General features: G+C 35.5%; 9 non-coding genes across 9 annotated transcripts; all 9 read left to right on the forward strand.

The window, feature by feature from the left end:
* The first annotated feature begins 24,576 nt into the window (after positions 1 to 24,576).
* Trnag-ucc (transfer RNA glycine (anticodon UCC)) lies at positions 24,577 to 24,648 on the forward strand. Its single transcript has one exon. It is a non-coding gene; the product is annotated as a tRNA-Gly (tRNA).
* Positions 24,649 to 26,752: 2,104 nt separating this feature from the next.
* Trnag-ucc (transfer RNA glycine (anticodon UCC)) lies at positions 26,753 to 26,824 on the forward strand. The gene has a single exon. It is a non-coding gene; the product is annotated as a tRNA-Gly (tRNA).
* A 1,032-nt stretch (positions 26,825 to 27,856) lies between these two features.
* On the forward strand, positions 27,857 to 27,928 carry Trnag-ucc (transfer RNA glycine (anticodon UCC)). The gene has a single exon. It is a non-coding gene; the product is annotated as a tRNA-Gly (tRNA).
* Positions 27,929 to 30,023: 2,095 nt separating this feature from the next.
* Trnag-ucc (transfer RNA glycine (anticodon UCC)) lies at positions 30,024 to 30,095 on the forward strand. The gene has a single exon. It is a non-coding gene; the product is annotated as a tRNA-Gly (tRNA).
* A 2,311-nt stretch (positions 30,096 to 32,406) lies between these two features.
* Positions 32,407 to 32,478, forward strand: Trnag-ucc (transfer RNA glycine (anticodon UCC)). Its single transcript has one exon. It is a non-coding gene; the product is annotated as a tRNA-Gly (tRNA).
* A 1,139-nt stretch (positions 32,479 to 33,617) lies between these two features.
* Trnag-ucc (transfer RNA glycine (anticodon UCC)) lies at positions 33,618 to 33,689 on the forward strand. Its single transcript has one exon. It is a non-coding gene; the product is annotated as a tRNA-Gly (tRNA).
* Positions 33,690 to 35,128: 1,439 nt separating this feature from the next.
* On the forward strand, positions 35,129 to 35,200 carry Trnag-ucc (transfer RNA glycine (anticodon UCC)). Its single transcript has one exon. It is a non-coding gene; the product is annotated as a tRNA-Gly (tRNA).
* A 1,133-nt stretch (positions 35,201 to 36,333) lies between these two features.
* Positions 36,334 to 36,405, forward strand: Trnag-ucc (transfer RNA glycine (anticodon UCC)). The gene has a single exon. It is a non-coding gene; the product is annotated as a tRNA-Gly (tRNA).
* A 1,027-nt stretch (positions 36,406 to 37,432) lies between these two features.
* Trnag-ucc (transfer RNA glycine (anticodon UCC)) lies at positions 37,433 to 37,504 on the forward strand. The gene has a single exon. It is a non-coding gene; the product is annotated as a tRNA-Gly (tRNA).
* Positions 37,505 to 72,089: the final 34,585 nt, after the last annotated feature.

Consider the following 72,089-nt stretch of genomic DNA (forward strand, 5'->3'; position numbering starts at 1 on the left):
GACAACTTGCAATAATATTGCGCCCATAAATTTAATGTGTAAAAAATTGAACTCTGAAGTTGGTGTATTTAGCTTAGAGCAGGCCGTAAATCACTGCTATTCAATGATTGCAGATAAACTGCCAGTTTTATTCTTTTTATGCTCGTACAAAATGTGTTTTTGCCGGTGTAATTTAAGGTGTGACTTATGCAGTAAGAAAACCCACAGCATAAGAAGCACTAAACAATGAGAATTGTATATCATACTGTTAATTAAATCAGTAGTTTTCGTAAATCTTTGAATTATGCGAGACCACTTTAATTTTAATAGTGGAGTTAATTTATTAAGCCATCGATAGAAGGCATAGTTCGAGTATATAGCCATATTTCATCCGATTTTTCATTAAGTGCAAAGAATTCTCCTAAATATTCGTCCAATTATATTCTCATATGATCCGTATAGTATCTTGGGAATATTTACAAAGCACTTATTAAAATGTTGGAATTATAATAGCCCAGCGTTAAAATTAAGCCTTTTCGCTGAATGAATGTATACTTATACCATTTTATAGCATTATTGTTGATTAATAAAACTGTATACAGAACGAATGTTATTCTAATTGATATTGTCAAATTAGCATTTAAAGTGACACTCTTATTAAAAAACAATACATACACATGTATAACAAACATCAATGTTCACTGATACCCCTTTAACTACTTACAAAATAATGCATATATGGAAAATATTTATTACTGATAAACAAGATTGCAACCGTGTATTTAACTGAAGAAAGCGCAGAAATATTAAATGATTGATGAATGCTAAAAGATTTACTGTGGTCCACTATTGTCTCATAAGGTAGATATACATTGTTTATGCTCATATCTTTCAAATTAATCTCGGTATCCTTCATAAGAACCATTGTTTTCTTCATTTATTCATCCTTTTTGGAATATTGAAACAATATTATTAATTGTGGTAAATCTTATTTGGGAGTAAGAGTGCATCATTAAGGGGAAAACGATGCTATTTTGACAATATCAGTTTGTATAGAATTCGCTATGTATTATGATAAAGTTCTTTGTACAAAAACGCATTTTGGTTATAAAACATTTACTTGAATTGATTATACTGAGAAGCATGCTTTAGGCCATTCGAATCACCTCGGCTTTTTTCCAGTAGAAGTAAGTTCGTTAAATTGTAAATAATAGTATAAATTAATTGTAGTGTTTTAATTTTGTATTACTAAGTTTTAATTGTTTGCCAGTAAGGTGTGTTCGAGTCATATCAAACTTAAGTTTAACTTACTACACGATCTACATGCAGTGTAGTTTAATGCAAAGAATTCTGACATTTTTATCCGAAGTTGTTTTCGATGAAAAATGGCCGAGGTGTTCCGAATGCTTGTTAAGGCCTTTTACAACCTTAATTTGGAAAATTATCTGATCGCGTGCAGCTAGTGAGACATAACGATCATCTGTCATTGAGTTATCTCCGACCTTTGAATCCAAGATCAAGGTCACGACCTCGGGCTTTAAACGACACCAAGCTTTACACGATACCATCTATAGCTGCTAAAATTACCATATCTGAAAACAAATGATGTAGTTTACTACGACGGTGATATATCTATTTGACATGATCTCATGATCACAATTTTTGTTTAAAATGAATATGTAACTTAAAGACACTGGGGCCATTTTAATGAAGATTTTGGTTGTTTTTTGTCGTAAATCAAATTGTCCCAATTTCGTAGTTTTCGATTTTTTGCTTTAACAACTTTTTTTCCTTTACAATAATTATTTTTCATCTTTAGGTGTTCATTGTGAATTGACTATTTAACTAGTGTTAATAATGAACACATAGTTATGAAAATGAAAACAATATCAATAAGTTGTTTTTGGTAACGTTTATACAACTTTATTTATATTAATGAATTTTCGACTAAAACCCTTAATTGAAACGAACCGCTTATGACGCAATGCATTTCTAAATTAACTAATGGTAAGTCAAAAACAACAACACTAAGAACACAGAAAATACAATATTCCAGAATCGTCTTTAACGAATTTGATATAATCATATCTTATTACATGATGAAACATTTACACAACATAATAAATAAATAGATAGGAAACTCTATCAAGTTTGTCTTTAAAGGGACTATACACCAAATGGTTCCAAAATCGGCAAATACAGTATTTGTTCAAATCAGGCCTAGAATTATTAATACGAGCTAGTAAGTGGCCGGTAAAACATTATTTTACACGGTTAAAATAATATCTCAACACTGTCTCAGCTGAGTTTACCCGTTACAAAATAGCGCATACTGGTTTCCCAGTTTATAGTGTATGTGTATATTAAGCATGTGAAGGTCACGTAATTAGATACATACACCGACGTTTTTTTTAAATTTATTGGGATTAACATGGTAGAAAAACCCAGTAAATTCTCTTTGAAAAAATATGCAAAAACTGCGAAAGATACATGTTTCGTAAGCAATGTTGTGATACATCAGAAAGATTCAACGCGTTGTACACAACAATATCAATTTGATGTAAGTTTTTGAGAATTTACTTTTTACTTGCAATGGTATCATCTTGTGTCTAGTCCCTTTAATGTACATCACACCAGTAGCATGTGCAAATGTATACCTACTAGTAGTTTCGGGGTGGGGGGGGGGACGGCACTTTTAACCACATGTATTTCAAATCTGAGGCGCAGGGCAAAAGTTTACGTCCCTAAGTTACGCCCCCTCTATCACCAAAAACTGGATCCGCCCCTGATACCCGCTACTGGAATATTCCCGTGGGATTTCCACAGAGGGGGCAGTTAATTATGTATATCAAAGTTCTTTTATCTAGGTTCCCTGTCAATATAAGGGAACAGGTTTACCAAATGTATGCTCTCCGACTAGCTCAGGTGACGATTCTTTGGATTTCTTTCTTTCAATAGATTATTTATGGAATTTCGAAATGAGATGACCTTAACTCATCCTAAATGACAGAAACACAAAGCGAGGCTCAGCGCAACCATTACAACAACTCTAACATGACTCCCAAGTAAAAAGACACCTTTACCACGGGAGCCCCGAAGATATATCATCTCTTTATATACAAACCTCATTCTTGAGGCGTCTTGCATCATGCATGGATAATATAAAATAAATAATGTGAATCAACAGCCTAGAAGTGATATATAGATCTGCGTAGACATATCTGTCCATATCTGATTCAAATCGTGAATATGAATAACTTAGTATACAGGCAATAAGATACGATAACATTCCGCGTTGGAACGGCATTACCCCCTTAGTACGCTGTATCTATCGGATTTAATACAGTAACGCTATTATAATAATATTCGTGATTATGAATATTATCGCCATAATAACTTGCATGATTGTGAATACGCCTAGCGTGAATGATCTATATGAGTTTAATGTTGGTTATACTGCCGTTTGCATGAAAATAAATTATCTACAATGTATGCAGATATTTACAAAAGTTCATTAACACCTTCTGAATAAGATGTGTTATAATACATGTCATACAAGCTGTATTTTGAGCTTTTGGAGTACACTTTATAAAATAATGTTCTTGTTCACAAAGTTAAACAATTAACATTAACAGTGCTAAAATATATGTTGCCATCCTAAAGTCACAGTGTTTATTATATGCTTTCAGGTGGCTTATAGAGAAATCAGTGAAATTAAACTAAAATTTCATAGTCTGAAACAGTGAAAATATCACCTTGATATTTTTTTTTACCGTTTTAAAATTTTAGCCCGTTCTCGCGCTCAAATCAAACGTTTGCGCATGCAGGGATGGGACACAAATACTAAAAAGGTCAATAAAGGCCGTAAAGTTCGCATACAGCTTGGCGCGCTTTTCTGAAAACAACAACAGTAGTTGAATGTCATTTTATATCAATTTTTATTGATATAATTAAATGAAGAATTTTTTGTTTTAATGTTTGATCGCAAATAATAGTTAACCCCGTGGACACTAGAGAAAATACGTTTTTGGTGCTTACTCGGTGAAATATATTACGATCTTACAATAATATACAATTATCCTCTATATAAATGCTCAACTTACGGAGAACATCACAATATATCAGAAATACTTATTTTATGCGCTTTACTCAGATATTATCTCCCCTGTTTGGATCTCATAGCGTGAGATGTGCAAGACCTTGGTCGTTATTTTCCACACATACTGGTGAAGAGGTGAACAGGCGAAAAAATGTGCACATGTTCAACACATTTATCCCACAGTGCTTCTTAAGATGGTCTTCAGTCCGTATGAAGTGTTCAGAACATCGGAAAATCCATCAACATTAGAAGGAATACAAGCATAATGCATGATAAAACTCAAGTGGCTCTTAGGAAACAAATTTACAGATTCTTTGATGTAATTTTCAAAATTGTAAATCGTCATTAACGGTGTAGCAGAAAACGAAAGATTGACGTTATTTTAATTACCACCATAAACTCGTAGCATTTTCATCTTGTGAGAGATATTGACAACTGCTATATGTTTGTTAATGGATTTTACCCTCAATTCTCAACACCTACACGTGGATTGGCGTTTATTCCTAATGGAGCATGGTGTAAGAAGTAAAAAATACAACAACTTAAAATCCCCCCTTCCCCCGCTGTACTGCAAGAATGTTGCATAAATGGTGCCTTTTCAATGTTGCTTCTTAGTCTGAAAGCATTCTAGCTTATTATATATGCCAATATGGTAATTTCAACATTTTCATACTTAAATCGAAAACATTAGTCTACAGTCGTACAGGCGCGTAGCTGCCTATACGCGAGTACGCAGCTGAGTCCTGATAAAATACAAATAAAAACACTCAGCCAAAGTTGCAGTATGCCTACTTAACTACATGATCCTAAAACTGTCCAGTTTCCAGTACTAAATAAAGCACCTCAGAACGCCCAGAATGTACCAGATTGCAACATGGTTTTCAAAAATTTCAGAGGGAGAATGCCCCCGGACAACCCTACCACAATTATAAATCCACATAAATGGAGGGCTAGCTACGCCCCTGTGACGTAGGAGTTTACCCATTTGGACCGAAATGTCCCTGGTTATAACAATCGACATCATCGAAAGGTCAAATGACGCACACATCATAGGATTTCAATAGTTAGAAATATGTCGTAGTCTGTGTACATGTGATCAAACTATGTTTTAATTTTGTGATCAATACAAACATTACTAGTATTTGTGTTGTTTATTTTATTGTCTTGTGACGTTTGTGTGTCTGGCATTGATCGCTTTGCCTATCTATACAAACGATCTTGGCTGAATTTTCTAAGCCTAAAAAACAACAACATTTGGTTCATGTTACCCGACTCTACCTACGAAATAGACGCCAGCCCCACCGTTTTTAAAGTCAGTTGGTAAAAATAAATATGACAATTTAAGTGTGTGTTTTAAAATGTAGTTTGAATCCTTTAAAGCTTTATATAGAAGATAACTTTAACACCATTCTCAAATGATGACGATAACGTTTTAACATACATGTTAAAACCTAATAAAAAAGCCTACATACTCTGTCTGTTTGTTTAAAAGGAGGTAACCCTAACCAAAACCATTTTCGTTTTGGCCCTACTGGGATTGTTTCTGCAGTTTCCATTGTTTTACTCAAATCTTCCACCGAAAACAAAACTTGCATCACAAAGAGACAGACACAATGCGACCTTTCTCTCTGGCTTGTCACATAAAACAGAGTTCTACCACACATAATTAGAATTACAACGGGCATAAAACATGTCGTCTGCTGCCATAAACTGTCGCAAATAACAATGGCGACACATCCTCTAGATGCTTGATTGATGACTTGCTGTATGGGGGCTAGCATCCATTCGTAATTGTCGCGTTCGCTTCGTGTTATTACCACTTATGACCGGATAATTTGTCAGGAGGTCTCATATATCGCGCACCGCCACATTCATGACCACCTCATGGCTAGCATAATTGAATTCCTTCCAGAAAGCAAACACGTGCCAGCTCTTATACCTATGTCCATCTTAAAGTAGGCCTTATCACGTGTCAATTTTACCTGTTTTGCCAGGGCTGGCCAGATTTTATACAGAATATATTAAATACAACTCAGAAAAAACCCCATTACATTATACATACAGTTACATTTCTAACTATTGATCTATCATTGTGTTCCAATATATTCAGTGCTTGAACTCTCATTATGTATAAAATCAGGCCAGGTTTCAGCACATGCTCTAGAGCACAAATTAATTCCTTCCAGAAAAAAAATGTCAACTCTTAAACCTTTGTCCATCTTAAAGTAATCCTTATCTCGTGTCAATTTTACATGTATTCGTGTTCTATAATATATAGCATACTGTCACATTCATGACAACCTCATTGGCTAGCACAATTGAATTCCTTCCAGAACGCAAACACATGTCAACAAAAAGGGGTCTTATTTCGTGTCAATTTTTTATGTATACATGATATATACACTATAGCGTTAGCACATGCCTTTCATTTATATAAATTATGATTTATACTATACATAATGAGAGAGGAAGAGAGACGTGACAAGAATATATTTATATGCATTTAGACTGTCGTAGTTTGAAGTTTTTGAATGCACCTTTTATTTATTGATTGATTTATTTAAATTATGAATGATATTTTATGTTTAGATACACATTATTCATCCAGAATGTTCATAACATTTATTATAATAAAGTACGCCTTTTCACGTGCTTTTAAATATCTTATTGCTCGTTTTTTGGCACATGTCTTTGAAGTTATACACCTGCTTTTCAATACAACAGCTTTGAACTAAAATGAATCTATATTTTTTCGAATAAGTGTCACTTAGGTTATCAAATAATCATACTCTCAACTTTAAAAAAAACGGTACCATAAATGTCTAAAAATTGATGTCGCTCAGTTTTGGTGAAATCAGTGAATGGTACAGTTTGCGAGTCATTTGAGTCACATTTAATTCTGTTTTATGCTTGCAGGCGAGCGTGTGACACCAGGTGTAATAAGCAGGGGCGGTTTAGTGGGGGCGCAACTACAAAAGTACGCCTCTTTACCAAAGAATACTAATAATACATGACTTTAATGAGTATATTTAGCCATTTTAGTCTTAAATAGTACATTTAAAGTGACTAGACACCAGATGGTCCGAAACACGGCAGAATACAGTAAATCGGCAAATACAGTATTTCCTCAAAACATGGCTGAAGCTATCAATTCGAGCTAGTATGTGGCTGATAATACATTATTTTCCATGATTAGAATAGTATTTTAACGCTGCCTCAGCGGAGTTTAACCGTTTAAAAATAGCGCACACCCAGTGTGAATATTTAGCCTGTGAAGTCCTGTGATTGGTACAGATACATTTACCGACGCTATTTATAAATTTACTGGGATTTAAAACGTGGTAGACAAACCCAGTAAACTTAGCATTGGAAAAATATGCAAAAACTGCGAAAGAAACATGTGTTGTAAGCGATGTGATACATCAGTAAGCAAGATTCAATGCGTTGTATTCAACGATATCAAATTTATGTAAGTGTTTGACAATTTTCCTTGTTTTTCTTGCAATGGTATCATCTGGTGTCTAGTCCCTTTAAGTGCATTGTTTTCATATTGTTTCTCGTATATGGACATAAAAATTTGAAACACTTATCGGAGGAGTGAGACGGGTCGACCCCATCTAAAAATTTTAGTGCTAAGCACATGGCTGCTTTCAATATGAGTTGGTTTTGTCGACAAAGAGGGAGACGAAAATTGATGCTGACTTTCTACGGGAATGAAATAACACTACCAAAGATGACGCATGGACAATTCGCTACGAACTTAAATTACTGATCCCAATAAGCCAGTGTCATCTGTTAATTTAAAACGAACATGTGCTGGAAATAAACCCGAATTGATATACGTGAACGAATGAAACGGTTAAATATAATTGACAGAAGCATCTAAATTTGTGAAACTGGTTTTACTACGCACATGGGGCCCGGAAAAAATATTTTAAGAGGACACAGAACAATACGTTATTCCTATCAGTAGTGTGAAAACAAGGAAACAGAGTCACAGCTAATTTCAAAAGCAACAAGTTCAAGATTTTAAATTAGATTTACCGGAGAACAAAAACTGTTAAAGAGTAGTAAAGTATGCGGGTGATGAGCATGTAGATTATCGGGCTGTAATTTGTGCTCAGAAATTAGATCCGATGGCAATGCACTATTACTCCCTGAATTCCAAATTATACAATCAACACATACCAACATATTAACTTGCTGATTTGCTATGTTCTTGTCCTCGGTTTTATGTCTTAGTGATATTTATACAAGTATACTCTTATAGCTAATACAAGTTAATGCCTAGCTGGCATTATCACTGTTTGTTATTTCACTCAGTGAGAAACATTTATGCAAGTTAATGCCTTAGGGGTTTAAAAATATCTCCATTTGTATTATATGACTAATTGAATACACATGTACATTTCCAATCATGATCACATGAAGTATAAGGTTCGTCCGTCTAATATTTCAAAAACGGAAGGTGTTTCATTATTTGTGGCATTTGTGGCGTATTTGAGATAACAATCTAACAAACAAGCGTGTCCCTGTGCACTACTCGATCAAGTTCGGGACACATAAATGAAGCGCGCCACGTCAGGAATGGCGCGGGGAGACAGAAGATGCTCTAGGACACATTCATCACAATCACCGAATATTCGGGCTCTACGGGCACAGAGAACCGTGATCCGACCTGGAACACTCTGTTATTATTCCCATCTGTCTTCGGTGACACCCTAATTGAGGTGATATATACGCCGGTTGATGATAAATGGCATCCGTTTTCTGACAAACAACGGGCTTCCATCATCACTAATCTCACTGTATTGCCATTTCGCTCGTTTTTTTTCCTATCTGCTTGATGTTTTTCCCGACGTTTGCCAGTCTGAAAGGAGGCAGATAACTGCGCATGACAGGATCTTTCATTCTGAGATATCACATGCTTACAAATGTCCGCTGCTATCAACCTTGTGTGACTATCTCGACAGGTTTTCTCGTAAATCGTCCAAAACAATTTGTATTCAAACTTTCTTGTATATTTATGTTATCGGTGCCAATCAGTTCACCTTCAGATGTTTGCTTTATATCTAGTTTCTCAGGTATATCTGCTTCCGCTTTCTCTTGACTAGGCTAAGCACTATGTTTGCCTAAAGCGGTTGCGTTCTTTATTTCGTTTATTTGGGCCATGAATAGTAACATTCTAAAGCAAATTGAATAAAAATGTATCGTTCGAAATTGAATTTCCCAAAACTACAACAAAGATGACGTTTCAGATCGAATTGAAACGAGTTTATTTTAAGTACGGAAATAAAACATTTTGTTTACGACGAAACTGTCAATGGTCCTTCTACAAGTCTTTGTCCAATCTTTTTCAAGGACATTTTGCGAGCATTTGAACAAATCTTGTAAGAACGCTGCTGAGTTATTCTCGATGCGGAGGCATTAAGCATGATAAACGATGCACTCTGACGAATGAGTTGGCAGCGCACGTTGCTCAATGTCGGCTCGTGAATCTCTGGCTTCCTGTCCCTCATTAGAAGACACCCCTTATCTCCCCACAGACGAGCCGTCACTCGCCCTTTCATCGCGACCCCCACGAAACCCTTTAATTGAACAAACTGTAGATAAGCCACAGCACTGTTATGTCACTATAAATCATGGCGCTGACTTGATTGCTGTTGTAGATTTTGCAGATTTCTTTCAGGAAACAAGCTCCACCTGCTACTTTTCGAGCTTTCAGAGTCGCTGAAACAGTTCTGTAGATTTGGTACATATTTAATAGTGTGCCGTTCTTCATGATTCAATCGCTTCAAGACACTTTTGTTTGGAAGTGTGTCTTGCTTCTAGGTTCTTTGATGTCACGGGTTTAGGTAGTATTATTATGTTATAACATGAATGGTTTACAGTTTCTGTCATGAACAGAAAAGACGTCTGTTATTTAATCAATACATTATTGTTTGTGTTATGTTTGTTTCTTTGTAAAGTAACAAAACGTTGCCAGTGATACTTTAATTACCGTTGAGCTAAAGGGGTCTAAAATGATTTTCTTTTGTTTTGGACCGCATTAGCACATTAAAACATCAAAAGCAGCATATGCAAGGAGGCCTGTGTCAAAATCATAGCATGCACTTCTATCGTAGATCTTCAAATTCAGCCAAAAGAATGGGACAGAAGTGTGGCCCAAGACATTAACCTTGTCGGATGCCTAGCCTTGCACATATTTCATACTGAGAATGACAGCCGTGTTTGTAATAAACGATAGGCTGCACTCTGCGGTTCATTTGTGGTGTTGAAACAGCAGCCCCGTGTTGACAAAGTGCACGCAGATTCATCACGACTTATACGGCAGGTGGCATCAAATGCTTTACATAAATCACTGAATCTCATCTCATTCCTGCCCTCTTATTTCTCTTGATATAATGCGGGTCATTGTAAATTGCAACCCGGTACAATTTATTTGGACGTCTATTAGCATAACAAAGACTTCACTTTTATAATTATGAAGTACGCATGATTTAGTAACAATATTGTGTAACAAATGCCCAGGTTGTTTATTGTTTTTATGCACCAAGCACTTTGTGAGTAATGTAGCTGTCTTGTAAATATTTAACGATTGTAAGGTAACACCTTTTGAAATCGTTCTTTTGTGCTATTCAGAGGCTTGCTTTGTTGGCAAATCAGTAATAGAAAATAGTGCCCTGAGTGTTATTTCTTTCTAAAATTGAGGAAAATAAAAACAGCTGAAATAATTTGATTTTGAAAGTCTTTCAAAAGTATAATTTTTACATGTAATACTACATATTATATTATATCAGTCGTTGCTAGGTTTCAGAATATTTGGTTTAAGTATATATTTACGATAGTGTACATGTTGTAGTTACCAATTGAACGAGTGACACTACGACACGTTAAATGTCACTAAGAAATGTTTTACGAACATGGTTTAACTACGACTGCGTTTTGCAGTTTCACAATTTCAAAACAGAAAAAGAATTGTCAAAAACATGGACCTACTTTAGTTAGAATGTATGAGTATGCTTGAGCAGAGGTCACGAAGCTTGTTTAGAGGTCATAAGTTAATAACAGGGTAGATCCCATCTTTGTAAACGGGTATGCATTTTCGGAGGTGGTCTTTGCAAGCCCTATAATCAGAGGCCGGCAAAGGATTGTGTACAAATTATTGTGGGGCACGTAGAGATAGCCATCGCGTCTTCGCATTGTATTCGCCTGTTCAATTCAATTAGGGTTCTTTAACTTTTACACTGTCATTAATGAGATTTATTGTTACTAAATGGCTCTAATATGACCCTTTGATGTTTTCGTAGAGTCGACGTTTAACTGTTCAGTGCTCCACGAAAATGGCTTAATTCAACCTTATCTGCACCCGTCATTTAAATATATTTTACTGTTCATCATTCAGTTGTAATAACATTGGATGTAGTTTTGTGTCTGTCCCACACTTGGATGGACACTGTGACCTACAAAATTCAGAGAACAACAGCGAACAGTGGTGGCATTGAATAAAGAAGCATATAGAACCTTTTTGTTTCCATCCGTCAAACCTTAAGCTGGCGTGACTCAAGCTTCCAATGCAACTGCCATAGTGTGTTAACGACGCTTTAACATCACATTTGATTCAACAGAACTGCTGGCGCTCTGGTGGTACACATTTCTTTTAAGATGCACTCCTACTCCCAGATAAGATGTTCCACAATTAAAACAATTGTTTTCATTTACCGAAAAGGATGAATACTTAATGGTTCTTATAAAGGATACCGTAACTTGAAAGAAGGTGCAGAAAACACAGTTGTTCTAGCTTGTGAGACGATTGCTGATAACCGTAAATCTTATAGCACTCACCAATCATTTAATAGTTTTGCGCTTTCAGCTATTAAATACATGGTTACAATCTTGTTATCAGTAGTTAATATCTTCCATAATTGCATTATTTAGTAAGAAGTTCAAGGTATATCACTCGAAATTTGTGTTTGTTATACATGTGTATGTATTGATCTTTAATAAGAGTGTCACTTTAAGAAAATAAGCAGATGTCTTATAATTGTGAAGCTTTTCGAATCCGTTTTCTGTGTAAAGTGTTACCTATGCTAGTGTTATTTTTGATAGGGCAATTCGCCTTTGGTAAGGCATTCATGGATGGCAAGTATTATCATATTATTTCTTTATTTGGAGGCTGTTAATTTGTGTACATTTGCTTATTCGATGATCGTGTGGAAAATACTAGCCAGTCTTCCTCATAGAAAGGTTTTGTCTATTATCTTGTATCATTCAATCATATTGTTGGTATACAAACGTATTATGTATGGAAAATAAACTATCGGAAGTCATTAATCATGCCTTCTGTTTCATAGATTCAATTTTCAGCCGTGAAATATGGCGTGTGTTATTGCTACATCCCTTTCAGGCCGATTCGAATTGACGCTTATCATTTTTGACAAGAATCGGCGTGATAAGGCGTTTTGAATCGTGGAAGCCACTATTTTGTTTCTAAAAACCATTATTTTTGCCTGCTTTGCATCAAGAAAATGAAATTTTACAGCTTTAATCAAACGAAGTTGGCAGTGTTTTTTCCTGATGATTTATAACGTCTGTCTAGCTAAGGACCGCGCTCTGTGAGTTAGGAACCTTTCTGACAAGTACAAATGACGTAATTTATACCTTCCTTCCAAAATATTTTAATGAACCACGGTAAACATAGTTAAACGTCGGTATCGCCGTAAATCATTGAAACAAATAAATTTGACGTCGCTGTCCAAAAGTCTTGATCGAAAAGGTCTTGTTTCAGTGATATATGGCGGATAAACAGGCTATCGAAGCGACTACCAGACTCCAGAAGTCTAACAATAGGATTTCTCAGAGAAATTATGAGCCACAGATGAAATACATTGAATGCAAAATAGATTAGGCTCACACGGAATACGGCAATGATTTTCACTACAATATATTAATGTCCTGTTTCGAGTAAATTGAAATATAGCAATAAATTGACTGGAAGTCTCTCAGGGTCGTATATCAAGCGAGATTACTTTGTTGCAAATATGTTTGGCCCGGCTTAGCATATGGCCACAGCGTATGAGATGTCAATGTTGGGTCTATAGCTAATTGTATTTGGCGATTTATGGGGTAATAAAGTCGAAGTGGAGAGATATTTGATACATATAATCGATTACTTCTATTCTGTGCAACATTCAATCAAGTGATCCTTTACTACCGCCATTTTGATTTCTGTTTTGAGAATGATAACTATTACACTTCACATCATAAGGACATGCACTCTGATGTTGCATTTAAAGCCATTATGTGTTTTTCAGCACAAACATTCACAATGAATGTTACAAACAAGTTGTATTCATTTACAACAACTACTGTGTTAAAAGAATGCAGTCGTTGTCTTTTTGCCAAAGTACACCCTCAGAAATTCAGAAAACTGCATAATAGGAGAAACCTGACATTAAACGGATGGAAAATTTCCCATAATCTAGTTGGTATCAATATACGAATTGCCACACGTTCATATGAATATGAGTGCTCATAAAAAGCCTGAAAATGAGTGACATTATTTTATTTCTTATTTCAGCTAAATGTTCTTTTTAATATAAATATTTATTTGAAGAGTATTGGATGGCTCATAAAAAGACGCATCAGCCAATGTAAGAAAATATTTCAATAATGGACAAAAACAAAATGATAGACATTGAATGCTAGAAATAAAATTGCTTTACTTTGCTAGACAGTGAATTTAACGCTACATTACAAAGAAATAACATTAAGTACATCAAAGCCCGAGAAATGAGTTTTTATTGAAATATTAATAACCATAATTTGGCAATAATATTGTAATTTTATCACCCAAAGGACCTTATCGAAATTGGCATCACAGATGTAACAGACCTCGTTAGTCTCAAAACAGGCTTTTAAACGCAAATATTGAAAAATAATACTATAGTCATAAAGATAATATAAAAGTTATAGCTTTAATCATCTGAAATGGACAGCCATAATAGACCACTTTTAAATTAACTATATGAACAGTTTATTACAAGTACAGCGTACATATAAAAGCGAGACAGTTTTGAAATAATTTATTGTCATATAATAGCTTGACAAAATTGGTTTTAATGTCATGACGAAGTGGGTAATTCATCATTTTTGAAATTGTTCAATTGATCGCCAAGTGATCAAAAGGGGGAAATCATTTGGATCTTTTATGATAAATATGCATTTTTCCCTGATGAAAACAACTTTAATTGTCATATTTTTATAACTTTGAATCATGCTTGACACATTTTTATCTGTCAGTTTATCTTCAAATTATCTTCGTAATAAACAATGTCATATTAACTGCATAATATCGATAAAACTGTTTCCAAATTGATGAATTAATATGTCACATTTTAGGTATTGTTTTAAGGGGCACAATGTAGGTTTACACGTGATCGATGCACAGAAAACACATATGAATTTTAATGCATTATTATGTTTAACTCATTTGACCTTAGCGATTAAACAAAAGAAAACAACATATGATTTGTGTACAAATAACGTATGTTAGAGATATTTTGGTGTGTGTTTTTTAAATTGGGAAATTGTGGCCACGTAACTTTTAACTGAACGTCCCAATATGTTTTTAGACGTAATAATGTATTGAAATTCATTGACATTTTGTGCATATATCAAGGTTAAAGCTTTATTGTGTCATTTTAAACTTGAGCATTCAGTACATCCTGGATTCGGAAAGTGCAACTAAGAAAAAGAGGCATACAAGTATATAGACACCGATCATGTTCGTGGTTTGTCTAGAAACACATGTATATTGTGCCTTTTGCAATGAGAAAGAACATGAACACATATTCAACGGTAAAACAGTTAGAAACAATAAATGTTAACTCCCGCCCTCATTTAAGCAAATGGATTAAAATCGAGCAATAATTTTATAGTCGTCTAGCGTAAACTATTAGATTTTGACAAATTAACAATATGCGCTGAATGACAATTAATAGACAAAATTGATGTAACAAAACAGTCATCAAACTATGAATCAGAATAATGGATATTAAAGTCTTATTACCTGAGTGCAAACGTCTAAAACTGGTATAGAAAACATCAGTCTGGGGCTTATTAACATTGATAATAGATGGTTGTTTTCAGGTTTTGAAATCACATGACACGAGACATATGGTTTTTAAACTCCTGACTTAACAGTGTAAGGGAACAGTGACATTTATTGTCGAATTCACCCACAATTGTTAAGGTATATAAGTGGGTTTCATTGGGTTTTGTTAAAAACAAGTATTATGAAGTGTGTGTCTTAATTCCAAGTGCGCATTACAGTTTCATTATTTTATGTTCAATCTGTTACTTCTATCAAACATAAAGGAATAAAACACACTAGTTATGGGTGGAGTGATGACGCCCTTGACACACCCCCATACTTCACACACATACACGCACACAAACCGGGCCTTCTTAACCATCACTTGTCACTTTGTTCAGGGATTTTTGTAGGTGATGAAGTGATGATGCCCATAACCCCCACCCCCATATACATCAAACATACACGCACTCAACCGGGCTCTCTAAACAATCACTTGTCGCTTTTTTCTGGGCTTGTTGTTAGTGATGATGCCCATTGCCCCCTATATCTCATACACAAACACGGACACAACCGGGCTCTCTAAACCATCACTTGTCGTTTTTGGTGGGCTTGTTGTTGGTGATGACTCCCATCACCCCCCATATACTTCACACATACACGCACTCAACCGGGCTCTCTAAACCATCACTTGTCGTTTTTGGTGGGCTTGTTGTTGGTGATGACGCCCATCACCCCCCCCCCCCTATACTTCACACATACACGCACTCAACCGGGCTCTCTAAACCATCACTTGTCGTTTTTGGTGGGCTTGTTGTTGGTGATGACGCCCATCACACCCCCCCCCCCCCCCCCCCCATACTTCACACATACACGCAAACAACAGGAATCCGTAAACCATCACTTGTCGTATTTTTCAGGGCTTGTTGTATATGATGAAGTGATGACGCCCATAACACACCCCATACTTCACACACATTCACACACACAACGGGGCTCACTAAACCAACACTTGTCCCTTTTTTCTTGGCCTGTTCCTCTAGTTTCTTTATACTAATTATATTCTTAATTAACTCATTAATAATTTCGTTCATTTCTGCTCATTTAACAACCTTTCGAGTTCATTTTTCCAAAAACTTTCTTGTTCAATATTATAAAACATAACTTTTACCCGCATACCCAGCCATCGTAATAATGTTCAGATGAATTAGTATCAATTAATATGATTAATATCATACGATTGAAAGATAAAGTAGATTAATCCAAAATGTTCACACAATCCCTCAGATATCGGTTGGATTGATGTTCCCAGATTTTATTACGTTCCATCAGCAGCGTTGGTAGGTTGCTGGTAGTGATTTGTGTATTATCGCCAATAAAGCATCGTAACTTTTTTATTCAATTTAATCGTAAACCGTAATAAAACACATCTCTTTTAGCATTAAACGGTAGTTAATAACAAAATAAGAAACGGATCGGTTTTGAATTGCAATAAATGACAGTCTGGGAGCAAATCGGCGCCATGTATTTTGGAAGTTATTGCTCCGTTGATCGTGTTGTTAGACCACACAGTGTTACAAGCAGGTATCACATATCTTTGATCTTAGTTCGTTAATTAAATTAATAGCATTGCTTTTTCATATGCCTTTAAGCCAATCGTTTGGCGAAAGGAAAATGCTGGAATGGCGTGCCGGAGTTATGGCACGTTCCTGAAATTTACTGACTCTATCACCCCTCTTAAATTGTCCAATGTTATGGCAAGAAGCTGTAGTAGGATAAATCAAACAAACAGAAAAAAGAAACTGAAAGTCAACAAGTGTGAGCTTGTGTAAAACATCTTAGATATAATTAATTTGCCTCAGATTCATTATTTATTTGAAGCGAGATAACATAAGTTACGGGGTTAGTAGGTGACCCGATATAGGAAATACGGAGCAATGGAACCCATATCGGACGAGAGCGAAACTCGAGCCCGAAAATTGTTTCTTGCACCCCGTATATCCCATATCGGACCACCTACTAACCCCATAACCTATACATCACGTCGACAATCCGTTTATACTGGTCAATGTGTGGGAAATGTTTCATTTGTCATCGGAATCGGAACACAATTTTGGTACGATATAATTAAGTGACTCAATATGGAAAAATTGTGGTCAACGCGTGACCAGTCCTGGACCAATGACGTTGCGTCATTCATGTTGGAGGCGTGATATCAAACCATAATAACAAAACGATTTCAACATTTAGCACCATATTTAATACACTTTGTGTCTATATCAACATTTTATTCACAGTGTTGGATAAACATATGCATATACTTATAATGTTAACAGCATCAATATCATTGACGTCAGGCAGTCACATGTATGTTAGCTTAATGTGTTGTCGCTCCTACTTCAAATAAGATCACCACTATTCCTAGTAACACATGTCGTGCAGATATCGCGGCGATCTTAATTACAACACTTTAATGAAATATTACTTTTATGTTTCCAAAGACACACGCAGTCAGTCTTATGTTTATCAGCTCAAATCACCAGACAAGTGATCATTTTTCCATCAAATCTTATCACTAAAATCGACAACATTAATATTTATGACTTGCAAATTTTATAACAGTCTCAAAAACTACTCCTTTCAAATTCGCGTTTAATACATGGCCATAATTGTAAAAGCCATACACACGGACATATTATACGTCAGATAATTTAACTGATAAGCCCCTTGATGGATTAACAACAGCATTGATGCTCTTTTTACCTTAATAAATGTATCATAAAATGTGTTTATGTTCATAATGAATACTTATGGGCTCAAACGTTAAACGTAATCAAAATTCCTTTTAATATGGATATAAGAACATTTTATGTCGGAACACACATGCTGATGTTTGAAGCTTGACTTTGATAACCCATGAAAGATTGAATAAAGTAAACTGACATTTTTGAAATGAAGATTTGATGGATGGGTTTATTTGATGTGTATTAAGGCTGATGGTAAGGATAGAATTAAATATACGGCGATACAACGCTAAACTGCCTTTTACCTTTTATATTAACAGAAAATGGGCTGATATGAGAAGTTAGCCTTAATTCAAAACCTAAGCAATATGCTATAAAATTAATGGGCGTTCTTAATTTAGCATACAAAGTCTATTTTAATGTAGCCAATACATATGCCCCTAAACACAGGAAGACGTGGATTTTAGACGTACGTGACAATAAACAACAACAACGACAGCAGCAACAACACCGCCAACAACAGCACTAGCAAAAACAACCTTTATCGCATTGGCGATAGAACATCGCAAAAGCATGACAAGGCATACAGTAAAATACCAAATACAGTTATAAAGTTTATTATTAGAAAATCTTCCATACCCAATAAAATAATTGCAGTATAAAAAGCCTCACACTAATGCAGTTACATACCGGTCTTGAATATATACAATCATGTAAATTTTAAGGTGAGGCTCTTATTACGTTCTGGTATGTTTTTAAATGCGCGGTTTTCTTTTTCGGAATGTTCTGGCCAGAGCTGCTCGCGTAAATTCGTGCCAAAAGTGATAAAGTTGCGATATTTTGTTTCGTAATCGTTGAGACGTAAATCAGTTTAAATCAATGACAGTATATTATAATGTCCAAAAAAATGATTTGGTGCCGATTGGCCTTAATTCAGTTGAGTCCAACTTATGACATGTGAAATTGCAAAATTCATGCAGCGTTTCTTCTTATTTCAAAAACACTGAGGAGAGAGCACTGCGTAAAAATTTGGAGGTCATGTGATCAATATCAGTATCACGTGATTTGTACGGTCACGTGATTTCAACATCCATGATGCCGTGTACTACCGAAAACATTTCATACACGAGGCCCGTTTCGAATGGACATTTTATAGTGATTTTAATGACCATTATGCTAACAAATGGCGTAGTACATCAAATAGGATATGTATGCATAGAATTCGTGCTATTGGCAATTTAACTTTCACAATAGATTGATGTATAATGATCTTTAATGGAACATTAGTGTAACAGTATGGCGCCAGCTTATTCCTATACAGCCATTAGGGTTTTTGATGTTATGTCATATAGATATTGTAAGATAATACCGATAAATTAGTCGTTTTTGATGAATGTGATTTTCTTCCTTTGATAAACATCTGCAGGGATGCAATATTGTACATTTGATATGAAGAAATGCTAAAATTAATATGCATCACTTAGCTATGTACGCAGTTGAAAGTACAGCTATGTTATTAATGCAAAAACATGCTGTGTAAAAAATAATTTATACATATGGAAGCACGGTTTTCCTGTTAACTTATATGTTATGAAATTTGTAGCATGGACTTTGATACATGTTTAAATGTTGACCAACTTCCATCTCTTTGTCTTACATACGTACAGTCGAAATCGGTTGGCTCGATATCCCAGAGACCGGCCTAAATACTTCGAGCCTCGCGAATATCGAGCCAAGCAAGAATGCTTAGAAAATTTTGACAAAATCGGCCTTTAACATCCATTCGAGCCAACGAGGAAAACGAGCCAAGCGATATCGAGCCAACGGGCTTCGACTGTACATGTTGAATTATGTAGTTCAAATAGGAGAAGAAGGGAGTTGTCGCCCTTTTATGTTCTCTTATTTGTTTAAAATATGTGTCTGAATGCTTTATATGTTATTATATTTCAGCTTAGTGTCGTTTATTTTGTCATTCATGAATGCTATCGACAGAAATAGGCAACATTTGATTTGAAACGCATGGAGGCGTGCTAGGTAGACGTTTATGTTTATACATTATAATGTAAGTGGTTTATAAAATAAACATTCCTTCAATATTCAATTACATACCTAAAAAACGTTTGTTATAGATTTTTTTTTCATAGCTATTTATTTGTAACACTGAAAAAAAACACACTTTAAAATCTATCAAAACGTAGCTTAAAAGCAGATTTTGAATTAAATCACTTTCTTCAGTTTGTATTTTCACATTAAGATTATTTATGGCGAATTCAAATGGGAAATTTAGGGTGCGATGTCAGCGTGTGTAATATCGAGCCTGATATATATCAAGCTTTGGCACTTTTATACCGATGTTGGTTATTTGTGTTCATCAGTAAAGCCAGGGTATGATTACATCCATATGAGTTATGGCGGTATGCCTCGTCGTCTTCAAATCTATTCCTCTATTTTACATTAAGTGTAATTTATGATAATAGTCATATTAATAAGACCTCATCTAATATGTTATTTATTCTACATGTCTGTAAATTTAGTGGGACCTACGAACATGAGAAGTAATATATGGACCATTTACTTCTTTAGTTGTGATAAATTGAGCCATTCCAAAAACAATTTATATTTGAATTATGTTCTATATGTCCAGTTGAAAGCGAAATCTATTCATCAAATTTGGCATTTATGTACTAATCAAACGTTTTCCGACGAATTAATTATAACCACAATTGAAATTAATGTTTGGCTGTGACATCACATCAAAACGTCCTGATATATCTAGAATTATATTGCTATTTGGACTTGTATTCACTTTTAATCTTAATTGGATTTAAGAACGATGTAGCTAATCGGATTTTTTTAATTAATAACTGACCAACAGAGTGAATGAAGTCAATGATGTATAACCGTAAGACTAACTAAGTTGAATGTTGCACCACTGATATCTTGGAACAAATATAATAATTCCTGAAGGTTAAAAACAGAAAAGCACACTTTCAATGTGATGAAATAATGCTGCCGCACGAATAAAAATGAAAAAAAAATCATTAAATTCATTAAAAATAAAAAAAAGACGTAAACATTAAGTTTGTAGTATGCATATTCGAACCATTATTTTACGTTTAAATGTAATTAATGTAATTGAATGCACTCGGGGTTTGTTTGAACTTTTCTGCCATTAAAAAAAATATTATTTTGATGGATAACTTCTGCCTGTGTCTACAAGTGATATTAAAGTTGCGCCACCTGCAACGTTAGAAACGTGAAAAAAGAGTTATCGCTTTTAATTATACTGTGTAACTATTCTGACAAAGAGTTTCTTTTTTTTCCTTTGAACTCAGCATAAATTACCTTAATGGGAAATTCAAACTGTACAGAGTGATTTAATTAAAATTTCTAATTCTAGTTAGATCGTCTATTTGCAAACAAAACGGAAAGCTATTGTACGAAGTATGCACTTTAACCATGGACAAAATTCAATAACTTTTCAAGATATCTTATTAAAACTATAACCAACATAATGCTACAGACAATACGCACTATTGTAGCAAGGCCCATAACTCTAACTTTAAATTAATGTTGAGTTATGCCTATTTTATTGGGAAAAACAACAACAACAATAAAATATACGAGCGTTGGCATCCCCTTGCAGTGAACTTGTCTTTAAAGGGACTAGACACCAGATAGTCCTAAAATCAGCAAAAAATGATATTTCCTCAAAACATGCCTAGAATTATCAATGCGAGCTTGTATGCAACCAATATCCATTAATTCACACGATAAAAAGAATATGTTGTCGCTGTCTCAACTAAGAAGCATTATGGGTTCCCAGTTTATAGTGAGTATATTTTGCGTATGAAAGTCACGTGATAAGTTCAGATATATATATATATATACCGACGCTATTTTTAAATTTATTGGGATTTGATACGTGGTAGACGAACTAGTAAATTTCGTATTGGAAAACTATGCAAGAACTGTCGTACATCAGTATAAAATGAGATTAAATACATTGTACACAACGAAATCATTTTCTTTTTTTCTTGCAATGGTAAAATCAGGTTTCTGATCCCTTTAAATATCATGAAAACCATGTAGCCGTTGATATTTCCTCCCAGCCGTAAGAACTATTATCAGACCTACCAACCGACTGACATCTAGGTCTGGCGACTGTAAACTTCAGCACTTTTTAAAGAGGTTAAGGTCATGTATAGGAAAAAAACTATAATACTTATAATCGGCGGTTCGTAGGTCTATATTTGTATATGCGCGGCCTCCCCGGAGTCGGATCCCGAAGGTATCCAGCAGCTGGCTCGCGTCCATCATAGAGCGCACACTTATCTTTCATCGGGCCTGTCAGCAAGGCTGCACTCTGAGACTAAATCAACGTCAATCCTGTCAGCGGCGCTGTTTAAACGTCAACTGTGCGGCATTTATCACGCGCAAGGTATGAACATTTTCAACACATCCAATTTGTTTTCGCAAGCAGACGCTGACAGAAATTTCACATCTGTTTAACAAGTTATGGTTGTTGTACTACGGGCAAACGGTGTACTGTATAAAGTTGTGTTGTTGAATGATTATTTATAATGGTGTTCGTGCTTGGAGGTGCTAATATTTCATAATTATAAGGTCACGAAGAGAACCCGATTTTAGATGAACAATAGTTATGTAGCCATTAACAATTTTGTTGTCTTGTGTTACGTAAACAATCTTGACTATTTATGACTTCACCCTTTTATCGTCTTTTTCAGTCAACATACATGTTCTTGGTCAGCAATGGACCCAGCATGTCAACTTAAGTTAACCTAAGGCCATACAGCATTGACTTCATTCACTATATTCACTATATTGGTCATTTATTAATAACCAGTAATCCGATTAGCTACATCGTTCTTAGATCCAATTTAGACCAATATTGAATACCAGCACAGGTTTCAGTTGACTTGTTTTAAATTATCTTAACACTGAAATGTTGTATTCTTCGCCCAACCCAACTGAAGACACAAGTAATATTTTACCGTTTAAATTGGTTGTAGGTAAAAATAATTATACCGGTCGAATCGCAATATATGGCAATAGGTAATAGTTACAACTCATAGCACCCACAACCCAAGGTATTGAGGGTATACACGAGCGCGATAGCGGTAGTGTATATTTTCAATGGCAAGGGTTGCGGGTGAATTAACTGTTTTGTACGATGTTGTCAATGACAACGTTCAATAACTAGCTTGCGGTATAAGTGATTAGCGTTGCGTTTTATCCGCACGCCTGCCAATGAACCAAAACCCCCATACTACAGTCGAACCCGGTTGGCTCGAACTCTTAGAGCCGGCGAAAATACCTCGAGTGTCGGAAAATTCGAACGAAGCGGGAATGCATACGTTCAGTATAAAGAAATCGGTTCAGAGCGATTCAGTTCGAGCCATCGAGGAATTCGAGCCTATCGATTTTAGCCAACGAGTTTGACTATATGTGTTACGGTTCTGATATTGAGGTTAAAGTATAGACGAAAATAGAATAAAAACATACTCTCAAACATGGTAAAGTATTTCTAAAAGTGTACGTCAATTTGAGCAATATGTTTGAACGGAAATAATTATTCCAATTATGCATTGATGACCTGCAATGCAAATAGGATTATCCACATATTTTTTAAATATTAATTCATAATTCTCTACGATTTAACGAACGATGCAGTCAATCATGTTTTACGATTCGTATTTAATTATCTTCAATATTAATGCATCTTGAATTTTATATCTCTCATTGCCATGAATCGAAGTTAAGTATCTATAAACATGCACACAATTTGGAATTAAGTGAGCCCCATTTTCCTTTATGTCACATTTTTATTTTATTCCCAAACTTCAAACATCACAAAATAAGTTCCATGTGTGTTCGAAACTGCTAATAAAACATTTTGAAGAATTTATGAGCGGTAATTTTACTTTTAATCTTAATATTTCGAGCCATAAATATCTGAAGTTAGATTTATTCGAAAGTTCCTGGCGCAGTTAAAAATCAAATGCAACATTTAATTCCATCGTAAAGTCATAATTATCTGAATTACGTCTTAGACAGGATATATGGTTTTCTATTTTATGTTTGTAATAGCATACATTTTGGCTTTATATCTTTCCGTGTGATTTATTTTGTAATAATGCATCAATGTAATGATATTTTTGAAAGATGACCTTAAATGCTGAACGCCGGTTTATTTCGTTAAGTTGTTAGTCATACACTTATGGTTGTAACTCCCCAGTAAGAGGTTATACATCATTCGTGTAATAGTAACTATGTGTTACGAAGGAATCGGGTAGAAATATTCGCTACGCAAGGCAGAATGCGGGTTGAATCCTTAAATTTAATATTGTAAGCTATTTTAAAGTGTATCTCTTAACTTTTGTTGCTAAATGATTCTTTGAAAATTATAAATCACGCGGTCACTCAGCAAAGAAAAACACAAAACTCGAGGACATAATTATGACCAAAATAAGATACAGTTCAGAGCGATGTGAATACGAGGCTATATGATTGTTGTACACGTTACGTTACGGAATCTACCGAGACGTTGCGCTTGTCAACTTTGCTATCGATAAAAAGGTTAATTAATTCGACATCATATCAAACATAGATGACAAATGATAACCGTCATCAGACAGGCGTCGGTGGTGTAAAGGTTAGCATGGTTGCCTTCCAAGCAGTCGATCCGGGTTCGATTCCCGGCCGACGCACTTATTTTTAGTAATATTACATCACTTCACATTCCCACAGGTCGATATATATATATAAATATGAAACATGGCGCGGACAATATATAAAACATGGCGCCGACAATTTATGGAACATGGCGCCGACAATTATCAATATGAAATATGGCGCTGACAATATATAAATTGAACATGGCGCTGACAATATATACATATAAAACATGGCGATGGCAATATAAAAATATCAAACATGGTGCTGACAATGTATAAATATGAAACATGGCGCTGACAATATATAAATATGAAACATGGCGCTGACAATATATAAATATGAAATATGGCACTGACAATATATAAATATGAAACATGGCGCTGACAATATATAAATATGAAACATGGCGCTGACAATATATAAATATGAAATATGGTGCTGACAATATATAAATATGAAACATGGCGCTGACAATATATAAATATGAAATATGGCGCTGACAATATATAAATATAAAACATGGCGATGACAATATATGAATATGAAACATGGTGCTGACAATGAATAAATATGAAACATGGCGCTGACAATATATAAATATGAAACATGGCGCTGACAATATATAAATATGAAACATGGCGCTGACAATATATAAATATGAAACATGGCGCTGACAATATATAAATATGAAACATGGCGCTGACAATATAAATATGACACATGGCGCTGACAATGAATAAATATAAAACATGGCGATGACAATATATGAAACATGATGCTAGCAATAAATAGATATGAAACATGGCGCTGACTATAAAAATTATATTAATATGGAGCATGGCGCTGATATTATATAAAATGGACATGGCGCTGACCATATATAAATATGAAACATGACGCTGACAATATATAACCATGAATCCATAGTTAAGGCATCATTTTAACGATTACTTTATAAAAAAATCTTTTACAAAAAAACAGACAGAAAATGAACTTTTCGAAAGCTCATTGATTCAAACTCAATACTTAATATTTTGCACTTTTAAGTGGTTAAATATCATTAAAGTACATACTTCAATAAACATTACTCAAGTAGGTTCTATCTACAAAATCATTTGTGTAAAAAAAACAACCTTTTATAAATCCGTCTGTTTACATTATCAACATCTGCTGATCAATGAAAACATGGCGTCGACGTACAATTCAGTCATAGATACAAGTGGTCATTTTAAGTGTGTTTTATGAACATTTGTGTATTGCGTTATGTGTGAGGTAAAAATAGACACACACGGATAACACTCTTTGGTATGTGGTTTTTAGAAAATTGTTACCAATAAAACGAGCAATATTATACACAATTTGAACGCACCTCCGTATTTTTGAAAGATGACCTTAAATGTTGAACGCAACTCTGTCTTGTAAGTTCGTTAACTCGAGGTTTGTAACGCGTTAAAAGGTGAACGGGGATCGCAGAATCTCAAATTTGGCATCATTTGGTACGCAAACTTTGAACTGTTTTGCATTATTTGTTAAGCAGGATTCGCGTAGAAAATGAAGAAGCAATTGGTACGCAATCGGGTCGTTGTGTGTTATCCCTTGTATTTCATACTGTACAGCATGCTTTGTCTTTGCCAACTTTCGGTGCAACAAACTTCTTTGAAGGTTTAAAATTTCACATATCGTATTCGTACGAATGAAATGAATATAAACACCATATGCCCCGATTTCTCGAAACTTCTTAAGCTTAACAGGCTTAAGTTGCTTATTTCAACAAGCTAAAATACATACTTAAATTTACTTTTTATGAAAGTAAATTGGTTTATTGTGATAATCATAAATTTATTTCCTATCTAAAGTATAAAAGTTCTTAAAGAAGTTAATATGACGCAAATTATTGAAAAACAACAATAGCCAGCTTAGCTTAATCCTGTTACAAGGGACTTCAGCAGTTTCGAGAAATTGGGCCGATGTAAACGACATTTTAAATAGAATTGAACTAAAGTTTTGAACGTTATGAACGCGAGTATACATGCTCTTTTGGACGTTACGAGAACGCTACGGTGACATTGTATATGTCAAATTTTCCTTTCATCATCAAATTGAATTTAAATGACAACTGATAACATGTCTATATGAGCGTCGGTGGTGTAAAGGTTAGCATGGTTGCCTTCCAAGCAGTCGATCCGGGTTCGATTCCCGGCCGACGCACTTCTTTTTAGTAATTTTGTACAAACTCCACGATCCTATAAGCCGGCAGTTGGGAGTATTGCGTAATAGGGAAACTTCTTTAATACCTTTTATTCCCAAATCCCATATTTTAAAAGAAAACTGGATGCCGATTTCCATTCTATTGCTCACCATTTAAATCATTAAGCAAATGCAACTGCTCAAAATAAAGATCACGTGATAAAAGTTTAAAATGTAGGCCATCATGATATATGAACATTGTGTACTAGTATGCCTAAAATGACTGTTAATTGTAGTTTTCTATAAATTGATTCTTTGCCCTGTGTGCGATGAAGTTTGATCTGGACGTGATATTATGTTTTTTCACTGATAAACTTTTAAGAACCACCGGTAAGCATTTAATAAACATTATTTTACTTTTTTTAATTCGTATGTTTATGTGTAAAAGTATTGATATGCAGGTCATTGTAAAATTTAGTAGTTCGGACACACCCAGTTTCGGACATAATAATGAAAACGTTTGTTTAGTGAATATGATCATTTATGGCATGTTGATTCACTATATAATAAGATGCAATAACCAAAATACAATGCAATTAAGGGTACATACTAGCACGAAATTGGATGATTGCATTAGAAAGTGTGATAGCTTCAAAAGAAGCAGGGCATATTTCAACACCACTGACGCCATAAACATGAAGAAGGCAATTTAAAAGCATGGATCCTTAGTTAAGGCATCATTTTCAGTACTTACTTTATGAAAATATCAATTCAAAAATGGTGACTTATTATTAAAGTACAAACCCAAAAGAGCATTACCCGAGCTGGTTGCTAATATTCGCGATTATGTAAGCTTTGCCCACTTGTCTCTGTCCACTTTGAGTGCAAACAGATACTGGTGGCTTAAAGCGACAGCACGATTATGAACACGAGTCTTTATGCTCGTTATGGGTGTTACGACAACGGCGATTGTCAACTTTACTATCAAATGAACGTTAAGTTACTTTGAAATCATATTTAAGTTACATGATAAATGATCTTTTGCGTCGACCAGCGTCGGTGGTGTAAAGGTTAGCATGGTTGCCTTCCAAGCAGTCGATCCGGGTTCGATTCCCGGCCGACGCACTTCTTTTTGCATCACTTCACAATCCCAAAGGTAGAATTTTAATGTATTGCGAATGTGGTCCCATAATAATTGCTCCATAATCTCAGAAATCCGGATGCTGAATCCAAATATGAATCATAAATAGAATCGAGATCAGTTTCTTTAATGGCTTAAAATTGAGCGGTAAATTCAGGTGAATAGAATTGAATCTAGATAGAGTGTATTGAAATCTTCGATTGGATTACCGTTTGACCCCTTCGGGTCAAGGCCAGTGTCACTGCTACTAAAAATAGAAAAACACGATTGAGACTGAGTATCTTTAGTTTGGGTTGACATACATATTATGACTAAACTAATGGTATATAGGAAGAGTTTACGGAGACCTTTCATTGGGCTGCGTTTGGGGTCCTTGTGGTCAATGTCGAAATCACTGTTACAAAAAGATATGAAAGTAAAAGAAAGTTTGAAACTGAATATCTAATAAATTTTGTAGACATTATGTGACTAAACTTGGTATGTGAGGCATTTCAGGGGTTTGCGTTTAGGCTCGCTAGGGTCAAGGTCACTGTTACTGAAAATATAATCGAAATAAAAGAGCGATTGAAACTTGAAGATCTTAATTAGGATCAATTGGCATATTGTAACAGCACTTGTTTATTAGGAAGAGCTAATGGAGGCCTTAAATGGAATTTCGTTTGGGATCCCTAGGGTCAAGGTCAAGGTCACTGAAACTAAAAAAGAAAAACGGTTGAAGCTGAATATCTTAAGTTTGGGTTCACATATTTGACAAAATTTGGTATGAAGCAAGAGTCTATGAGGACATTTTATGAAAGTGCGTTTTGGGTATCTAGGGTTAAAGTCAAGGTCATAGTGACTAAACATAGACAAACGGTTGAAACTGAATATATTTAGTTTTAATTGACAAACATATTACGATAAAACTTATAGAAAGAGTTTATGGAGACCTTTCATGGGATCGAGTTTAATGCCCCTTGGGTCAAGGTCGAGGTCACTGTAACTGAAAACAAATGGTTGAAACTTAATATCTCCAATTACAGTTTATTTATTATACTAAAACAGTAACTGTACGTGAAATATACACACATCATTTCTTCTGAGTGGCTAAAGTTCCTTTGTCAATCATTGGCATACCTGGTTTTGTCGCATTGTGGCTTTTTGTTTACTTTGTAGTACGTTGAAATACCAATCACGCAGTGAAATTAACGGTATACATTAGCACGAACTTGGATGGTTGCATCAGAAAATATGCAGGTGACAGTTTCGGAAGACGCAGGGAATACGTTACAACACCCACGATATAAGACACGAGGCTGACAACATAAAAACAGCATGGATACATAGTTAAGGCATCATTTCAAGCACATACTTTATGAAAATAGTTATTAAAGAAATAGACAAACAAATCACGTTTACGATAGCACGTTGATTCGAACTCAATACGTAATGTATTGCTTTTTCAAAGGTTACATACAATTGAAATACACCACTAAAGAACATTACCTGGTCAGCTTGTTGCTTATAGTTCTAACTGTAAACATTGTCCAATTCTTTCCAAAAGACATTGCGGTGGTTAAAAGACTGCGCGGTATTCTAAAAGGAATTATAATAAAGGTCAGTACGATAGGAACACGAGTCAACAGGCTCATTCATTCGAAACTCCTCGGCCATTTTTATCGAAAAAACCTCGGATGTATTTGGATGGTTTACATACTCAAAAAGAGGTACGTTTAAGTCCGCTGCATCGCGTAGTAATTTCATTTAGCAGTTAAACTTTATGACTTTATTTATGGGAATATTTATGTTTGCAATAATACACTTCACTTCACTGGCAATCAATTTAAAATACAACTTTCAAACTCTACATTTAATTTATGATATAATTAAAAAATTACGAACTACAACAACTGATGTACAACTTTGATACATTCAATGTTGTTTTCGTTAAAAATGGCAGAGGAGCTCGAATGCAGGCTCATTGTGGACGTTACGAAACCGACCGAGATGTTGCGATTGTCAACTATACTATCGAATGAACGTTAATTACTTCGAATTCATTTTAAACATATATGACAAACGATTTCATTCAACAGACAGGCGTCGGTGGTGTAAAGGTTAGCATGGTTGCCTTCCAAGCAGTCGATCCGGGTTCGATTCCCGGCCGACGCACTTATTTTTAGTAATATTGCATCACAATCCCACAGGCCTATTTAACGGTATTGCGTATTACACGGGTGCAAAACAGTGGCTCCAGGTCTTTTAGGAGCTGTGTATAAACAAGAGCCAATGACACTTCCTAGCTAGAGCAAAAGAACAGATATCATCATAAAACGTATAACTCGTTTGTTTATCTAATATCACAATTATGAGGGCTTATTTGAGAAATCGGGGAATGCAGTGCCATATAAATATGTTTAATCATCACACGTATTTCAATTATTTGGTAAACATATTGTTTATGGAGTTATAAAACCGATTCTCCCATCAAACACATGCATGCTTACAAACGAAAGTAGAACATTTTCACCAACTTTCAGCTGAATTTCACTCAAGAAGCTTACATATAAGATAAAACCAGTATTATCGAGTGCTTTTATTTTCGGGAATAAAAATGACCGCCTGTTTACCGGAATAAGCATGTTTATACTATTTTTCTGGGTTGAGCTGGAGCCAAAAGCCAGGGAGCTGGAGCCAAAGCGTGGATCTGGATGCTGAATCCAAATCCGAATGTCCTAGAATCGCTATGAGTTTCTTTAAAGGTGGGATTACGTTTGGGGTCCCTCGGGTCAAGGCCAATATCACGGCTACTAAAAATAGAAGGAAAACACGATCGAGTCTGAATATCTTAAGATTGGGTTTTTCTGGTTTCATACATATTATGACTGGACTTGGTTTATATAAAGAGTTAATGAACACCTATCATGGAATCGATTTTAGGGTCAAGGTCACGGTAACTAAAAGACGATAAACAGCTTAAACTGAATATCTTAAGTTAAGGTTGACATCATATTGTGACCAAACTTGGTATTTATGAAAAGTTTATGGAGACCTTTCATGCGATTGCTTACTGGAGCACTACGGTTAGGTCAGTGTCAGTGTTACTTAAAATTGAAAACAAATGGTTAAAACAGAAAATCTTCATGCTACAGTTCATTTATTATACTAAAACATTGCAACTGTTCGCGTGAAATATAGACACATCTTTTCTAGAGTGGCCAAATTTATTTTATCAATCATTGAAAACCTGGTTTCGTCGCATTGTGGCATTTCGTTTACTTTATAGAACGTTAATATACCAACCACGCAGTCGGATATTAATGGTATATATTATTACGAACTCGGAGATTGCATTAGAAAATATGCAAGTGACAGTTTCGGAAGAAGCAGGGAATACGTTACAACACCCACGATATAAGACAAGAGGCTGACAACACAAAAACAGCATGGATACATAGTTAAGGCATCATTTCAAGCACATACTTTATGAAAATAGTTATTAAAGAAATAGACAAACAAATCACGTTTACGATAGCACGTTGATTCGAACTCAATACGTAATGTATTGCTTTTTCAAAGGTTACATACAATTGAAATACACCACTAAAGAACATTACCTGGTCAGCTTGTTGCTTATAGTTCTAACTGTAAACATTGTCCAATTGTACTTTATGCGGCAATAGTTATTAAAGAAACAGAAAAAAAATCCTCGTTTACGAAAGCACATTGATTTGAACTAAATACCTAATGTATTGCTTATTAAAATGATTACATATAATTTAAGTGCATACTTCAAAGAGAATGACGCTAATAGGTTCTTGCTTCGAAATTACCTGTGTACAAAAAACATAACAAGAAACAACCGTAAGCAAAGTTGTCTGTTTACATTATCCGCATCTACTGATCAATGAAAAACATGGCCCCGACAAACAATTGCATGTACATAAGTGGTTGTGTTGAGTGCATTTTTCATATATCGCGTTATATGTTAGGTAAAAGCACGCGAACAACACTCTTTGAGATGTACTTTATATGTATGTCTAACCAACTGAAAGAGCAATGCCATAACTTAGTTGATTATACATCCGTATTTTAAAAGATGATCTTAAATGCTGAACGCAATTCTGTCTCGGTAGTTCTTTTCATAAAATGTTGCGGTATTCAAAGGGTTTTTTTACGGTCCGTTCCCTTTTGGTGCAACAATCTTCTTTGTTGGTTTAAAATTGCTTGGTCATTTCACAAAATATATTCTTACGCATGTTATATCTAGAAACACCATGCAAACGACATTCTTAATGGAATTGAAATAAAATTCGAAAATATATGCACGCTAGACTAATTCCTCGTTATAGACGTTACGTTACGTTATGAAAGCGACCGAGACGTTGCGCCTGTCAACTTTACTATTGAATAAAGGTTAATATCCTTAACATTATTATAAACATTTTTTATTATAATATTATGACTATCACGATATTGACAGGCGTCGGTGGTGTAAAGGTTAGCATGGTTGCCTTCCAAGCAGTCGATCCGGGTTCGATTCCCGGCCGACGCACTTCTTTTAAGTAATATTACTTTACTTAATTACGACTTTACGGTACCACAGGTCGATAATTTGAGGTATAACATATTTGGTTCCGTCGTAAATGCTCTAAATTCACAGAACTCGTATTTAAAACGGTAATTGTATGCTGAATATCTTGTTTCAGTCAAAATAATGTAAACCAGGGCTGGTATTCAATAATGGTCTTAATTGAATATTAGAACGATGTAGCTAATCGGACTACTTGTTTTTAGTTTCTGAGCAATAAAGTGAATGAAGTCAATTATGTATGATAATAAGATTGACTTAAGTTAGTTGCATATTGAATACCAATCCAGTATTCGCATTGATTTAGTGATATCTAGGTAATGTTGATTCACTTGATAGTAAGATGCCATACCATAAACGCAATGCAACCTAGGGTATTAAAAAGCACGAAATTGGATGATAACATTATAAAATATTCATGTGACTCTTTCAAAAGAAGCAGAGCATACTCAACAACACCCACGATAGAGAACTTGACTCTGTCAATATTAAAAACACATGGATCCATAGTTAAGGCATCATTTTCAGCATTCACATAAAACCGTTATACCAAGAAACAGACACGTTTACGAAAGCACACTGATTCGAACTCAATGGTTTTTTTTGTTGTTTTAAAAGATATATTAAAAATATATCAAATGGTCATTCCAAAAAGAACGTTACCCAAGCAAGTTGCTTATATTTCATACTGTAAGCTATGTAAAGGCAGGTTGCTTATATTTCATACTGTAAGCTATGCCAAGGCAGGTTGCTTATATTTCATACTGTAAGTTATGCCAAGGCAGGTTGCTAATATTTCATACTGTAAGTTATGCCAAGTATCTCTGTCTAGTTTTGGTGCATCAAACTTCTTTGAAAGTTTGAAATTGAGCGGCAATTTTACAACTCATATTCTTCCGCATGTTATGAATAGACACATCATGTTATCGCCATTTTAAATCGAATTAAAATAAACTTTTGAGCGATATGAACGCGAGGCTACAAGCTCGTTATAGACGTTACGTTACGAAAATCGCCAAGACGTTGCGCTTGTCAACTTTGCTATCGAATAGAGGTTATAATTCGACATCATATTAAAAACATATGTCAATCAGTATTTATATGCGTCGGTGGTGTAAAGGTTAGCATGGTTGCCTTCCAAGCAGTCGATCCGGGTTCGATTCCCGGCCGACGCACTTTTTTTTAGTAATATTACTTACCTTAATTACGACTTGACGATATCACAGGTCGATATTTTGAGGTATAACGTATTTGGTACCGTCTTAAATGCTCTAAACTCACAGAACTCGTATTTAAAATGGAAACTGTATACTGAATATCTGGTTTTAGTCTTAATAGTGTAAACCATGGTATTTAATATTGGTCTTAATTGAATATTAGATCGATGTAGCTGATCGGACTACTTGTTATTAATTACTGAGCAATACAGTGAATGAAGTCAATTGTGTATGGGAATAAGATAGACATAAGTTAGTTGCATATTGAATACCAATCCAGTATTCGCATTGATTTAGTGATATCTAGGTAATGTTGATTCTCTTGATAGTAAGATGCCATACCATAAACGCAATGCAACCTAGGGTATTAAAAAGCACGAAATTGGATGATTACATTATAAAATATTCATGTGACTCTTTCAAAAGAAGCAGAGCATACTCAACAACACCCACGATAGAGAACTTGCTTCTGTCAATATTAAAAACACATGGATCCATAGTTAAGGCATCATCTTCAGCACTCACATAAAACCGCTATACCAAGAAACAGACACGTTTACGAAAGCACACTGATTCGAACTCAATGTTTTTTTTGTTGTTTTAAAAGATATAATTAAAAATATATCAAATGGTCATTCCAAAAAGAACGTTACCCGAGCAAGTTGCTTATATTTCACACTGTAAGCTATGCCAAGGCAGGTTGCTTATATTTCATACTGTAAGCTATGCCAAGGCAGGTTGCTTATATTTCATACTGTAAGCTATGCCAAGGCAGGTTGCTTATATTTCATACTGTAAGCTATGCCAAGGCAGGTTGCTTATATTTCATACTGTAAGCTATGCCAAGGCAGGTTGCTTATATTTCATACTATAAGCTATGCCAAGGCAGGTTGCTTATATTTCATACTGTAAGTTATGCCAAGGCAGGTTGCTTATATTTCATACTGTAAGCTATGCCAAGGCAGGTTGCTTATATTTCATACTGTAAGCTATGCCAAGGCAGGTTGCTTATATTTCATACTGTAAGTTATGCCAAGGCAGGTTGCTTATATTTCATACTGTAAGCTATGCCAAGGCAGGTTGCTAATATTTCATACTGTAAGTTATGCCAAGTATCTCTGTCTAGTTTTGGTGCATCAAACTTCTTTGAAAGTTTGAAATTGAGCGGTAATTTTACAACTCATATTCTTCTGCATGTTATGAATAGACACATCATGTTATCGCCATTTTAAATCGAATTAAAATAAACTTTTGAACCATATGAACGCGAGGCTACATGCTCGTTATAGACGTTACGTTACGAAAATCGCCAAGACGTTGCGATTGTCAACTTTGCTATCGAATAGAGGTTAAAATTCGACATGATATTAAAAACATATGTCAATCGATATTTATATGCGTCGGTGGTGTAAAGGTTAGCATGGTTGCCTTCCAAGCAGTCCATCCGGGTTCGATTCCCGGCCGACGCACTTTTTTTTAGTAATATTACTTACCTTAATTACGACTTGACGATATCACAGGTCGATATTTTGAGGTATAACGTATTTGGTACCGTCTTAAATGCTTTAAACTCACAGAATTCGTATATAAAATGGAAACTGTATACTGAATATCTGGTTTTAGTCTTAATAGTGTAAACCATGGTATTTAGTATTGGTCTTAATTGAATATTAGAATGATGTAGCTAATCGGACTACTTGTTTTTAGTTACTGAGCAATAAAGTGAATGAAGTCAATTATGTATGGGAATAAGATAGACATAAGTTAGTTGCATATTGAATACCAATCCAGTATTCGCATTGATTTAGTGATATCTAGGTAATGTTGATTCACTTGATAGTAAGATGCCATACCATAAACGCAGTGCAACCTAGGGTATTAAAAAGCACGAAATTGGATGATTACATTATAAAATATTCATGTGACTCTTTCAAAAGAAGCAGAGCATACTCAACAACACCCACGATATAGAACTTGACTCTGTCAATATTAAAAACACATGGATCCATAGTTAAGGCATCATTTTCAGCATTCACATAAAACCGTTATACCAAGAAACAGACACGTTTACGAAAGCACACTGATTCGAACTCAATGGTTTTTTGTTGTTTTAAAAGATATATTAAAAATATATCAAATGGTCATTCCAAAAAGAACGTTACCCAAGCAAGTTGCTTATATTTCATACTGTAAGCTATGTAAAGGCAGGTTGCTTATATTTCATACTGTAAGCTATGCCAAGTCAGGTTGCTTATATTTCATACTGTAAGTTATGCCAAGGCAGGTTGCTAATATTTCATACTGTAAGTTATGCCAAGTATCTCTGTCTAGTTTTGGTGCATCAAACTTCTTTGAAAGTTTGAAATTGAGCGGCAATATTACAACTCATATTCTTCCGCATGTTATGAATAGACACATCATGTTATCGCCATTTTAAATCGAATTAAAATAAACTTTTGAGCGATATGAACGCGAGGCTACAAGCTCGTTATAGACGTTACGTTACGAAAATCGCCAAGACGTTGCGCTTGTCAACTTTGCTATCGAATAGAGGTTATAATTCGACATCATATTAAAAACATATGTCAATCAGTATTTATATGCGTCGGTGGTGTAAAGGTTAGCATGGTTGCCTTCCAAGCAGTCGATCCGGGTTCGATTCCCGGCCGACGCACTTTTTTTTAGTAATATTACTTACCTTAATTACGACTTGACGATATCACAGGTCGATATTTTGAGGTATAACGTATTTGGTACCGTCTTAAATGCTCTAAACTCACAGAACTCGTATTTAAAATGGAAACTGTATACTGAATATCTGGTTTTAGTCTTAATAGTGTAAACCATGGTATTTAATATTGGTCTTAATTGAATATTAGATCGATGTAGCTGATCGGACTACTTGTTATTAATTACTGAGCAATACAGTGAATGAAGTCAATTGTGTATGGCAATAAGATTGACTTAAGTTAGTTGCATATTGAATACCAATCCAGTATTCGCATTGATTTAGTGATATCTAGGTAATGTTGATTCTCTTGATAGTAAGATGCCATACCATAAACGCAGTGCAACCTAGGGTATTAAAAAGCACGAAATTGGATGATTACATTATAAAATATTCATGTGACTCTTTCAAAAGAAGCAGAGCATACTCAACAACACCCACGATATAAAACTTGACTCTGTCAATATTAAAAACACATGGATCCATAGTTAAGGCATCATCTTCAGCACTCACATAAAACCGCTATACCAAGAAACAGACACGTTTACGAAAGCACACTGATTCGAACTCAATATGTTGTTTTGTTGTGTGTTTTTTAAAGCTATAATTAAAACATAATAAATGGTCATACCCAAAAAACATTACCCGAGCAAGTTGCTTATATTTCATAGTGTAAAACATGCCCAAGTATCTCTGTCCACTTTTGGTGCATCAAACTTCTTTGAAAGTTTAAAATTGTGCGGCAATTTTACAACTCATATTCTGCCGCATGTAATGAATAGACACACCGTGTAAATGCCATTCTAAATCGAATCAAATTAACGTTTTGAACGATATAAACGCGAGGCTACAAGCTCGTTATAGACGTTACGTTACGAAACGGACAAGACTTTGCGCTTGTCAACTTTGCTATTGCATAGAGGGTAATTAATTCGATATCATATTATACAAATATGTCAAAAGGTATATATATGCGTCGGTGGTGTAAAGGTTAGCATGGTTGCCTTCCAAGCAGTCGATCCGGGTTCGATTCCCGGCCGACGCACTTCTTTTAAGAACTGTAGAAATAGTGCATCACTTCACAATCCCACCGTCCTAAATACTCTACATTCCGAACCTCGTGTGTAAACCGAAAACTATATGCTGAATGTGTAGCATTATGGATCACTCGACATAGATGAAAATGGCGGCATCCGACGACATGTTTACATTGAAAGTACTGTTTAGATCCACATCTGTGACCAAAATGTAAGTTATCGATTGTTTAATGATACAGAATGATATGCCGGTTATGAACGTCCTTCATACTGTATCATACATTATTCTTTGTATATGTTAACTTGTGTCGTATGTGTGATTGGTTTGCTGACATTCCGGTATATTCAGTTTCGGACATAATCATGCATACCTGTCTTGGCCTTTAGTGATATTTATGCAAGGTTGGTATGATTTATAGTAAGCTGCCATACCAAAAACACAGTTCCAACTTATATGACGTTCTGTAAAAATGAATGGAAACATTGCCTGACAATCTCATTACTAATTTCGACTACGTATGATTTATAAGCATAGATATCAGGTAAAAGACGAACCGTTTTAAAAAAAACTTTTTTATTTTATGTGCTGCTTAATCCTAAATGATTATTGTTAACACACGTATAACTAATGTTTTGTGTTATTTATATCAGCATGTGAACTTTGAATATGGTACAATAAATCATGTAAGGTTTTAAAATACTTAGCATATTATGTTATGTAAACAATCTTGCAACACATGTTTTATTTGTTTACGGCATCTTGTCTTCGACTATTTTATTTCATCATTAAAAATGATACTCGAGTCTCTTTTAAACTGCTTACACAAGGGAAGCTGACAGGAAGGAGGATATGATTTATGCGAATGAATTGAGAGAAAGTCCGGCGTGTCACTGTTGATCCACAAGTTCCAATTCCAGACTTGACATCTGAGATACTATCGTGCGTCGCGACAACAAGAATATAACAATTGATGTTGCCATTTGACAATGCAATCAACTTGACTGTCTCTCTACTTTGATATATGACCGTATATGGGAAACGGTGGTCGCAGAATGATAAGGGGATACTCAGGAAGTTTGCGTGATTTTGTTGCTAATGGATACCAGAAGATCGCCCGCCTTTGATTGATGGCCACTTTGCTGTCCGTTTGAAAATAACCTGTCATATAACGTTAAAGAATTACCTCAAATGCGATAAAATTACACGTACATCAATGAATCATCAATTGTCTGCAAGAGTGCTAGTAGCTAGAATTTCTGTTAGCCATCTGGTATCTTTAGCAATCATTTCAATGTTATATGAAACGAATGATAATTGCCATTTGCGAAGACTACCATTTATAAATGAAGCCTTGATATGTATTTCAAATCACTTTTTGTAATAGAAAATGCCTGCGTATTACATTACGTGCCCTTGTTATCGACCATTTACCATGTTTGCATCAAATAGTTATGCACCAGTCAATTGTAACCACGGCCCCCAGGTCCGGTGAATAGCGGGGTCCAGCCAACCCCAGGGACCCTAGGTAAGGCCTATTCCCCGCTATATTTAAAGCGAAGACAAAACCACCACATTCATCCGCCACTGTGAGTCCACCTGAAAGGTAAAAACACGGCCAATTTCCGCGGCTATACCCGGTATACCCCCGGACCTGGAGGGGGGGGGGGGTGGTGGTTACAATTGACTGGTGCATTATTTATACGAACCATCAAAGGTGTGCGAACATTTTATTTCAGAATTACTTTGTCAGTACCATAGAGTGGCCATTCCACGAGCGTATCCTTCGATTTTTTTTCTTGATTTTGGTAGTTGGTTCTCAGAGAAGGTAACAGTAAGTTTGTTTGTTTATTTGAGTTTATCAAAGTCTGCCCGCGTCCATTGGCTGCATTATGGCTTGACCTCGCCGTGACGCCATCACGACTTAAATTGTGTTTTAAAACCATACGTGACATGAGGAAGAAGTGACAGCAATTCGCAGTCAAATCCATTGGAAGACTTGGAGAAACAGAGTGAGATTCATGAGATCCGGGTACGATACCCTAGCTCTTTGCGAAGAGGCCTCTTGGTTCTTTAACGTGTTCGGTGTAAAGCACCGATACACGGGGTACAACTTTCCTGGGTTGAACCAGTACTGAGTACACCACGTTTCCAAGCACTACTCTTTAAATGCCGAGCGCCAGGCAAGGGAGCTACTTGTACCAACTTTTAACCTCTTTCGGTATGACGCGGCCCGGGATCGAACCTTCGACCTCCCGCTCCGTAGGCGGAGGCCTTAACCACAAGGCAACGGAGACGGTAAACAGTAAGTTTATTTGAACGTGCGTCTTAAATCTTCTTCTATTGGATTTCTGACACCTACTTAAAGATGCACTCTTACTTCCAAATAAGATTTACCACAATTAATAATATTGTTTTAATATTCCTAAAATAATGAATACATGTCGAAAACAAAGGTTCTTATGAATGATACCGAGTCTAATTTGAAAGAAGTGAGCATAAAACACGACATTTCTACCTTAAGAGACTATAGTAGATCACAGTAGATCTTTCAGCATTCACCAATCATTTAATATGTTGGCGCGTTCTGCTTTTAAATACACAGTTACAATCTTGTTTTCAAAAATAAATATTTTCCATAATTGCATTATTAAGTAAGAAGTGTAGAGGTTTATAAGTCAAAAAGGATGTTTGTTATACATGTGTATGTATTGATTTTAATGAGTGTCACTGTAATATTTTTTCGATTTTCTTGATAGTTCGGTATTTTATCGTACACTCGTTTATTAGTTAGCAATAGGATAAAGTATTAACCGAAATAGCATGGTCTGTGCGGCACAAACCGCTGAAAAATCAACTGTCTGAATGTCCGAGACTTAATTTATCTATCATCCGCGGTTGACAGCAGAGTTCAAAACGTCGGAGTCGTCGGTTCTTCAGACTTTGTCCGAGTGACAAAACACGTTCAATCAAATCCGACTTTGAAATGATCTTGGCATAGACGAACATTTCTGTACAAACGAATATCCAAGAACAATTTATTGTCTTCTTGATTGGATGTCACCCCGTCAAAGATTATTAACGAGAAGAGTAGATGGAAAAATTGACGGATGACAACCCGTTTGAACCGCATTGTTACGTTGCTGGAGAGGGATTTGTGGCGATGTCATACGCCACTTTAACTGCTTGTCAAAGGATTTATATTCTCTGAGACCACGATGTCACAGTGCCGAATCGGAATCCTGTATCATGTTCAATCCTATTCATCAAATTCAAAATAAAGTAGTCAAGTATTGCTCTCTTGTCTTCAAATGTTCCTGACAAGCGTTTTTATTCGTAGTGTTACCCAGAAAAAATAGAGTGGATTAAAAACAAGTTTGAGGGATATGGGCAAGTAGAAACAATTTTCTGAGAATGTCATTGTGCAAAGGCAATGCTTTTCGACAGTGTGTCTTCTATGATCTGCGGAAACATGCGAATGCTGCGTTTTCTCTAGAGGATCCCAAGACAATTTTGCATGCGTGCTGATTAAGATTTCTCTAACAGTTGGAACCATAAATTATTCATTAATCTTTCCAGCATACTCGTCTCATGGCCTGTCATAACATTTACAAATTCAAACATTTTAATTGGCACCACTGGCCCTTGAGAATGTCATTAAAACATTGCCGTAATTGAATTTCTTTTCTCATTCCTTAATGTATGACAGAACTCGCTTGTGGTACCATGGACCCATCATTAATCAACATCAGTTTCTGCTTTGAGGCGATACATCACTGACATCCGAAACAAAAGGACGTTCCGGCATCCGTTCCATAACTATCGTTTTCACTTAGTGTTTTGTACGCGTAAATCCTGTTTGACCATTTTTGTCAGCCCACTGACTAGTCACTTGGCCCTGTCGTAATGTTGATGAACAGCAAGAAAATGACTCCTGAAAGTCTTGGACAAGAGGTCGTGGGAAACTTCAAAGGTTTCTGGTTGTGTGGTTGTCTGGCTTCCGGCGGATGTCGCGGTGTTTTTGAAGGACAAAGGAAGCAATACAAGGACCAGGTCATTGGGCTGTTTATGGCGGCTCCTTTATGGTAACATGACGTATGCTGGTACTTGGAATTGCAGATCTAAAATGTTTGTTTATCTCTATGGATGCATCTGTTTGGTGGTGATTAGTCATGTACATTCAAATGTTGTTCTTTTATAACTTTATACTGAACTCGCAGCCTGTAAATATAGCAAGTGGGGTGTGCATATCAAACTAGAACATTATAACAGAAATACAAATATAAAGTTAAAAACACGAACATTTCTAAAAACAATCCGAAAAATAGTACTTTATAAACCTCAGGCTTCTTAGATCGTGGCCATTTTAGTTATTCTATTGTCATCAGATAATGTCAGCATTTTCCGGAATGAATAAATACAGTTTAAAATCCAAGAGACAGGTTAAATTTATCATTCATTTATTTCCTCTTATTTACATGCATGTTTGTCAGAGTAATATGAAAATGAACAGTCAAGACAACTATCGCAGATGACTATACCTCGAAAAGTCATTGTAACAAATTAAAATTCACGCTTTCGTCACGGGTCACCGATTTCAAACTCTATCGCATTAATTTCCCACTGTATCGGTTCTCACATCCTCATTGCAAAGAAAGGACGGAGGTACCCCTATCATTCAAAAACCATTGCTCTTCAACCCCAAGTCATATTTCTTGTCAACTTTAATAATAAACAATCATCAATATGGATTGTCCTTTTCAACGAAGTGCAAATGTTTTCATTAACACGCTCATCAATTTCAGCAAAGATGCGCGATAGCGTTTGAGAAATGAGTTTTGCTAACCCCACTCCAGGCCTATTAGTATAATTGCTGTAACAGATGTATTTTGCGGACGCACTAGCTGCCTATGATTTAGTAAATAAATGTATTTGAGCTAGCAAGGCCTCTTAAACAACCCATATCACGTCAAAATTCGCTACATGGGGCTCAGGGCCGCCATCAATCATCTGCAAACATTAACAGTCATGTGACATCAAATTGAAAACCACGTGACAGGAACCACGAAATAAATTTTGGACTAACGGGGAAGGGGGAAACAAAACTAAAAATAAAGCATCAATGGCGATCTCAGTGAACCTAATTTGTAACAGTTAACAATCATTATCACCAACGTTAATTTTGTTATTTATGAATGCCCTGAATATCCAGAACATCCCTCATATGATGTATCATTGACTCGAATATGTTTTTGGCCCCATTGCGGTGTTGAAATTGTTTCCCGATTGAAGACATTAGTATTTTTATAATTCTACGTGAATAGTTGTACGCATTGCATATTTTATGATATAATTTACTTTGAACATAGTTTCGTGGTATTAAATGCATTATTATGACAAAATGAATATGGAAATAAAGTGCCATTTGTTTCTTTGTCTGAAGTCTGTGGATCTCACATCCATTACTGTCAACACGATTCTGTTGATGACATCTTTCTGAGTTGGCATTCTATTAGAGTAGTTGTTTTCAGGATTCAGGATAATTATTAATGTGTTTTGGCTAAATCCCTAGTGTTTGTTTACTCCCCTAGGCAAAGATTGTACAGAGAAACCTTGGCATTCATATTGCATCAGTCGCAAGATGCTATGACGTAATTGCTTATAACAGTTTTGCGCTTTTACTCGATGAGCGCGGCGTCATGAACCGAATATTGCCGTTAACCTTTCATTAACACTTCAAAAGGTTCAACGATTCGACCAAATGTATGCATGTTACAAATATGTGTAGGCTCATACAGGCTAGTTATGTCGTCATCGGGATTCAAACAGAATAAATTCATTCACTTCTAAAAATGGAAACGAGTCAGAATACCACAAATTGAATGGTTGGCCTCAATGCCGTTGTATTTCCTTAGTGCCAGCACTTGTATTCAATATGTTATCTCCCCTATTTCTAAACCACAGGTGCAACTTTTCTTTAACAAGCTGGTCATAAACGTCAGTCTAGAAACCGTTAATGCTGCCATAGCACTTGTAGTGCCACGGGTGAAAGCTCTGCAAAGTGATGATAGTGTATATCTTGGTTTATTTGATGCATCGAGATCTAGACATGTCTGTACTGGTGTACAGGCATTGCCCTGTGATTGCAGTATTTATTTCAGCTTGCTTGTGAAGGCAGCTATATATCAACTGATACGAATCAGCATCGAGTCCCCGATATGTCAAGAGAACTTTGTGCATAAAATTGAGACTCAGAACCATTTGGATAAGAGGCGGACACCTACTCCACCAGACCAAAACCCGTTGTCATGAGTTTCAATCTGTCTGTTTGCATGAATACCCCGAATTTACCCCCCCCCCCCCCATTTTTTACTGATTCAGTGAAATATAATGGAAATGAATGTGCATGCACATTTAAAGTTTCTAACATTTCATTTTTTTCTTCATTAAAAGTACCGAAATTTGTCAATAAAGAAAAACACATCTAAGCAAGGGCGTTCGATGCATGGATGTACCTTACTATAGATAATAAAAAGACCATGAACCTCAAGACACAAGCTCTAGTCGGCAACCATGTAATATGACTAAGATTCTACTGCCAGCTCTTTTGCTACCGATCGCATGTTTTGACAGAGCTGTAAGATTCCATGAGCCCGCATTGTCGGGACAGACTTGCAATTAGCTTTACGAGTGATTGATGAAGCCACAGCTTTTATTCTCGTCGACTTGGCAGGTGGATACAATGTGCAGAGGCTGGAGATGGCAAGTGTAATAAGCAGCATTTCAACCGTAGTCTATATCGAATGAACCTTAGTGGTATGTTATAATTATTATTAATTATATAATGGCACTCAATGGAGCTGACCTAATTGTGCATTATGTATGTTTACCCCCGCAGAAGTCTATACCTTAGCAGTATGTTATATGGCACTCACTGGAGCTGACCTAACTGTGCAGAATGTATGTTCGACCCCGCAGAAGTCTATACCTTAGCAGTATGTTATATGGCACTCACTGGAGCTGACCTAACTATGCATAATGTACGTTCGACCCCGCAGAAGTCTATACCTTAGCAGTATGTTATATGGCACTCACTGGAGCTGACCTAACTGTGCAGAATGTATGTTCGACCCCGCATAAGTCTATACCTTAGCAGTATGTTATATGGCACTCACTGGAGCTGACCTAACTATGCATAATGTACGTTCGACCCCGCAGAAGTCTATACCTTAGCAGTATGTTATATGGCACTCACTGGAGCTGACCTAACTATGCATAATGTATGTTTACCCCCGAATAAGTCTATACCTTAGCAGTATGTTATATGGCACTCACTGGAGCTGACCTAACTGTGCAGAATGTATGTTTACCCCGCAGAAGTCTATACCTTAGCAGTATGTTATATGGCACTCACTGGAGCTGACCTAACTATGCATAATGTATGTTCGACCCCGCAGAAGTCTATACCTTAGCAGTATGTTATATGGCACACACTGGAGCTGACCTAACTGTGCATAATGTACGTTTACCCCCGAATAAGTCTATACCTTAGCAGTATGTTATATGGCACTCACTGGAGCTGACCTAACTATGCATAATGTATGTTCGACCCCGCAGAAGTCTATACCTTAGCAGTATGTTATATGGCACTCACTGGAGCTGACCTAACTGTGCAGAATGTATGTTTACCCCCGCAGAAGTCTATATCGACATAAACCTTAGTGGTAAACTATGTGGCATTCACTGGAGCTGTCCTAAGTGTGCATAATCTATGTTTACCCTCCCCATCGGGAATAACCCATTCCATGACTGATTGTTTTAACGACATTCATTTAGCTCTAACATATTAGAGAAAGGCGTCGGCAAAATGCAACTTTGTTACGAAAGTTAGGGTTAGGGGCATCCATTGAAAACAGATGAAAGCAAAAGTACTGAATAACCTGATTATGTTTACGTAAGAAAGAAACATTAGCAGTGTTTTTATTAATCACGGTACATCAGTAATGAGAACTAATTTTATACATTTTAGCATATCAATATTTCATAGGATTTTAATAACAAAATCTGTTATTTTCGGATCAACATGCAAATGCCTCCCATAGTGATGTTTCCAGGACATTACGAATGAGACAACTGAACAAAGGTTTATTTTTATTAATATGTTTGTTGGACCATGAAGCTGCAGGCAGGAGACGCATTGTCGGCGGCAAATGCATTTCCTGTCTTATACAATATTAATGGAAATGCTGGAAGCAGAAACAATAAATTTTCCACACTCATATTTCAAGCAAATTGATAGGTGCTGCAACGTTATACGGTGTTTGTATAAATAATAAATTTATATTGATTTACTCATTCTCAACGCTTGACAGGTGTCATTTTTGAATTGTATGGCATTGTTATTACTGACTCGTATCTTGTTCTGTCTCTTCATTTACGTGGTACAAATCGCTTATGTGAGTCTAATGAATATGTTATTACCCGAAGTTTCGAATTCATAATTTTATCTTTATTGGATTTTATCATCGTGGAACATGATTTATGTAGACTTCTAATGGTATTTAATGTAAATGTGTTGATTAATAGACACAGATAATTACAACGTGTCGTGTTATTCCCCATATAATAGTTCAGTACATGAAACGAATCAATTTTCCACGCACACAAGTCAAAATGATGATATGAAATTACCTGTAGTGTTGAAGGGAAATTTACGACATATCTGTAGTAAAGATAATTTCAAAATTCCCATGATATTTAAATATAAATGCCGAACTGCTTAATGTACCTTTCTAACGAATGTGGGTGAATATAAATATATAGTGAGAATAGCTCTTAATTGTGAAGCAACATGCGACCTCTCAATCTAGAAAGCATGGACCTACAATGATAGCAAAGGTCATGCAGTTGCAAATAAACTTACATAAGATCCAATGGAAACAATGGAAGGTTCATCATAAGCCCAGTAGCCAACTCAAAGATGCATTCGTACTCCCAAATAAGATGTACCACAATTGATACAATTGTTTTAATTTACCGAAATGAATGAATAAATATCGAAAACAATGGTTCTTATGAAGGATACTGTGTTTAATTTGTAAGAAAGGTGCAGAAAACACAGTAGTTCTACCTTATAAGACGATAGCTGATCACTGTAGATCTTTAAGCATTCACCAGTCATTTAAAATGTGTGCGTGTTTAGCTATTAAATACGCGGTTATATCTTGTTATCAGTAATAAATATTTTCCATAAACGCATTATTTAGAAAGTAGTTAAAAGTTTATCACATGTGTATGTATTGATTTTAAATACGAGTGTCACTTTAAATGAGTATCGATTCCCTTGTTATGCCCCGTCAAAGCTGAGACATAACTTACACGAGAGACACAACGTAGACAGACCAAACATGGATCAAAATAAGCCAAACAATTGTCTATGCCAGGCTCAAACTATACATACACGTATTATTATCATTGTATGCATACGTTATAACTTGAAAAACTCTTAAAAGTTTAATTAAGGAATGAATTGCGGGGTCGATGTCATTTAAGGAATGGAAGTTGAGGTGTAAATATTTAAGGAATGAATTGCGGTGTTGATGTCATTATCGGGGTATGAACGCAATTGGGCTGGTCTAAATGTGTGGAGTCCTTCGGACTCCACGCGTACTTTGACCAGCCCAATTGCGTTCATATCCCCGATAATGACATCAACTCCGAAATTCATTCCTTATATTTACACCAATAGTTCATTATTTCATTCAGAAATTGTTAAAAAAAATCTTAATTTCATTTAAGAATTTATTTGAGTTCTCATTTCTTACCCATTCTGTAAACAGAACAACCCGACTGTAACCGGAAACATTTTTTTCAAATGACGTCACAATAACGCGGGAAAAGATCAACCATTTAAAATCACTTTTAAACGTAGAATTGAAACACTCATGGCAACAAAACATTTAAAATATAATAAAATAACACTTTCTATAATGTTGATTTATATTTTACGGGACCTGCTGACACAATACAAACAATAACAAGATCAATATTTTTCATGTATATTGTTATGCGATAAATTGTGATCCGAACATATCCGAAGATGTTGCGTTCATCGATTGATGAACGCAATTGCCGAAAGGCAGTTCATTTAAGGAATGGAAGTTGAGGTGTAAATATAACATATTAAATTGTTTTTTAACTTGTTTGAGAAGTCAATGAATAGCGTCACTTTAAGGCGTCCTCAAATTTATTCTAATACCTGCAACTATATTCAGGATGATTATTGGCGATGGTTACTTATGGAATAGTGTCCTTTTGACAGCGTTGTAGATAATTTTATATTCATATCGTTAATCGTTATAATTATCAGTCTGTATTTGTATTTCGTTTGGTGTGATGAAAAACTAAGTACTGTTAGATTAAAAGGACTCGCTTATGTTTTTGGACTAAAAATCAGTTTTGTTTTCGGTAATGCATCTGAAACACATATATTATAATTATTTAACTCCTTCATACCGAAAAAGCACAAAAATACAATTAAAGTGTATAAAACTGGTTTTAGTGGGGAGCGAACCCACGCCGGTGGTGGCAAGAAGAAAAAAAAGAAAACTTACACAATATCCACTCGCCCACAATGGCCCATAGTAAACTCAAAGATATTTTAACGTTTATTGCATACATTGGTAGAATCACGCGATCATGTCAATCAATCAATCAATCAATCACGACACAGCCTTTTGTTGAATTTTAATGAATTTACTGGGTTTAAACACTATTTATATCAACATAACACTTTCAAATTCAAGATAAACAAAGTTTAAGCAGTCAAAGGGATTATAATAACTATAGTAATAATACATACAAAGTAGACAAGTGGTATAAAACAGTTAGATGACATGAAGTAAAATATTTATGATAAAGAAAGAGCGGGGTGAGCGTAGCGAATTGACCGATCTTAATCATTACTATTTTACTTGAGGCCATCTAATTGACTTAGAATACGGTCTAATTACGCAAAATCTGACACAGAAAGTCTTATCGCATGAGTGGTAGAAAGCGGACCATGAAATAGTACTTAATGATTGCCCATATGCAATTCCATTGGCTGAATGTGTAGGTTGTTTTCTTAATGCACAAAACAAAAGAATCACGACAACATAGAGAAGGAAAGCTTTGAAGCTTATATTATGTCTCGCTTATACTATACTTAAAGTCAGTAGGGTTTCAACATTTTCCAAATATGTGCACTTGCCATTTAATTAATGTTTACGATTTCCTTCCTAATAACCGTTTCTGATACTACGATAATAGGCGCCGTGAGATAGAACGAGCTCTTCCAAGATTCCTTCTGAATAATTTACTCGAACTGTTTCTGCCAATTTGACGGGCGGTGACACTGCGATGAAACAATAGTTGACAGGGACGTCTAATGATGATAAATCGTTAGTGGAATGATAAATTCGTTGTGAAAACTTAATTGGTTAGTGCGCCCCTCAATAAAATTGTACTGTCACTTTCCTTGGCTTCAATGCCAATCGGCTATATAGCTCTTTTCTGCGATGGCGGTAAATTCGAGATAAACTGATTTACAGAGACATGTTGGATACTTTGAAAATGGAAATGTAATTCTCTGTCAAAACAAATAAGGTGTTCGCTGCAAAGAATTTACTGGTTTTGCCTTCCCAAAGATCCCGCATAATGTCAATTGGTTTTCATGACTTTAGGTGCCTGGCCTGAAACTTTCTAGGGAATATTTGCAAAAAATAAGGTCCCAGCTAATTCAGGAGAGAATGTATTAGGTTGTAACAAGATTAGGATGATTTAAATCGAATAAATAATACACGAATGTCACTAGGATCTTAGAGATAGAATTGGATTATCACTTTTAGAAATACACCATGAGAACGTTTCAACGATCTGCAAATGAGTTTAAAGTGATGTTTTTTTTGTGAAAATCCACCATAAGTGTTTTAGCTCGTTTGTTTTCGAAGAAAAAAGTCGGTGTGCCTCAGCCTTGGGTGTGTCGTCTGTCTCTGCGTCGTCGGTCTCGGCGTCGTCGGACTCGGCGTCGTTGCAGAGATAAAACTAAGACCTTGACCATAACCCTTAAACATTTAAAGATCTTAATTTGCAACTTGGTTCTCATGTTGCGCACGACAATGTTAACATATGAAGCAATGCTATAAATTATCGATACACTAAATGATGAGTTATGCCCCCTATTTTAATAGAAAAACCAAACAATAACAAGAGAGTATTAGCCCTTGCCACACGACATCTTCACATAGATCGAGTTGATCATTAACAACGTATACATCTGTGTTTTTTAACATTTCGGTTTAACTTGTGATGAAACAACAACAAGAAGTTACAAAATATGGCCCATTTCATTATATAACTGACCACTGCAACGTCTTACTTAGTGATCTCCCCTGTCAAGTAGAGTATGATAATGAAAAACTGTGGACTAAACTCAATCCTCATTTAAAAGTGAGGTTACAAACACTATTTGTATGTTTACGTTTTGATAAATAGAGATACGTCATCAATTTATGAGTATAATTTACAAGTGAAAACGCGTGTAGCCGATATGCAGAACACATGCAAAACGAGTTATCTAAGTCAACATGTTTGAGTACTCGTGTAAATCGAGTTTTCATTAACCACATGAAAATGTCTTTGAGCGTCAGCGAGTCTACACTAGTGTTTCGTAACCACTCTAATCATCTTTAAGTCTTTATAAACATGTATTATTTCAAGATGTCTGAATGTAAAACATTAGAAGATATTCATTTTGATTCTATTGTTTTGGATACCGGCATAATCACGCGATATGTTTTGGAGTCAGTGATTTCCAAACATAAGGGGAAGTAACTGGAGATGCATCTGCGAATAAGCACTGCCGCTCAGAGGGTTTGTATGTTATTGTATGTTGTTGTTTTTTTAAATCCTATGTTTGCCTGATAATAACAAACAAATACTTTAGTAAAGAAATAACTGAAGTATGCACATTATTTATAGTCTGATGCAATGCTGTGCCGTATCGCCTCATTTATTTGGTTTTAAAGTAAAAAAAGATATTAAAACATACTTTTTTTCCTGATTTATGAAGTGATAAAAAGGGAAAAAAAGAAACATACTTTTTTCTGATTTATGAAGTGATTCTGCATACACTTTTAAATACGTGCAAAACGCATATTGTACTTTTAACTAATAATTCAAAACCTGTTCCTCCCATATACAATTAAATGTAAAACATTCATTGTCATTGTGAGCAAGCATGAGACAGTTATGCGTGCAATCAAAGTTATTAAAAGAATTCAATACCTCGAAGATTGACATATCGCGTTTGGAAGCCTGACCCCCAAAGCGCCCTCCAAAAACCTGCGCATTGTTAGGTGTTAATGTTCCTACATTCTTGTCATAAAATCTGAGTAACAATTTTATATTGGAACATAAATTTTCACGCAAGACTTTTATCGATGAGATTCGTTTACGTGAATAATTATGCTAATGTCTAAACCTGATCCGAAAATCCTGCCCTGGTTGATCTGTGAGTTCCGTTTTGTATAACGCTTATCTCCTACCCATTGAGGTATTTGCTTTGAAGTCTTTCTGTCGAAATCTATAAGTGATAAAAATTAGTTATAATGGCAGAGTTCAATTATACATTCAGTGTTCGGGCCATAAATTACAGCTACTTATCTATAACATATTGTGAGTTTTGACGTTTGAGTGCTCTTAAAGGGTATATTGGCATGTCGGTTCTTTATTCCTTCCGATATTTGGTCTCAAAAGCGATTTTCATATCAAACAAATCGCTTGTTTTAGTTTTTTGTTTTGTGATTCATTTTGCGTGGTTTTAATGGCATCTTAAAACAGCTGGCCTCTGTATGTAAAGGAACGTTTACTCGGCCTCGTCCTATCATGCCTTTGCATTAAGTCAACCTTTTCCGGCATATTCCTCACTAGCGGATTCAGGGGTGGGGTGTGGGGGGCAAGTGAACATTTCGTATCAATATGGTAGGGAAATTATGCATAGATGGCACCGAAATGCTTTATTTTTAATTGAAATTATCCAATTATGTTTTGGAGGAGATATCCCTAGGAACAGGGGCGAATCAAGGATTTTGACGCTAAAAAGGGTGCAGAGTAGCCCCCTCTGCACCCTTTTTAGCGTCAAAAATCTTGATTCGCCCCTGTTCCTTTACCCCTTTGTAGTACGTGAAGGTTATGAGGTAACACGCTCATCAAAACACTTCACTCAAATTTGGTAAATCTGTGTAAATAATGTGTACGTGTTTTATGCGCTATATTATCAAAATGCCATCCAATCTCTAAATGTTTTCCAATCCCTTTGAAAGTCAAGTTACGGTGTGCCAACGTTGCCAAACCATTTCCTTGAAGACCGCAGCGTTACATAACATTTATATTTCAGGACAACCATTAAGACTTAACCGCCACTGTTTAATTATGGGTACCGTTATAACTTATGCGGTTAAAAGTCGCACCAGAAACCACTAACTCACTGTAAAGGTTTCAAAGAAAATAGGCATTATCTGTAAATGTCTGTATACTCGAAAGACATGGATATGATTCTCCTTTATACAAACGCATATAAACTGTTATATTTGCTTAACATGCACAATTCTACTGAACTATTTAATCTATATGGAAAAGACATACATCATTAGATATAACGTCTAATAAAACATTCGATATACTTTATTTGTTTCCTATATTCCCATATTCCTTTCAATATATTAGCTATTGACGTTCAAGATAGTTTTGTCAATTCTTTCTCATGATTTTATTCATCTTCAACGCATTATATTTCTCACACTTTACATGAAATGTATTACTTTTTATGTGTTTCTTTATAAGCGTTTATATTTTATATTATATTTATATAACAACGTGACGTCAATAACTGTTCTGTTCTGTTATTCATCCGTTGATGTGTTTGTAAGGCAAAACTATGCGAAAACAATAAATTCCCATCAAGACCCATTCAGATACCATTACTTCTATTTATTTTGCCTCATATGGTCAAAGAATAGGCAAGTTATTTCCACGGTAACCGATCTTTTATCATTCACATGGTGTTTTATTACGGAGCGGCTTATTTACTGGGTCTGCGCATATAAACCATTTCCGATCACATTATCGTAGAAATATTTATGGCAAAACCCTAGGGGCGCTGGTATCATAGAGCGCAATATGAAATTATCAGTTTGATTTACAATGATACTGCATTAATTCTGCTATATGACACATAAATGCAATAAATTTCTTTTTTCTCGACGTCCCGGTGTATCGCTTACAAATCAAACACCATAAATTACTAGAAAATTAGTTTTTCTATTAGCTTGTATGGTCTGTCGAAATGAAACACCTAGTGCTTGAGGGAAACAATTTTCTATAGAGACATAAATTATTCGTTGATGAAAAAGAATATGATATGTTATAAAATAGCAGGCTGGCAGACTCTTTGGTTCCAGGCTTATCGATGGATATCGCCTCTGTCAAAATACGTGCAATATCTTATTTATTTCCATGGTTGGTAATTAGAAAACACAACATTTATTGTTCCGCTCATGCAATGCTATACGATCATTTACATTTTTTAACAAAAAGGGGACATAAATCAACTACAAACAATGTCGTTTATGATGTGCGTTTTAGCCATTTTAGGCATAAATTTACTTGGAAAATTGTTCAATATGACAAGTGTTTTTGAAGAAGCACGCGTCCGGACCGCAAACCCAAGCGATGCAGTCAGTTAGTCTGAACAATGTTTATTCTGTCCATTATAATGCAATAAAAATTACTGTTAAAATTGCACCCACTTTGTGTATATATTTGCATTTGTAAACGTCTGTTTGTTTATCATGCATGCCAGCCCACTCGTACAGATAAAAGGACTCACTTAAAAGAAGTAACTGAGTCCAAAGACAGCTACAAGTTTAATGGGTTTTAAGGGATCAGGCAGCATTGTACCAAATAAAGTTGTGATATGCATTTTTTAACGATACTGCATATTTCTAGTGTTTATTTTCCTTGACAAATTATTAGGAAGTCAAACGTTTAAATTTACAAAAAAATAACTACAGCAGAATCAACAACAACAGCAGCAGTAGCAGCAGGGGAAACAACAATTACAGCAGCAACAATAACAGCAGCAGGAGAAACAACAATAACAGAAGCAGCAGCAACAACAACAGCATCAGGAGAAACAACAATTACAGAAGCAGCAGCAACAACAGCAACAGCAGGAGCAACAACAATTACAGCAGCAACAATAACAGCAGCAGCAGCAGGAGAAACAACAATTACAGCAGCAGCAGCAACAACAACAAAAGCAGGAACAACAACAACAATGACAAGATATCATTTGCATGACAAACACATCTACACAGAAGATAATTGAGTTTGTAAAGATAACTATGCTTTCAGATCATGCACACATGTTTTGGTATTGTTTATAAAGTTAATATAACGCCAAACCCTCCTATACATTTCCATGCATTGCAATTAGATGTCTGCATTTGCCCTATTACAATAAATCTCACTGTTTTTATATATTTATCATCAATGTATTTGTACGTACGAAATAGTGGATCACTTCATTCCCATACGTTATGAATTGCTATAATATCGCGTAGGCAACAATAACCTTGGTTTCAGTTGCATTTAAAAGCAATTTCATTAATGTCCTGAATTACAATTTATCATGATGATGCGCAGTTAGCGTTGCATTTTAAATTTCACGTCACACAACGACCATTCATTTTGAAAAGATAAAGCACATCAAAGACCATGGAACGAATTGATTGGTCATTATTTAATATTATATAAATGTCAGATATTAGTGTTTACGCTCATGTTTTCACCATAGGGATCGTTTGACGAATGTTTATTTCATTATTCAGAAGTTTCTGGCGAAAACAGACTTCTAAAACATGATTTGTCATCCATTGGGTTTATCAAGTACAGTGAAAACTTGCTATGTCGAACTCTGTTATCTCGATGTTCTGCTTATGTCTAACTTTATTTGAATATGTTGGGTTTAGTTATTTAGTTATACACCTTTTTTTGTGTTTCGGTTATATCGAATGTTCACTATCTCGAAGTGTTTCCCGAGGTCTCAACGACTTTAACATAGCGAGTTGGTTATTTACTTTGTATCAACGGGTTCTTTTCAGTTATTGTAGAACCAAACAAAGAATGTATCTTATTATATGCAATGTGTATGCAATATGCATCACAAGTGTTATAATAGGATATACCATCTCTTAAACGTTAATGGCTATGCTATGCAAATTCATTGGGAAAACAACAACATTTATTTCCTCGAAACATCACATTCAAAGGAAAAGTTACACCCTTTTTACATGGATAAACAAAACACTGATATATTGACAGTATATATATAAAACTATTGACTTTATAATTGTCTATAAAGGTACAGCTTTTATATATTATATTCTAGTCTATAGCTGTAATATTCATCTATCATATTGTGTCTTGTTTTTCTATCCCACGTCATAATATGTCATCAATCATAGAAGTTATTTGCTATCAATACAACCCCCTCTTGTTTACGCCAGCGGCGTAGCAGCTTGTCTTATAACCTGTTGAACTCAAAATGTTTTATCTACTTCTTTATTTGATGTCACTTCGAACCGTTTCGATTTTAACTCTCGTTATGACAAAATAATCTGAAAACAAAGGCACGTGAACAGATACTCAAGATAATGTGGAAGCTTCGTTATTATCCAGGAGCTTAAAGTGACACTCTTATTCAAAATCAATACATACACATGTATAACAAACATAAATTTTGACTGATACACCTTTAACTACTTAATATATAATGCATTTATGGAAAATATTCATTACTGATAGTAAAATTGTAACCGCGTATTTAATGGCAGCAAACGCAAAAATATTAAATGATTGGTGAGTGCTAAAAGATTCACTGTGATCTTCTAGGAACTCATATGGTAGAAATTCCATGATTTCTGGGCCTTTTTTTCAAATTAAACTCAATATCCTTCATAAGAGCCATTGTTTTTGACATTTATTCATCCTTTTTGGAATAGGAAAACAATTGCATTAATTTTGGTAAATTTTATTTGGGAGTAAGAGTGCATCTTTAATATACATATAGGTCGTAGTGGTGCAACGCCATCTCTTTGACTTTTGATAGGCGTAGGTGATACTTATGTAGGGCATGTGCTAGTACACAAGAAATAAAATGTTTCGTTTACTTTAAACATGTACAAAGTAAAATTATCTACTTTTACAATATTCGAATTGATGTCGTCATTGTCAACATCCTCAATGTGTGTCTCTCGTCTAGTGTCTATTAATGCAACAGTTAATTGTAACCACTGCCCCTAGGCCCTGGGAATAACGGGGACTTTCTGTCCAGCCAAGCCCGGGTGAAATCCCCGCCCTGCAGGGACGCACTGCTGGTAAAATCCCCGCCAAATTCCCCGTACCCCAGGGACCATAGGTAAGGCCAATTCCTAGCTATGTTTTGGCGCGAACACAAAACCACCACATTCACCCGGCAATGCATGGCCACCTGGAAGGTAAAAACACGGACCATTTCCCCGGCTATCCCCGGTATACCCCCGGACCTGGGGGCCTTGGGTTCAATTGACTGGTGCATAAACTTTGTGCATCAAAGCAGAGCCTTCGTTGCTAGCTTTGTTTCTGTTGTTTTGATTGTATTATTAGGGCTAATGTGGGCATTGCATATGAATGGTAGAACATGCTTGTTCTTTGTTGGTCAGTGCTGGGGTAATATTTGTGGGACATGACGAACATCAATAGATGGTATGGATCAAGGCAAATAAATGATGGGAAATGTGGACATGTATTAGCTTTGTTTGATTTTTAAGCGTTGTTTGTGAATAAGACAGGATTGGTCAACTTAAAGAATTGTGGGTATGTCCAAATCATTACGAAGGATGGTTGGGAAACAGTGTTGGAACATTGCAACCATTAGACGGGATAGGTGAAGGCCAATAATGGTTGGTATGTCAAATCCGTTTCTAAGAGTAGCTGGTCAATTGTGGTTGGTCGTATAACACATTAAACGGGATATGTCGAGGCAAACAAATAGTTGGTATGTCCAAACCGTACTGAAGGGTGGCTAGCAAGGTCGAGTGGTGGAACATTTCACCCATTAAACGGGATAGGCCAAGGCGAAGAATAGTTGATATGTCCAATCCGTACTGAAGGGTGGCTAGCAAGGTCGAGTGGTGGAACATTTCACCCATTAAACGTGATAGGCCAAGGCGAAGAATAGTTGATATGTCCAATCCGTACTGAAGGGTGGCTAGCAAGGTCGAGTGGTGGAACATTTCACCCATTAAACGTGATAGGCCAAGGCGAAGAATAGTTGGTATGTCCAAACCGTACTGAAGGGTGGCTAGCAAGGTCGAGTGGTGGAACATTTCACCCATTAAACGTGATAGGCCAAGGCGAAGAATAGTTGGTATGCCCAATCCGTACTGAAGGGTGGCTAGCCAGTTCCGGAAAGTAGTGGAACATTTCACCCATTAAACGTGATAGGCCAAGGCGAAGAATAGTTGGTATGTCCAATCCATACTGAAGGGTGGCTAGCCAGTTCCGGAAAGTAGTGGAACATTTCACCCATTAAACGGGATAGGCCAAGGCGAAGAATAGTTGGTATGTCCAATCCGTACTGAAGGGTGGCTAGCAAGTTCCGGAAAGTAGTGGAACATTTCACCCATTAAACAGGATAGGCCAAGGCGAAGAATAGTTGGTATGTCCAATCCGTACTGAAGGGTGGCTAGCTAGATCGAGTAGTGGTGGAACCATTTACCTATTGGACGTGTGTCACAGTCCAAGGCAAATTACAGTTGGTATGTTCACTTTGTACTGAAGGCTGGTTTGGCATCAGTTGTAGGGCGTTTCCAAAACTACCCTTCCCCATTCTACGCCATTGAAAATGCAATCAATTTGCAAGATTACGAGACTGAATGTATTGGATCAAAATTCGTATCAATCATTTTACGACATAACATAGCACCTTGACAAAACCTCTTATTCTCATATGTCATCTCAAAGCAAATGCCGTTCTTTCACTTAAAAGCATTTTGAAGTGTAATTATGCTCGTTTTCATCTTAAAGTTAAATTGATAATGATTAATAGCTCTCTCACGTTTAGCTGTTATGACTTCAATTCTTTATCTGTTTTTATTATTTCATTTTTGGAGATGATAAAAGATAAAACATATAACTGACAATGCCATATTTGCTTACGAAAAATGTTCAATTCCAAACGTTTTAAAACACAGAATAGGATTCTTGTAATTAAAATAAATTCATTGTTCGCACAAAATGTCAGATTTGATTATACCACTTTTCTTTAGCAATATGTTTTGTTGTTTTTCAATGTGTACAGCCAGGTCTATATGACATAAGTCTATTTTTTCATGTAAATGTCTTGCAAATGTAGAGGGAAAATTAAGTTATGTTGGTCACATGAATGAATTTTACAAAGGACATGTTAACAAAAACACTTATTTACTGTGTGGAAACGATTTGTTATGTATATTTTGTTTGTTAAGGAGATATATGTTTGATATTATCAGTGTGTCCCTCCGGCTATAGTCTTGCATTCAAAAGAGCGAAAATTACGGTGTAAGGTGTAGGCACAAAATAAGAAAATACACACATGTCCCCTTTATGCCACCATAGAAAACGCACAGGTAGAAGAACAAACAGTATATGGATAAAATAGCATGACGTCACAGTGAGTGAGTACGAGTTAGACTGTCTGTGTTCAGTTAAAGCTGCACTCTCACAGATTGACCGTTTTGACATTTTTTTTATTTACGTTCGAAATTGATGTTTTTTGCCGAACTTTTTTTTCTGAAAGCTTTAGTAACGCTTTTAGTCATAAAACACCAATTTTTGACCGTAAAAATGAAAAACTGCGATCTGAGTTTTAATCAGCAGTCTAATATCACAGGTTTCTAGACAATAACGCAAAAATTGGCTCATTCCAAGACAAGCAATGACAAAAGTTGTCATAACGGTCAATCTGTGAGAGTGCAGCTTTAACTGAACACAGACAGTCTAACTCGTACTCACTCACTGTGACGTCATGCTATTTTATCCATATACTGTTTGTTCTTCTACCTGTGTGTTTTCTATGGTGGCATAAAGGGGACATGTGTGTACTTTCTTATTTTGTTTCTTATTTTACAAAATATTAACTATCAAAAGAGTTTCATCTCTATATATTTTAAGTATATCTTTCTCTTTGAATTATCGGACAGCTTGACAAATATTGGATTAGTTCCCCGGAAAACAGAAACCACTGGAAAGCCAAACATCGGAAAATTGCGCTAAATTGCCTGATAGATTCAATTTGATTCAACATGAATTTTATTCCTGGACGCAATACCACTAATAATTGTCTGTGACACAAAGAAATCGTATAAAACATTTACTTTGACGTGCTGTCACTGTGTATTTGCCGATAGCCATGAGAAATTCCAGATCCTCTTTCGCTTTCGGCTTCCGCCAGCCAACCGCTCCAGCAGGCGATCAGCACGCCGATAACTTCATGTTCCATTGGATTAATAAAGCAGTTTCCTTCAACATTAATTTGCATCTCAGCATCTTCAAACGAAGTACACCAGAGAAAGCTATGCGGTTTACATCAAGAACAATTATCGTTACCCACCACCGGTTAAACCGGTTTAATTTTTCATCGACTACAAAAATGATTAAAAAATCAAGCGCGGCAACTATGCTGTGTACAAAACTTGGACAGAAACCACGTGTCATTGTAAACGCCGGGCTACAGTATACAAAATATATTTGTTCAATAGATGACGGTATGCAATTGATATTGTGTGTTTTCGTGTATACGCAATGCTCATAATGTACATGCTGTACTCTTGATTCAACAAGGGAGCATATCAAGGTTATTTTGTTAAATGAAAATCACTTTTATGTTTATCCTGCAGCAGGAGTCTTGTGTTTAAAATACACATGTATATATGTTGTACATTCATATAGCTTCCCCGCAAAGAGTGCATGGTGACTGAATATAAGCATAATTATAGTGTTTAATTCATGCAACACGAGTGTGTATATGGCGATACTTTGATGGATTTGATTTAAATCACGTCAAATTCTGATTATATGCTTCAGGTAAAGTACTAGTTAAGTATGTTTTAGAATTGTTTACAATATACGTTTGTCGTAGACCTAGGTTATATATGTAAAGTTTCGGCTCTACTTTAACGATGCTACATTGCTAAATATAGAATTTCTCTGTCGATGGCATAACCCAGAGCTATTCCATATATCGACAGGAAATGTCAATTGTGTTATGTGCTCGAATATGAGTATCATTTTATATTGAATGTAAACCTTATATTGATATTAGGGAAACACATACATGTAGATATATTTATTATGAACGACCAGACGTGATCAAATTGTAGTACTATTCGCCTAGCGTTGTCTGTATTTAAGACTAAAGATAAAAAAATTATGATAATTACGGATAAATATTTAGAATTAAGTTATACTCTCCTCACGCTTCCGATGATTTATTGAATTGTATTGTATTAATATTAAATTATCATTGTTTAAATGATTACTTATATAACTTGATATTTGGATGACCAATGACTATGAAATATCACACATACGTTTTACTGCTTGTGTACGCATCGGCATATAACTTATGTATACATGCACAATATTCATGCAACAGTCATCAACGGCTGAGCAATGTGTGTACACGTATATTGTTAACACAATTGAATATAACTCTATAGTCTATGCTTTGTTAACTGATAACTGATACTAAAAAGGAAAAAAAAGAACTGTGTTAATTCAATGATACATGTCCTTTAATTAAACGGCAAAATCTTAATTAGATTCCATTTCTCGACTTGTCAAACCACTATGTACATGTATTAGCTCATTTCCCCTCAATTTACAAGCCTTTGATTATTGTTCAGAGGCTCTAAATTAATCAAACCTTGTGATTGACATTGTGGTCAATTACATGCATGTCTCCTGACCATTACACTAATCACAAATAATTGACCCTTAGCAAGCCTCCATGTCAGTTCATTGAAAAACCCCATGTGGATCACTGGTCAACGGCAAGGGTCAGTCATTGATGGCATTGTCAGTAGAGGACAAGAGAGGACACCACTTGACACGCGACCCGCAGAAAGGCGGTTGACAGGCGTGCTGGTTTGGATTTGAATGGAAGAACTGTAGGAGTTGTTTACGAGATGTTTGTCCATCACATTCAATGTAGTATGTATGTATTGATCGTGCCGCTGCATTTGCGATAAAGGTTTTCGGTAATTCAATGGATGCAACTGGGATTGGGGTGGGAAATACAACTCAAAGGCAGACACTATGAGAGCACGTGCTCGACAAATAACTAAGTACTCTAGTCTAGCGCTAATGCCTCAATTCTTGGCCTTAAAATATAACTAGATAACTAATGCTTGAACGTAAAACATTTATGGTTTAGGAGATTTTCCTTCTTTATAGAATAGCTCGTAAACTCGTTAACTTTCCATTAAGAGCAATACACAGAAAATCCTTAGTCCGCTAGTATCAATAAAGCCTAAACACCCAGAGGCTGCACTATACGAACTTATTATATTGCCTCAAACAGAACATAACAACTCTTTTTTCAAATTAAAGAAGTTATACTGTCTATAAATGTTGACTAATGACAAAAACATGATATGATATCTTTCGTGTCGACTTACGTTTTAAAAACCTTATGATTTATAGTCAAAGAAATCGACCCTTGCTTATTGTTCAACAGTCATAAATTATGGTCAAGTGCACATTAAAGGGATGGCTGGTTGTGAAATATGGCTCTCTTCGTAGACAACGCCGTTTCAAACATTGAGAAATGTATCCATACAGCACAGAATTACAACCATTTGTCACTAGTTTGGACATTGTATGTGCTACAGAGAGAGGTTATCGCCGCTCCAACGACTAATGACTTTTAGACGTTTGTCAGGGCGTCAGCTTTAGGTGGACGGGACAAATACCAAGGGAAAATAAGGGGAAATTTAATCTCAAATGGAACAATTCGTAGTGACAAGTCTGAACTGAGATAAATGCGTATAATTTCCATACCGGACCTAGCCAAGAATAAATATAACACATAGATCCTCAAAATTGCTACAGTAGACGGAATGAAATGCCGTAAACAAGATGATTCTGACATTTTCACATATATCTTTCGTTTTTATTGGGCACTAAACCCTATAGAAAATCTAGAGGGAAATTAACGGCGACAGTTAGGTACGCTTACTTACATTTTCTCCTTAGCATGCCCAAGGCTCTGACAGTTTGCTTAATATGTTTGTCTGTCGGAAACATAAAAAGATGGAAAGGAATCTCTTTCGCCTTTGCTAGCTTTCTATCAATCACCAAACACATTTTTCATTCCAACATCCACACGCGAAATGGCTGTTTTAATTATGGTGCCACTCCGTCATTTGTCTTCTCCCGCTGACAGAAGACATTGTGTTGTACTCGAGTGTCGTCGGCGACTCCGCAAGCCCACGTCGTACAAGACAGGGTGACAAGATTCACAAACCACATATTTATGTCTTGTTTTGAAATAAAATAAATGTATGAGCTTTATCAAAAAACATTATTGAATGGAATACGTATGTGAAAAACCACAGAAACAAGCTCAGTAGCTAAAAGTTTAAACATAAACCCGATTTAATGGCACTGGGTAGAACACAAAAAAAAACAAGACACATGGAAGAACAGCACAATATTCCACAAACAGCACAGTGCATATATACTATGTCAGAAGTAAAAATAATTATACACTTTTGATTAAACAAACAACAAAACACACCAAGTACTAGATAAGTTCCAAAAAAAACATAGAACATCATATGTTAGCATTGCCCAAGTTTCATTTGTTTAATAAAAATAGGTATGTATTTATGTCGATTTCTGCCAATAAACTTTGAACTTGAAATAGTATAAGTTAGTGATGTTCCGATGATCGATTATAATCGAAAATCGATTGGTTGGCCCTGAAATCGCGACAATCGATAGTATTAAGTTATATTATCGAAAAAAATAAAATAATAATTAGTAAGTGTTCAGATGTTATCTTTAACAAAATGGCTGATGAAAGCCACAATGAGCAAGAAAATGAACTATTGTTTATACAACAACACTTAATAACTTCAAACATAGACATAAGGTATATGCATATAATGATTAAGAGTTTAAAACAGTACATGAATAAAACTACATCTCAGGTACTATCTAGTATTTTAAAAACCGATTGTACTATCGATAATCGGTTACTCGAGTGGAACCGATCATCGATAGTAAAATTGCAACCGATTCCCAACACTAGTATAAGTCAGGTATTAAAACGGGCAGAATGTTGCAGAACAGGGACTTTGTGCTTAGGGTGAAAAGAGAATATTGTGTCGGGCTGTGAAGAACCTAAATATTATAAATTTGTCCAAAAAATGTTAGAAATATGATTAACTGAAGTAGTTCAGATATTAATTGCCAGATAGAGTAAGTTTGTATATATTTATAATCATATAGTAAGCTTTTAAACAAAATATAGGATTTTTTTGATTAGCTAAAGCGTTTAATTCTACGTAGGCAGAAGGGTTCACATGCTGGTCTCCAGGAGGGCAGAGGGGTGCTACCCCAAAAGGGGAGGATGCAGCAGCTTCCTGTAACTCTTTATCAAAAGCCCTATTTAAATTCAAGTAAATGATTCTGTTTTGACCTCATTACGTTCACAACCCAAGCATTGAACGCGTGGAACCTTATATCTTAAAATGTATTGTACTAATTCGTAACTCCTCCATTTTCCATCAAAAACAAGCTATATGTTCGGCGAAAATGTCAAAAATATTTGTATTTGAGTACGCTGCAAGTAGATCGCCCAGTATTTTCAATTAAGCAGTGTTACTTAATGACTCTACTCTTGGAAATCTTAATTATTTACGCAATAATACACTTCACTGGCAATCAGTTTAAACTTAGTTATAATAAATACACGTTAAAACAATACTATAAGTTAATACTATTACATAATTTTTTACGAACTACTTCTACTGATATACCGGCATACATTCGAGGTTGTTTTCGATGGAAAATGGCCGAGGAGTTCCGAAAGATATTGTACACTGTGTTTTAGAGTTTGTGCTTCTTACTTGCCGATGTAAACACTGCTGGACTGTCGTCGACAACTCTGGTCACACTGCAAAAGACAATGTGATGGGAGTCAGAATTCAAAGAAATACTCCTTAATTCAATTATTAATATGCTTTCAATCTGGTTTACAGGTTCAATCTTGTGTTCACTTCGCCGACAGAAGACACTGCTCTACTGTACCGACAACTTTAGCCCATTTCACTCCGAATTTTACCGACCTGTCTCGAATATCGACGGACGCTATCCGACCACAAGATCGTCTGACCAATCAATGTGATAATTTGCCACGTGACTTCAACTACCGAATTTCTCCGAAGTTTTACGGAACCACTCTGAAATTGGCAATGCATGTCTGCATATTACAAACTAAGAATTTAATGTCATTCCCTAGTTTTAACAAATTGTTGTATTGGAATCCATGTGACTTTTGTGTTATTTTAACAATCCATGACTCATTGGTCATAAATGAACATTTTGATAATAACGCGAACTCGGAAGATGAACAGGTTGCTATATGAATTCAAATAACATTCTAAAGAATACATTTCGTCACACAACAAATGAACGACTGACTTGTGTATTTAAAGTGACACTCTTATTCAAAATCAATACATACACATTTGTTACAAACATTAATTTTGAGTGATAAACTTTTAACTACTTACTTAATAATGCATTTATGGAAAATATTAAATACTGATAACAAGATAGTAACCGTGTATTTAATAGCAGAAAACGCAAAAATATTAACTGATTGGAAAATGCTAAAATATTTACTGTGATCTACTATAGTCTCATAAGGTAGAAATACCACTTTTTCTGCACATTTTCTTTCAAATTAAATTCGGTATCATTCATAAGAACCATTGTTTTCGACATTTATCTATCCTCTTTGGTATATTGAAACAATTGTATTAATTAATTGTGGTAAATCTTATTTGGGAGTAATTTTGCGTCTTTTTTTTACCCAGACCTATGGAGTGCCAGATACCTTTACTAGAAAATGTCACTAATTTAGCTCTTGGTGCATGCATTTGGTAAAATTTTGATTTCCTGTATTAAAAATGCAAGTTCACTATTTTATTTCAGTTTCAGTGGAACAGAACTACCGTCGAATTTTACCTTTTACACGAAAGAAGAACAGAATGGTACAAAACTTAAGTCAAGATTGCATGTTTTTTGTTAAATGCCAGTTTGAAAGCAATTTGTCGTAGCAATAACATATAATTTATTTGAAGAACACTACGTAAAAAAGGTTTATGAATGTCAACTATTCAATGCTAGATATTCATTTAGACATTTACACGTTCAATGCACACTTCAATTTATTTCATTTCTAACCTAATTTACATTATGACAATTAATAATGACAATACTTAAAAGAAAAATATGCAAGATTTAAAAATAATGGGAGATATGGAATTGATCGATTTATTTCATAACATTTTCAAGTAACTTGATATTTCTTTAAGTTAAAAGACACTTTAAGGGTTACTTAAGGTGGCACTTTGTCATTAATTCCGCTAAAAAAACATTCCTTCGTTTAAATTAAAAACAGATATAGAGCATTATCGTATACTTTAATCTTCTATTATCATTCTTATCCCTGACATATTTTGATATTATCATCTAGATTTACAACACCTGACTGTTAAGAAAAACGTATCAAATTAATCATTTTTATTCGCTGAATATTATTACATTTATCTTTGTGCATGATAAATTTCTGTTGTAAAAATCGCAAATGATATTCATCGCTCGGCCCAATATGGCCATGTTAGCGACCTCCCACAATGGACATTTCTGGTCCAATGTTTTGGGCTGTCTCCAATCGTAAACAATCTTATTAACAGCATGTCAGTGAGCCATTGTTAACTAAGATATCAGATTATCTGTCCGACATGATATAGATTCAGGTTACCATGGGTGAATTATCAAAAGGATAGAGTCAAAATTAAGTCATTAATTATATCTACTATGACTAGTATCTTTTATATTTTTTTGTCATCATCCAATGCACAAAAACCTATAAATTTAAAGTACCAAAGTACGTTTTAGATAAGTTCATTTTAAACTAATGTTATGGTATGTGGTCCAGTGGTAAGGGCTTCCGCCTACAGCGCGGGGATCGATGGCTCGAGCCAAACACGGGGTTTGTTCTGATATGGGCAGTTGCTTAAATGATCGGGAGCGATTGCCCTCCTGCCAGGCGCACTGAACATACATCGAAATAAAGATGTTCACCAAACAAGGCGTCGGACTAATTGAGTGCAAACTCAGCGCAGTGTGACCTCCCTAACAGGGCAAATTACACCAATTCGGAAGTGCCTACTCATTGGTATATGCTTTATTTATTTTAATCTACATATACCAGAGATGCAAAGCATGGTATTACCATCAGATCACTGGCTACTTTCCATCTTTATAGGTTTTTGGAGCTGAAGGGATTGTAATTTCAAAAACATGCTGAACATGCTGGATCTACTTGATCTAACTTTTGTTTACATTTTCACCACAATGTTTGTACTCGTACACCGGCTATGGTCATTTTACCGAATACAGAGTGATTATGTTCAACCAACTTTATTTTTCTTATAAAAAACTTTTTTCTAACGTTGTTTAATGTTTAGTACAGAAGTGGAGCTTCTAGAAAATTTTCTTTAATTTGTAAATATTGTTTTGTATTAGAACCTCAGACCCTTTGAATAATTTAAATTTATTAAAAACTTTAGAGAAAAAAGTATTTAAAAAATAAAGTGAAAATATAAATTAAATCCAGTTATACTTGCTAATGGTGGCAGACAACGCAAATATGAATCATAATCACTGGGGTGTTATCATATTCTGATCTAAATATTGAATGTCATTCTATGAATAAATTCAATGTTTTTTCCGGTATGGTTCTTAGTTTTCCCTTAATAGTATTATTGTTTGCGAAGAAAATGGGAACCAATCTATTTTAAAGTTGTTGTTTTCCGGTTTGGTTCCTAGTATTTTTCATCACCACCTTATTTGTTCGCGAATTTAAATGAGATCCAATCTATTGACATTTCCGGAATCGAAATGCATGTAATGATATAAGCATACAACATAGTGTATGAAAATGGGATTAAGCACGAAGCTGTTGGAGTTGGTATCTTATTATAAACACTAGTTGACTATTGAGCTATTGAATATGATCTAATAATATAAGATCATAATTATCCAATGGCTCACTAGTCAATAGTTGTATAATAGTGAATGGTGTTTAATCTTTGCACTTTAATTGCTAGTATATATTGCCCAAGTCAATTGTAAATACGCCCCCAGGTCCGGGGAATAGCGGGGACTTGACTTTTGGTCCAGCCCCCCCCCCCGGTAAAATCCCCGCCCTGGGGGACGAGCTGCTGGCAAAATTCCCACCAAATCCCCCCGCACCTCAGGGACCCTAGGTAAGGCCAATTCCTCGCTATTTTTGGCGCGAAGACCAAATCACCGCATTCACTCGGCACTGCCGGGCCACTTCGAAGGTACAAACACGGCCCATTTCCTCGGCTATCCCCGGTATACTCCCGGACCTGGGGGGGGGGGGGCGTGGTTACAGTTGACTGGTGCATAAGCCATACGTCAATTTTGTAATCGACTCTCGATGATGTGTACATATTTTTATTCAATTCCGCTAGCGCCCCTTGCAAGCCGACTCTGAGCTTGTTTCCAATATCGGTCTTAATTGGATCTAAGATCGATGCAGCTAATCGGATTACTTTTTTTGATAACTGACCAATAGAGTGAATGATGTCAATGATGTATGACCCTTAGATTAAGGTAAGTTGCACATGAATACCACGCCAGAACAAAATCCACTTGAGTCGAATACAACCGGGTCAAAACGTAATACTTTTAGCTTTTGTATGATCAATCTCAGCAGAGTACTCGATCTCACTTGCTATATAATCCGCATTTTTACCTGATTGATAAAAACGATAAACAAAGCTAAGAGATGCATTTTAATGCACTGTTTTTAGTGTTTTATCAGATTAAATGGAATTGCTTGTCACATAAATATAGAAATGAAAAAATAATATGCAATTGCGTTCGTGATTATGGTATAAATGGGCAGTTAAATTCTTTTGAAGATAGTTTATATGGATTTAAATGTACATTATTTGGATGAAATCTAATTTGAAATGATCAGATATACTTTGCAATATGCTTAATCTGCACGCCATCTTATTTTATTGAAAATGGATTAGTTTTTTGCTGTAATAAATCATAACATTGGGAAACATTTAGGAAATTAATAACCATTAACTAAATTCATTTTAAACGTGAAGGCATGGCTAGAATTAAGGATAAAATTAACTAATAATAGATCTAAAAGAAAATATAATGTTTATGTCACTGTGTACACTTTGGCATACATTTATGACTCCGAATAATTCAAACATTTGGCCCGAAGCGAATATATCTACTTTTTTGATGACGTCATCTGGTATGGAAATTGTTAAATATTAGTTCAGTCACGGGAATATTTGTAGTAAACTTACGCCATTTGGTTTGCGACTGACTCGAATATAAAGTGATCGACTAATGCGCTAGTCAATTTTAACCACGCCCCCAGGTCCAGGGGTATACTGGGGATAGCCGGGGAAATGGGCCGTGTTTTTTTACTTTCCAGGTGGCCCCGCAGTGCCGGGTGTATGCGGTTGTTTTGTCTTTGCGCAAAAAATAACGGGGGATAGGCCTTCCCTAGGGTCCCTGGGGTGAGAGGGGGGGCATTTGGCGATGGATTTTACCAGCAGTTCGTGCCCCCAAGGTTTGGATTTTTACCCGCTATTTCGTCGGACCTGTTTGGGCCCTGGTTACAATTGATTGGTGCATTATGGCGTTAATAAATAAGAAGAACAAACAAAGACCAGTGACATGGGAAAATAAATTCACTGCGTGTTTGACCGACTAATTTAATTTTTGAGAAATGATAAAAACAAAGAGATAACAAAAATGATAATTAGTAGTAAAATGTAGAACAATGGTGGAATGTTAATTGATATATTATTTAATACCCTTGTAGATACTTACCGAAGTATGCATGAGTAATTGATCCGAAGTCATCCGAATTAGTACTAAATTATTACTAATGGCAATTCAGTCAAAAGGCCTGTTGTATCTGTATAGCCCTGTGCGAGTTATCTCGTCATAGATAATTGAAGATGTCATCGGCATTGTTTCGAAATGTCTTGAGTACGAAACCAGATAGGACAGCTATCAATGGAGAAATAGTTGGAGCCGAAAATTTGATAAACATGAATGACATGTCTTTTGTCAATAATTGTTCAAGGTTGATATTTGATATGACAGTAGTCCTATCTCACTCTATTATAACATAACACCGCCTTTGAAAATAAGATCATAGTTATGCGTGTTCTGAAACATAAACGCAGAGATTCAATTTGAAATATGTAAGAGATTAAAGTCATAAATCACGGAAATGGGCTAGGGAGGAAAAAAAAATAAGTGAGCAATGAATAGCCTTTATTATAAATGCTAAGATATCATGTAAGTTGGAAGGATCAAATGTTTAAAACCGCTTCGTAATCTGTAAGGTAAACAGTGGCGTAGCTACATATAGGCATTGTAGGCCTGGGCCTTCAACTTTTTTTTGAAAACTTACAAAATTTGGATAACCCCAAAATGCAATAAAAACTAATAGCTATTCGAACACTTTGAACAACTGAAAAGTTTGTTGTGTTTTTTAAACCAAAGTTTGGTGTTTATTTAAACAGCGTGAAGGGTGTGTTAATTGATTGTATTGTAATAATTGCAAATATAATTAAGTGTGTGTAATGCACATATAAAACAACCCAAACTCACATAGAACCATCAGGCCTAGCTACGCCCCTGGACTATACATAATACTATTTCAATATGGACAGACACTGCCTGGAAGTTATATAGAATTATTAATATGCAAAAGCTAATACATTTCAGATGTACATGCTACACATTCAGACAGCTTTAAAGGTACTAGGCACGCGTTTTTTTTACCAAAATTAATTTTTTACGGTAATGCATCTGAAAACATTAATTTTATAATTGTTATTTTATTATTTGATACTTAAATTGCAATTTAACAAATACATGTAGAATTAAGGTATGAGCAAATCCTGGTTTTACTGGGAGCGAAACAACGTCGGTACAATCAAGAAAACATTAGAAAACTGACAACAAAACCACTCGCCTACAAGGCCTCTTACAAAGCTTTGGGATAATTTAACCTTTAAGCCCTTTGTTGAAAAGCCTTACTAACACTTTTTAACATTGTGGACTTCAAAGACAATATTTGAGGATATATCAACTTTTGTTGAATGGTTCCAGCCGTCAGTATCTTAGTTTTAACACTCCTAATGATTTGCCACACTTTATTTCGTCATAAAAAGTGCATTTTACAAAACATGAGCTAGTCCCTTTCATGTCAAGGCCTCTTAAAGATTTTGTCTTCAGTTTTTTTACAAATAGTAAAAGACAAAAAAGTAAAGGTATAATATCAAGACTCGTTTGATTGTACCGTAAATAATCTGATTCCTTCATTCTTATCATGAAGGACCATTGAAATCATAACATTGAGTTTGTGGTTCAAGCAAAAAGAGTATAGAAGTTTATTTTACGACTTTCCTTAGTCTGTTAGCAAACAGTGCATGGCGCTGCTATAGTGAAAAGTTTAACAAATCATATAGTTCACAGACTTGTTTAATCTGTTGCATTTCGTGTGATTGTGTTCAACTTTAAAGAATTTGTTCAGCACAGATCCACGATTTTCACAAAATGTTGTATGACAAAAACGTGGTTTGTGAAAATTTTGCTCTAACGCCGACCTACGCCCCAGTGTTTGGTTTTCCGTGCACCTAAAAGCATGTTTATATAAAGAAAAGCTCCCTTGCAGCATATCAATTGACAGACGAACTGGCGGTAAATCTTGTAGAACAATTCTCCTAACACTCCCTGAAGACAGTGATTTCTTCTGATGTGTAATTAATTAGAAAGTTTATTTTGTACAAGGAACGTTTTTATATCTCTCTGACAGAGTGCTACCATTCTCCTGGTATTCTGCATGGAAAAGAAGCTTTCAAGAGGAGCCATGAATCCATCAGATTTGAAGACTTATATCGCCTTTATTAACAGGCTTTTCTCTTTAAACTTTAATTGCTCGCCATATATTACAATGAAGGCCCTTGATCTGGCAACACTTCGCTATAACAGTGACTTTCATCTGACATGGACATTACATATTTATGATCTAGGACCGAGGTATTGCTATCGACGGTGCGATGATCTTGAAGCACGCACAAACAACATAAATGATCTCTTTTCAAGGGTTCTCTGTGATAGGCTTTAAGAATATTTCCTCTTTTAGAGAATAAAATTGTCACGTTTATGAGGTGGCAAATTAAATCTTGGTTGTAAATTAGTTTCAGGTATGACGCGAACGCAAAAGTTATTGCTGCAGAGGTGCGTTCCCAGTAAACTATGTCCTTGCAGCTGTGCATTACGGTGCAAAAAATGTTTAAGGTACAAGAGCCTTAACATTTAAAAGGTATTTGATCCATAATTAAGCTAGTTTTCCAAAGAGTTAAATACCTTAAAGATGCTATTTCAGGAAAACTACCACAAAATAATGATCAGTTTGGAATCCATGTGCAACAGGTCGAGTCTTAGTTTGGGTGGAGGGGATGCATACTATTGTTTTCTATTTTATTGCAATATTGGTGCGTTCTTCAATCTTTTTATCACAAAAAAGCATATACATCAGAATTCATTTGCATATTGCCATTATTTAAAAGAAATACATTTATGGTAAAATGCAACAATAAAGGCAATTTGTGGTCACCAAGCTTGACAAGTTTCCAACACAAGACCAAACTTTCGCAGAACATCGTGCCAACGATAGTGCCTTAGCATAAGTTAATTTAACTTTTGTAAAATTCGTTCTAAAGTAAATAAAGTTTAAACAAAAGGCAACTACAATGATTCCGTTGTTCTTATTTTAATATCCTCCTACGTTAGTCATGTAATTAGTGATATGTTTGAATGTCAACATAATATATCATTGGCTTTAAGGAGCTATTAATCTTCAAAGAGATGCGCATTTGGTTGGGCTAAGTGTATATCCGCATACATATCAATAAATCACTCCGCTATTTACATGCCAAAACATATAAAACAATAACAATAAAGCCTTTATTTTAAATATTAATATCATTATTTAAGTTCTCCATAACCGTGAGTGAGTGTTTTACTCCACTATTAATACCTTGCTATCAAATATTATGACTATATGTATTTTTGTATACATAGAATGT

This window comes from Mya arenaria, chromosome 2 (genome assembly GCF_026914265.1).
Source record: "Mya arenaria isolate MELC-2E11 chromosome 2, ASM2691426v1".
Lineage (NCBI taxonomy): Eukaryota > Metazoa > Mollusca > Bivalvia > Myida > Myidae > Mya > Mya arenaria.